This window comes from Vigna unguiculata, chromosome 10 (genome assembly GCF_037176805.1).
Source record: "Vigna unguiculata cultivar grain cowpea cultivar isolate G323 ecotype 2 chromosome 10, ASM3717680v1, whole genome shotgun sequence".
In the NCBI taxonomy this organism is placed as follows: Eukaryota; Viridiplantae; Streptophyta; class Magnoliopsida; order Fabales; family Fabaceae; genus Vigna; species Vigna unguiculata.
The window spans coordinates 40,868,672-40,940,760 of record NC_140801.1 but is presented as its reverse complement, the minus strand read 5'-3'; the positions used below and the strand labels follow the sequence as shown (position 1 = coordinate 40,940,760).

Sequence of the window (72,089 nt, the reverse complement as noted above, 5' to 3'; positions counted from 1 at the left end):
GTGAAGCGGATCTTATGATCATCTATGCTATGCTCAACCACATTCCTATCCATTGGCCGAGCATCATTCTTGACACCATGCGCAAAGCCAAGAGATTGCCTCAATATCCACTCCCGTATTCCTTGCTCATCTCTCGTATTTGTGAGTACAAAGGGGTAAATGTCTCTGATGAACAATCTCATAAAACCACTGAGGCAAACAAAATTGCGGAAAACTCCTTGAAGCAAATGAAATTTATTCCTTTTGGGAATACCTACATTCACAAGGATGATATGCCTTCCTCGGACAATGAAGAAGAAGAGAATCCTCCCACTGCCCCCATTCCTCTTGTTGACACAAATATTGGATCATCCAGTGGTGTTGGTGGCTCATCCTCTTCTTTAGAGGATCACATTTTAAACCTAAACCAGAGACTTGAAGAATTCTTTCTTCTCTCTACTCACCGACATGAAGAAGTCACTGACTTAATTAGAGGACTAGATTCTAGGATTTCTAATTTAGAACATAAGTTTGATAAATATGATGAAGGTGATGACATGAGTCAAGACTTTTAAAAGGTCTACATCATAGTTATCTTTTATTTGCTATTGTAATATGTTTTCCAGTTTTATTATTTCTTAATAAAAGTCTATTTTTATTGTTATTCTTAATTGTCTAATTGAAGGGGAGCTTCTCTATTAAAACTTTTTTCATATGATCAAAACAGGGGGAGAAAAAGTTTAAAAGTTTAAACCAAACAGTGCTACTAACAAATCTACTTGTAAGATATTTTGATTGCAGATACTTTAAACATATTGTTTTGATCATCATCAAAAAGGGGGAGATTGTTGGCAAAAGCAATACAAGTCTAAATGCTGAAGCAAGATTTTGATGATGATAAAAGAAGCCTGAAAGCCATCTGGAAGTCAATATGAAGAATATGTATTGTTGTGTTTAAAGATATCTTGTAAAGTTTAATTAGATTAGTTAGAATCAATATTGTACAAGAAAATTCTGGTATTTCTCGAAAAATCAAAGTGATAATCGATTATCACTTAGGATAATCGATTATCCTGAGCTGAACCAATTTTTTCAAGAAAGCACTAGAATAATCGATTATCACCTCTGATAATCGATTATCACTAGTGATAATCGATTATCACTAGTGATAATCGATTATCACTAGTGATAATCGATTATACTGGTCAGTTGGGCGTGATTGTTCAGCTTTTTGACCTAATTTCTGGAACCCCTATTTAAGGAACCTCAGAGTTACTTCTCACTTACCTTTTTGAGAAGCTAGAGTGCTAGTGCTGTGACTGCAAGAGAGTTCTCCGAGTGTTCTCAATAGAAGCTTTGAAAAACCTAGTGTGGGTAGAGCGATAACTTTTCCTGAGAGGTGTTCTAGGAGATTGAGTGTTGTTGTTGTTGCTAGGAAAGCTAAGGTCAAGGTTCTTTGTGTGATTCAGAGAAAGGTGTTCATCTCTTGTGTGTTCAAGAGAGGTGTTTTCTTTCCTTACTATTTTACTATCTGATTATAAATCTGTTATTTGTTAGTGATTTAGTTAATCTCGTTTTTGAGAGATTAACACTAGACGTAGGGTCTTTTGATCCGAACCAGTATAAATACTTGTGTTCAATCTTCTTCTCTATCTCTTTATTTCATCTATTATTGTGTTTAGAGAAATTAATATTTGATTTAATCGATAAATTTTGGAAAAATTTTATAAGTATTAATTTTATTACTTAAAACCAATTCACCCCCTTCTTGGTTTTTGTCCAAACGCTTAAACATTCTGATGCGCGATACCAACAAAATTCTAGGTGAGAAGGAGGGTTTTTGTAGTTGTTTGATTGGGCTTTTGAGAGGAGAACGAATTTTGAGAGTGTGAGAAGAGAGAAGTGAGTGCTATTGGGAGAAGACTTAAGAGAAAGGATTAAGCTGATTGAGAATTTGGAGGAAACCCTCAAAGGCTACCATTTTGAGCAAGGATTCCAGGTTAGGGGAGTTGTCCTTATGTGCATACGAATTTTGCTTATGATTCTGTGTTTTTTTTTTCTATTCTCAATTGGATTCTGTATGATATGAATTTCGTATTATATGCACTGTGATTGAGAATTGGTTAGTTTGATGTTGTGCACAAAGCCTTTTTGTGATTTATATGAATTGGATGAGGGTTTTGGTACTGTATTGGTTGTTTATAGCCAAACCTTTAGTTTTGGTGATTCAAACGTGTTTAAAACAGGTTCTTGTGGTTGCTTAATAAAATGGAGTGATTGGTAGTAAGTGACTTGGATTTTGGTATGGTTTTGGTTGATTTTTACGCACGAACAGGGGAGAAATACTGCAATTCTCGCCCAAGCAAATCATTCTAGCCTAAGCAAGAGTTGTATAGATTCGTTACTGGTTTAGGAGTCGAGTGTCTCACCCAGGCGACCTGCTTGGTGTTGAGCAACAGATTCTCTCGCTCAGGCGAGAATGGCTCACCCAAGCGAGACCTGTGCATGTTAAGCGTGAATCCTCGTCCAGACGAGGAGTTGGGTGTGTTTGAGCGAACGATGGTCTCGCTCAGGGGAGAAGAACTCGCCTCAGCGAGATGATCTGGTGAAGCCATTGTTTCACACTCGCTCAAGCGAGGTGATTTAGCTTAAGCGAGGTAGAGGGGCTAGCTTTGGCGAAGACCCTTGGCTTAGGCGAGAATGGGGGAGAATTTTATGATTGTGTGTGTTGTTTGAGCTGTTTGCTTTACATTTCTTAATTTATAGGAAGTGTATGCTTGTTTTTGTGGTGTTTGGGCTTGAAGGACTAAGTCCATAGGATTTTGGGATGTGCTTGGTTTGAGTTGCAAGCGAGGAGTTCGTGATGGGTGGACCGCATGCGGAACGTGAACGGTTTAGTTCACCAGAGGTACTCTTGTTGGGATGACTGGGCGAAGGAGTTCATAGTAGGAAAGGTGGGTATGTGTGTCCAGGTCTAAGCGAGGAGTTCAGATGAACAAGCGTGAGAGCCCGTGAAGCAGGACTACAAGCGGGATAGGCTTGTAGGTTGGACCATGAGCGAGGAGGGTCGTGGAAGCACAGGAAGTCCCAAGATTTAGAATACATGCAAGAACTCATATTAGTTATGAGTGTAGGAAAGGGGGTGTTTTTGGAAATAATTAAATAATTATTTGTTGCCTGGGTTTTATTTCATATTTAATTATGTTTATGTGCATAGCTCACCCTATCTGTTTATGTGTGGCGATGATCAAGTAACTTGTTATCCGGAAGCAGATGATGTTACAGGTGAGCCAGGAGCTGCATAGTGGCGGAGAGTGGGGACCAGTGACATGGGAATTTTTATAAAGCCTGTTATTTAAATTTTCATGTAATTTGAATTATCGAATTTTACTATTTTCTTAATCTTTAGATTATAAAGGAGAATTTTGGAGTATCACGACTATTAATAATTTGTTGTGGATGTTTTAAGTTGTAAATTTCTCACGTTTTAGGGAAATGGTTTGACATTAAATGAGGTATAATTTATATAAATTGTTATTTTATTAATTATTTTAAGTAATATCCTACTGGGATGTTACACAATATTTTGAACAAGTCAAAACAGTATTCTGATTGGTTTAAAAATGTTCCATGCTTGAGTTGCTTGACTTGCAGCCCTAGAAAGTAGGTAAGCTCACCCATCATGGACATCTCAAATTCTCCCTGCATGGCTGCAACAAACTCTTCACACAATGTGTTGTTATTTGAACCAAAGATCATATCATCAACACACACTTGAACAAGTATAACATCATTTTCATGTTTTCTAATGAAGAGTGTTTTATCTACTGCACCTCTAGCATAACCTTTTCATGTTTTCATGTTTTCTAATGAAGAGAAAATTGTTTAGCCTTTCATACCACTGCACCCGATCGGCAAGCTTCATTACTTTTTAGGTCTTGAAGCTCATTGGCAATCAAGTGGATCACTTCTTCTTACCCAAACAAAATATGCAAATCAACTCCTATCTAAAGCAAGCATGACTTCTGTAAAACCTCAGCCAACACCAATGATAACCTCTCTCAATTAACCATGGATGGATCTGAAGTGTTTTCGGATCCCACTGTATATTGGTAGATTGTTGGAGCTCTACAGTACCTTATATTCACTCTGATCTCACATATGCAGTTAACAAGGACTCATAGTTTATGCACCAACCACACTTATAGCATTGACAAACAGTTAAAAGCATTTTAAGATATGTTGTTCGAACCACTCATTTTGGTATTCGTTTCACACCAAAAACTAATCTTACCCTTCATTGCTTTGTAGATGCTGACTGGGGTTCAGATCCCATTGATAGAAAATCGACCTCCGGTTTTTCCATATATCTAGGATCAAATATCATCACGTGGTTCTCCAAAAAGCAAGTTGTTGTATCTCGCAGCACCACTGAAGCAGAGTTTCGCAGCATTGCCTCCGCCACATCTGAACTTTCTTGGACCGTTTCACTTCTCAAAGAGCACTGAAAAAGAGGAATCTATGACGACTTATTATGACAAGTATAAGCCACCTATCATAATAAGTTGACCGGTGGCATTTTTGTAATAAAAGTAACAATTATTATGATTGGTAAAAAGGAATCTATCATAATTAGGGATGTCAACGGGGCGGGTAGGGTACAGGTAGTAGCTCCCCTGTAGTAGCTCCCCCGTACCCTACCCGCTTGATAAATATTCGCCCCGTACCCGTACCCATATCCGCAGGTATCCACGGGTACCCGCAGGTATTTACAAAAATATTTAAAAAAATAAATATTTAACCATAATTAGTGTATGGATCAACAAGTCTCCTTTCTCCGATTGATTATTGAAAAACAAACAAATAAAAAATCACTGACAATTTATATTGTAATTTATTTTTGAATAAAATATTAAATAAATTACTAACTTCATCAATGTCCATCTCTTGTAACATTGTCTAAAGTTTCATGTTGTCCAATTTTAATCTAGATGAGCCTGAAAACATAAGAAGTTCATTAAAAATTTCTAACAATCACTTAATTAAAATATCTAAGTACAAGTATTAATTTCATTTCCTTCCATGTTGGTCCATAACCAGTATTGGAGACACATCAATGCCTCCACAGTATCTAGAAGTAATCTACTGCGTTGTGGGATAAGAATCTGATCACCATTATTGAATGAAGACTCATAATGTTTTTTACTAATATATATATATATATATATATATATATATATATATATATATATATATATATATATGTATGTATATGGGTATTTTTCTGAATTAAAGTTTAACGGGTACGGATATCCACGGGTACGGATACTATGATACCCGTACCCGCCCCGTTAACATGCGGGTATCAAAAATACCCGTACCCGCGGGTACCGGATATCCATTTTTAATATCCATTTCCTACTCGTTGCGGGTTTAATCCACGGATACTCGCGGGTACGGATTATTTTGACATCCCTAATCATAATAAGTGACAAGGGAAAATTTATTATGACAGGTGCAGAGGACCAATCATAGTAGATGCGCACAATGGCAAAATTGAAATTATGTTAAAAATATATTATGACAGATTTACGGAAACCTGTCATAATATCTTCAAATCCCTAATTTTTTTTCTTCCCTCTTTTCTTTTTCTCTTTCTCGTCTCCATTTTCTCCAACATTCAGAAGCATAGTTTCTTTCTTGAAACAGTCATTCGCGCACCGTTCTCACGCCATTCGCTCACCTTCCGCTCGTCGTCCGCTCACCCTCCGCTCGTCGTTCGCGCGCGTCATTCGTACTATTCGCATGTCGTTTGCGTGTCGTCTGCGAGCTGTCCGCTCGTCCTCCGCGCACCATTTGTGCGTCCTCCGCACTGTTCGCATGTCATCTTAGCGTCGTTTGTGCGTCGATCCGTGAGCAGTCCGCCCGTCCTCCGTGCACCATTCACGAGTTGTCCGCGTGTCATCCGCGCACCGTCCGCGAGCTGTCCGCGCATCCTCCACGCACCGTCCGCGAGCTGTCCGCGCGTCCTCCGTGCACCGCGCGGCGTTCGCCCTCCTTATGTTGCTCTTTTTCACAAAACCAAATTAAAAAAGGTTCCAAGTAACTGATATAATTTGTCTTTATCTCAGGAATTGTTCCTTCTATTATGCACCTTCTAACTCTTCCCTTCATCCTTGATTCTCCCAGGTGGCTGGTGAGTTGTTTTTAGCTTCTGGAATTTTTCTCTTTCATCAATGCATGTTGGACACATATCACACAAGCAACCAAGTTTTTTCTTATGTTTGTTAAATGATTAGATTCAACACATGTCATCTTCTGCAGGCTAAGGTTGGTCGGTGGAAAGAGTGTGAGTCTGCTTTACAACGCCTAAGGGGAAAGCATGCTGATGTTTATCAAGAGGCCGTTGAAATCAGAGTATACAACAAGTTCTTGGTTTGATTCGGAATTGTTTGGTCTGGTGATATGAAAGTTATTTGTAGGTAAATTGAATGGAAAGGAAAATGGTAAAATAGAAAAATCATTAAAAAAAAATCTGACTTACTATGACGTAGTTTGCACTGCCTATCATAGTAAGTCCGACTTACTATGACAGGTTTCTGCAGTGTCATAAAAAGCGCGCATTTTCTATGACTCCTGAAACTATGACACCAGAATACTTGTCATAGTAAGCTTGTTTTACTTTTCATTATAGGCCCATTTTCCAGTAGTGGAGCTCTCTCTTTCTCCTCCCTCGCCTACTATATATTCAGATAACCTTGGTGCAGTGTTACTTACTGTCAATCCCATATTTCATTCAAAAACAAAGCATTTTGCTCTTTATGTCCACCATGTACGTGACCACATTCGCAAGAAACATCTTCATGTTCAACATATCCCAGCCCAACTTCAGCTTGCAGATGCTCTCACAAAACCTGTCTCAAGAGATAATTTTCAAAAATTTTGTGATAAACTTAGGGTCTCTAGATTGCAGCATCCACCCTAAGTTTATGGGGGCGTGTTAAGGGTATATGCAGTATACCTCTATTGTAACCGTAATATAGTTATTTTCTGTTAGTTAGTTATCCTCTAGGCTCTCTTTCTGTTAATTAGTTTTTCTCTCTAGGCTTGCCTATATCAAAAGCTTCTTCTCCTTGTATCAAACACACCTTTCAATAATACTCAGGCAATATTCCTGCAACATCATTTTCTCTCTCTGGTTCAATATCACCACAATAATGAATGAAAGGCGATGAATAGAACGGAAGTAGAAAAAAAAACTAGAAAAAAAAAGTTAAACATAACATATTTTGTACTAGTGTTACTTGCTTCTTTCATTACAATAATTAATGGAAGCAAATTAATGAAAATTTGAATCTATTGATCATCATCCTTAGTATGATTTGATTTAATTCAATGTAAAATTTATTAAAAATAAACCATTGAATGAAGCTAATAGTATGTATTTTTGCCTTACTATTTTTTTTTTCACGTTGAAACTCTCTTGTAAAATTATTTCCAAACATGCCATTGGTAAAGAGAAAAGTATGTCATGTGTAAAGGAATAACATATTCTCCTGCTAATATTCTTTCTTAATACTCAACATTTACTTCCTTCCTTGTTGTCCATATAAATCCAAGTTAGAATTAGTGTTTCCTTCTTTTTTACAAGTTTAAATTCATAATATTCCTTGCACTAATTATTTTTAAATTATAACACTCTTAATCAATACGAGTGAAGAAATGTATTGGCAAAATTTAAGAAATAACAGTATGGCAAAGACAACGTTATAAAATAGTATTAACAATTAAATGAAAAATCTGGTAATTAAAACATATGAAGAGTGTTACTGTAAGAGGGGTTCATTAATTAGAATCCAGACAACTTCGATTCTCAAAATCTCACAGTGGACTCACAAGCATTTTTTATTTTTTTTCTAAGAACAAACTACAAAAAAACTTTGTGTAAATTAGTTTTCTCCAAAGCACGCGTCTTTCACTGTCTCCGTGCCTACATAAATACAGCAATTTGTAGCAGAAACAGCAACCAAATGAACTCCAATACATCATATAGGTTTTAACCATTGCGCATATGTTCAATAGCCTAATACACATACTCTCCTGATATCAGTCGTTGCATGGTAAAAAAGATGGCACTGTGACAGTCATTACTTTTTTTCTTTTATTTACCAATATTAGTTAATATTTTTATAAATAGCCAGAGTTAAATTCAAAATTTCTCTCACTTTTTATAAACACACTAAATTAATTTTATAATTCTTAAATATTAGTAGAAAAAGCTGAAAGTCTTTCTCTAATTTTACCTCTAAACCATCTTATATAATTACCTTGATAGAAAGTCCATGAATACGATTACTGTGCGCTGACGTAGCACTGTGCAGTCTTTTGGATCATGCATGCGAAGAGCAAGAAAAATCCAATGAAGACAGAGAAAAGACAAAACAAAGAAACAAAACGCATGCACACTACCCCACTCAACTTATTCACATCCCGTTCGCCACGTCCATGAACGTCTAAATGCCATGCACTGCAACACGTGCTCAACATGCACTTCAAATCGCTCACCATCTCAACTCATACACCAACACATTGCCTAGTTCTTCGTCCACACCCAATGAACGCAATCCACCTTCACCATCATCACAAACCACTCTATCTCTTCATCTTATCTTCAATTCAACACACGTCAATCTGCATGCAATCCATGTCCATACGTGTTATCAAGAGCCCTCGCACAACTAACTATAAATACCCATCTTCGCTCCATGTTTTCATCATCCATCAAGTGTTGTATTACAACTCAGCATATATTCACTAATACTATACTATGATGAGAGCAAGGGTTCCACTTCTACTGTTGCTGGGAATTCTTTTCCTGGCATCAGTTTCTGTTTCCTTCGGCATTGTACACCACGAGCACCAAGAAAGCCAACAAGAGTCACGAGAACAAAATAACCCCTTCTACTTCAGCTCCGATAGGTGGTTCCACACTCTATTCAAAAACCAATATGGTCATCTCCGGGTCCTCCAGAGGTTCGACCAACGTACGAAACAAATTCAGAATCTTGAAAACTATCGTGTTGTAGAGTTCAAGTCCAAACCCAACACCCTCCTCCTTCCTCACCATGCTGATGCCGATTTCCTCCTAGTTGTCCTTAATGGTAAGTAATCAACTAATCAATAATCACTACTCACCCAACATCATCACACTTGCTTAATCAATTTCTTAATTACAGGAAGAGCCATACTCACCTTGGTGAACCCTGACGGCAGAGACTCATTCATTCTTGAGCAAGGCCATGTTCAAAGGATCCCTGCAGGAACCACTTTCTTTTTGGTTAACCCTAACGACAACGACAATCTCAGAATAATCAAACTCGCCATACCCGTTAACAACCCTCACAAATTTCAAGTACTGCCTTCTGTGATTCCATACTATAACTGTTTTTATTCTAACTTGCAATTTCTCTCTAAATAAATGTTTCTCCTGTAGGACTTTTTCCTATCTAGCACAGAAGCTCAGCAATCCTACTTGCAAGGGTTCAGCAAGAATGTTCTAGAGGCCTCCTTCGATGTAAGCAAAAACACAACATCTAACTATATATTTGTTTAATGTCAGACTTGTTGAATGATAGCATTATATATATTTGCACGTTTTTTGTAGAGTGAGTTCAAGGAGATAAACAGGGTTCTGTTTGGAGAGGGACAGCAACAACAAGGCGAGGAGAGTCAGGAAGAGGGAGTGATTGTGGAACTCAAAAGGGAACAAATTCGCGAACTGCTCAAACATGCCAAATCTGGTTCAAGGAAAGCCCTTTCCTCCTCCCAAAATGAACCACTCAACCTGAGAAACCGCAAACCCATCTACTCCAACAAATTTGGAAGGTGGTATGAGATCACCCCGGAGAAAAACCCCCAACTCCAGGACTTGGACGTGTTCATCAGTTCTGTGGATATGAAAGAGGTAACTGAGTTCTATTATTCACTGTCGTCTTAGTTATAAAATCTTAGTACTGAGACACTAATTGAATAATGGTTTCTTTTTTAAAAACTTTAGGGAGGTCTTCTTGTCCCACACTACAATTCTAAGGCCATGGTGATGCTGGTGATGAACAGAGGAGAAGCAAACATTGAACTTGTTGGGCAAAACCAAAACCAACAACAACAGAAGCAGCATCAGCAAGAAGATGAAGAAGAGGAAAGTTGGGAAGTGCAGAGGTACAGTGCTGAGTTGTCTGAAGACGATCTATTTATAATCCCAGCAACTTATCCTGTTGCCATCAACGCTACCTCCAATCTGAATTTCTTTGCTTTCGGTATCAATGCTGAGAACAACCAGAGATACTTCCTTGCAGGTATATATTTATACTCTTGTTTTGTGTTTATGGGTGATGGGGTTGTTTATTTACAATTGGTAATGTGTGATTGAAAACTTGAAGGTGAGGAAGACAATGTGATAAGCGAGATACCTACAGAGGTGTTGGATTTAACGTTCCCTGCGTCTGGTGAGAAGGTTGAGAAGCTGATAAAGAAGCAGAGCGAATCTTACTTTGTGGATGCACGGCCTGATGAAGAACAGAAGGATAGGAGCAAGGGAAGAAATGGTCCATTTGTGTATTGAATAAACATGAAGTAAAATGTGTGTATGGTGTAAGAGCTCATGTAGAGAGAACATGGAAATATGTTTCGGATCATGTACCAATAAATGAGCTCCACCTCTCACTCCTTGTATGAATAAACAAATGGAGCATATATAAATGATGCTTGTGTTTTATCTTAACTCTCTGTTTTTCTGCTAAGCTAATTTCATGGTTGGCTGGTCGGTAACAAAATACTAAAATATATGTTTTTTTGCTAAGCTAATTTGATGGTTGGCCGGTACCAAAATACTAAATTATATGAATAGCCAATGAAATGATACAAATTTTATAAACCACGCACTTAAGATAATAAATAGAAACCTCCGATATCTTTTGGAGCAGTGATATTTTGATATTTACCATCGATAAAAGAACATTCTATATATATCGACTGCGAAATTAAGAATATTTAAATGCGAAATTAAGAATATTTAAACTGTGGTCAATTGCTATCGAAATTAAGAATATTTAAACTATGGTCAATTGCTATCGGAATATTTAAGAATATTTAACCTGTGGTCAATTGCTATCGAAATTAAGAATATTTAAACTATGGTCAATTGCTATCGTACAACGGAATATTTAAGAATATTTAAATTATGGTCAAAAATCAAGAGGGGTGAATTGGATTTTTATACGGATGAATTGGATTTTTATAAGTCTTAACAGGTTTTAAAAAATTTTCTTAAAATTTAAATGATTAACTTAAAATAACAGTTACTTTAAATGCAAGTGCAAATAAATAAAGAGTTTAAAGAGTTTAAAGGAGAAAGATACACACTGATATTTATACTGGTTCAAATCAAAATACCCTACGTCCAGTTGTTAATCTCTTAAACAAAGAGATTAACTCAATCACTATAATAAACAGATTACAACAGATTATATAAGAGTAAGAATTAGAAAACACCTTTCTTGAACAACCACAAGAGATGAACAAAACTCCCTCTGAATCACCTTTGTTGCTTTGTTATTTGGTTGGGTGTTGGCACTAATTTGTACTATTGATTGAGACTCTTTTGTACTCTTGTTGATCATAGTGGAGTTATTTCTTTGGTTTGGACGACTCGTGGTTTTTATCCTTGATTTGAGGGGTTTTCCACGTTAAAAATCTTGGGACCTTTATTTGTGCCTTTGGTGATTTATTATTGCTACTCTTTGATTATTGCTCCTCATAGATTCTTGCAAGTTAGGGGAAATTATATCCGCTGCATTCTCTGGTATATTGTTTGTGTTGTTGTTTCCCCATCAGAGTGGCATCAGAGCTCTTGGTTGGGCTATATTTACTTGCTTGAATGATGGAGGCAAATGCAAAGATGGTTGCTTTGAATGGTACAAATGCAAAGATTCTTAAAATTTAAATGATTAACTTAAAATCACAGTTACTTTAAATGCAAGTGCAAATAAATAAAGAGTTTAAAGGAAAAAGATACACACTGATGCAAGTGCAAATAAATAAAGAGTTTAAAGGAAAAAGATACACACTGATATTTATACTTAATCTCTTAAATAAAGAGATTAACTCAATCACTATAATAAACAGATTACAACAGATTATATAAGAGTAAGGATTAGAAAACACATTTCTTGAACAACCACAAAAGATGAACAAAACTCCCCCTGAATCACATAGAGAATGACCAGCTTTCCTAGCAACAGTACAACACTCGATCTTCTAAGAACTCACTTAGAAAACGTTATCACTCACTCACACTAGGTTTTTCAAAGCTTTCTTTAAGAATCTCACAGAGCAACACTTTGCAATCACAGCACAAAAACTCAGAATCTTAAAAAGGTGGTTTGAAGTTTGGAAACTGAGTTCTATTTAAAGAGATTTTCGCAGGCTGAGTTAGAAATGAAGAGTTTAGCTGAAACTGCCAAAGATAATCGATTACCATTTAAGATATTCAATTATTCCAGTGATTTTCGAAAACAAAGTTTTGCAGTGTTAAACCCAAAATGGTAATCGATTATCTCATGTACAAATTTGAACAAATATTTTTATAACTGCCAGTGGTAATCGATTATCATAAATGGTAATCGATTATTTCAAGTCATTTTTCAAGAGCCAAGTTATAACTGCCAATAATAATCGATTTTTCAAGTCATTCGTAATAATTGATTATCTTAAGTAGGTTTTGAAAAATAGAATTTTTTAAGTTGGTGATCGTTTATTATAAAATGGTAATCGATTATCATACTGATTTTTGCGGAAAATGAATTTCTCTCAGAAGAGTTACGAGCTAGCTGTTGTTCTAACAATTTTGCACCTAACTAGAAAAAGTTTAAGTCTATTACAATAAGAATCTTTAAACATAAACTATATTGTCTTCAATATCTTCAAATGTTTTTTTCAGCATGTTTATCATCATCAAAATCTTTTAATCATTCTTTGTCAACACATTTTATAGGAATTCGAAAAATTTATATCAAATTTTTATGAAATTAAATTTTACAAATTTTTATAGAAACTTTCTAGGAATTATTCTACCAGATAATGAAAATTTCCGATAATGTAATTTTTAACTAAAAATATATTTTTAATCACTAGTTTGCAAATTAAATTAGAATTTGTATATAGATTAGTATAAATTACAGAAATTGTAAATTGTTTTAGTTGAAAATTAACAGAAAATAAAAAAAATTATATGTTTAAAGTCTCATCCTAAATAAAGTAATAAACACGACCGAAAATATATAAGACCGAAAATATATAAGATAATTAGCTAACACGTATTCAACAACAAACTTGGAGATGACAAATAAACTTGTGGGTATGACTCGATCCATTTTGACAGTGAATTCTCGTATTGAATGGGGATGGGGATGTACATATCCTTGTCATAATACCCGTCCCCACCGTATTTCCGTTTTTGTTTAAATTATTAAAATATTCACAATTAATTAAGTAAATATATATATATATATATATATATATATATATACTTTTTGTTTATTTTAATTATTTAGTTTGTCATGCACTACAAAAATATACAATTTTAAAGAAGGTTTATTACCTGAGGGTGTAATAACCTCTGATAAAAAAGAGAATATCAGAGGTTTTAGAAACTTCAAAAGTGTTAGGAGTTTTTCAAATGAACTCCAGTAACATATTTAGGTTTCACCTTACTTTTTTTTTTCATTTCCCTATTTCTTGTAACTTTTACAATTTTCAGTTTGACTATTCAGCTCTTCTCTCTTTACTGTGTACCTACGAGGAAGACAAGACGAAGAAGCTTTCGTTCTTCTCTGCGTGCCTTTCACCGTTATTCTTCACCCTCCGTGTTTGAGTATATTTCTCTCTCAATTTCATCTTTCTAATATCGTCTTAGTTCTCTCTCAATTTCATCTTTCTAATTTCGTCGTCCCATTTTGAAGATCTCATTCCGATTATGTGTCGCTGCTCTCAATTTTTGAATTGATTTCGATTTCTCTCTTTCTCATGCCCTAACTTAGTTCTTTCCCTAACTCTTTCAATTTCCATAATTTATTTTGGGTTTCCATCTTGATTTGTGTTTCCATGATTAGTCAACACACCTTTTCTGGCATTTGGTACCTTTCCACTTATCTTAATTCTTTTCATATACCTCACGTATTTAGTTTGTTGTTTTTGTAAATGAAAGACTTTGATTGGTTGTTCATACATTGTTTAATGAACCAATAGGCAATGCTTCTCATCGTTGGGGACTGATTATAAGATATGCTAAAAAAGTTTCATTTTCTACATATAGACTCATTACGAGACAACAGGCCTTGAGATCTGTAGAGACTCAGGGAAAACATTGATGCTTTGGTTGCAGGGATAGGAACTAAAGGATTAATAACATGTGCTGGAAATTTTCTCAAGCAGAAAAACCCAAACATCAAGGTATATTTTTTTTTTCTTAGTCAGGTTTATAAAAATGTCATAGTAGGCATTCCATAGAGTGGGAAATAGCGTGCTTGATAAAATAAAGGTAGGTGACGAAGTCAAAGGTGTGATTTTCCTGAGAAAAAAACCGATCAAAATCAATCATGATGTTTATACAAAATATGCGTTAGAAATGTTGTGAGATAACCATACAAATTATTTTTGATTTTGTAAGTGGTGTACTATTTATTTTGTTGGTGCTTTGGATCAAGTGAATCATGCATAAACCCAAAAGGGATAAATTTTTGTCAAAGCCAAAGAAGAAAAAGGAAAAGAAACATGTTAAAAAGAAATATTAACTCCTAATGAACAATTTCAAACATATTGACACCCTAACAAAGTAAATGCAGTTGTTGCTAATCACTTGGAAAATGTTTTGGAACTTAGAGAGAATCTTAGAACTTGAGTACTTGAGCTTCCATGCATCTTCATTACCTCACATGCTTTCAACTCTATAAGGTTCTACATAAGGTTGGAGCTGAAAGAGCAAGTGTCACTACAATAATTGTAGATTCACTTGGAGCCAATTATAGAACAGTTTGGGCTTTGAGCAAATACTTCCCAAATGTCAAAACTTTTGGAAAACGCTGGAGCTACCGCTGTAATATTTTTCTATTAACACTTGTACTATTAATCTTATGATAGCCTTTCTTGTGTATTTATGTCTGTTCCACTTATTTTTCAGGTTGTCCAAGAGACCTTGGAACCAAGTCTTCAACTAGTTGTTATGGTTCTCGCTCAAGTAACTATCATATTGTTTACCCAATGAGTGAACTTTTTATGTCCTAATACCTATCTGAGAGGAATAATTGTTCTACTTTAAACTTTATCAAGAATAATGTACAGAGAAATCCCTAGACCAAGGAGGATAGTTTTGTTATAGATAATTTTTCTGTTCTTTTCTTTATAAATTCTTCAATATATGAGTCTTTGCCTTACCAGAGACATACCCGAGCCATCCTAGTGCTTGATTCTAATGAAAATGAATGAAAAACCTAATAAAGAAAAAAACAGTAAAGGTTTAATAAACGAAATAAACCCACTAGATTATTAATGCGAGGAAAAGTGGTTCTCTCAAGAGATAGAAAATAGGAGTTTTATTTTGTCATGTTAGTTAAATATTTAAAGTTTTAGTTCTTCCCAGCAGGTAGCTAGCTCTTGGAGTTGTCCATAATAAATTGAATACATCTTTCTTTGGCTGACAATTAGGCCTTGTTTGTTTATTGTTTCCAAAAGCTCTTTCTGTTCTCTAAAATTTGTCTCTAAGTACATTTGACAATGATCAATTCAAGCACATTCTAGTTTTGTTGGAAGTGATCTTTAACCCAACCTAATTGTGGCTTCTTTAGGCGGCCTTCATTATAGCCTCTGGTACCATTTTACTTGGTGTGCAGTTTATCCCAGAGATAACTTCTATAAATGTTTGTTAATTTACAAGTTAATTTTTTGAACCTAAATTAGTCTCTAAACACAAATTCTAATATGTTTTAGGACCTCTCTATATGAACTTCTTTTATAAGAACTACAAGAAATATGAATATTATCTACGCCCAAAATTCGTAGGTAACAGACAATTTTCGTAGGTAATCTGATGTTATCTACGAACTACCTACGAAACGAATTTCGTAGGTATTAGGTAACTTTATCTACGAAAATGTCATTCGTAGGTAACATCATCTACGAACATTACCTACGAAAGTATTCGTAGATAAGAGACACTTCCCAGTACTAAGGATATCTACGAAATATTTTATAAATAACTTATCTACGATAATTTTCGTAGATAACTTACCTACGAAATATTTCGTAAATAAGTTACCTACGAAAATCTTCGTAGATAATTTACCTATGAACTTTTTCGTAGATAAATAAAAAAAAATGAAACGGGTTCTAAATGATCAAAAAGACACTTTCAAAAGCTCAATTTCTTATACAATCTCCATGAATAATATATCCATCAACTGAATAGCCAAAAGAGAAAGCTTTTGGAGTCGGTTGGCCAAAGCAAAAGCTAATCCATATCTTCTTGAATAATACATATCAATGGTATAAACAAAAAGACTCCTGCATCTGCACAAATATAAAACTCTCTAATCACAACATTTAAAACTCCAAATAAGATACATCTCCTATATATGAAAAGAGACAACATTTAAAACTCCAAATAAGATACATCTCCTATATATGAAAAGAGAAAGGATGGAAAGATGTCAAAAGAATGCTCACTATTTCAAATGACAAACATTCCAAGAAAATAAACTATTATATTCATCATGGGAATAAGCAATAAGCAGTGGTTAATCTTCTCTAAGATTAAGCAAGGTCTTTTCGAATTGGTGCTTAATCTTCTCCAAGAAAATAGCAATAAGGAGCATAGAAATAAATTGAACCTATTATATTTATCATGGGAGAAAAAAAAGGCAATCAATCCGGCATGATAATACATGTCGATTGGAGGAAAATAAGAGATGATAATAATTATTAATTACAACCTTCAAATCTTTACTATCAGATTTTTTTTCGATTGCAAGCATTTTAACAAATAAATAGGACCATACATGCTGTAAAGTGAGAAAAAGTGGCAATATGCATTATGAATTGATCACTATTTGCATGTCTATGAACAATAACAACCTTACGAGAAATAGGACAGAGAGGAAGAAGACACTAACTTTGGTTCAATCAATAAACCTGATTTAATTGCACTTAGATAAAAGAAACCATCAAATGGGGCCCGTGACTTGAATCCTTTAAGATCAACATTAAATAAGTGGTCATACAAGCAATATAAAATGAAATAGTTTCGGTGTAGGACAAGAAAATCCTTTATTTTAGTGCAGGAACTAAAGTTACGAGAAAACATCACCTAACTTTCTCAACTTTATTAGTGCTATTTTATTCACGTTTGCTCCTATCAATGGACTTAAAAAATTACAAGGTATCTTATAAAAGCATATAATAATCAATCTTAACATACTACAAGTATCCCAACCCCGAATATGTCCTAAGCTTCCATTAGGATCAATACCCATCTTAACATACTACATGTTTTCGTTGCTAAGCTTCAAATGGGAACCTTATTTTCGAAAAAGAATAAAACGGGCAACTAAAAAAAAACTATTAACTAATTAAATCTAAACTTCCTTAATATCTTTTTTTAAAAAAAATAAGCATATTTAAACACATTTGCTATCTTGAGTAGCAGTCTTGTAATAATACTATTTAACAGTATCTAATTCTGCATTATTACAAATTCCCATTTCTAAACTCTCTCTTTATATCGTACTCCTTAAACCTCTTCATTCTCCTCACACCAACAACATTCATTATAACACAAACACACACAAAATCATATTTCCCTTTCGGAGATTCTAAGGGTTCTAGAGTAGCAAGACCACGACTCTGGAAATTGTGCAGTATGGAATGAAAACATCATATTATTATGAAAGTAAAGAATAACTCAATCGCATACATTCATTCACCTATGTATATAATCTAAAAGACTGTAATGTTCCAATTCTGGTAGAACAATATAATCACTAGTTTTTAAAAGAGTAGTATAAAGGAACAGTCTAACAATACCTTGATTTGGTAATCATGGTTTTTACCAAGTTCATTAAGAAGTATAGCAGTGTAGTGCTTTTTGATCCAGCGAGCTATAGTAGAAAGATGAAACCATGATGTTTTAGTGGCTGTGTAGTGAACCTGATGTGAGATGGAAACTGAATTGTGTAGCAACCATGAAACTATTTCATAAAGTGCAAAATTAGGAAGCTGCAATAGAAAAGAATTAATCAGTAACTATATGATCTAAAAACTTGAAATCAAAAAGTAAAACTAATTGGAAAAGTTAGCATAAAAATCTGTTTATGAGAAAATTAGTTAAAATCAAATTAGTAAAGTAAACAGAATTAGAATCAAGATTAGATAAGATTTAAGAAAATCTGGAAGAGCAACAACCTAAACTAAATCAGTAAAGTAAACAACCCATCTAAACATATTCAAGACAACAATTAAAATTGGAAAAATGCACTTTAAGTCTAATTATCTAGCACTCAAGGGCTTTATAGTGTTCCAATATTTATGGTTTACACAATTATGGCTACTCCTTATCCTTTCTCTGGTACAACATGAGTGTGTGCGGGTTGAGTTACAACAAAAATTACTATTTCTATTAACACAAACTCAAACTCAAAAATTAGGTAATCCTATCCAATGACTATCACCATTTCAGAAAAAACAATTCAATACAAATCCAAATCATACTTTGAGTTCAAATGATGGGCTACGAAAAATCCAATCGAATTCATGTGATGATTTGGCTTCAAAGTCAAAAGTTGTTGTCTTTACTGTGAGTTCCTCTATAGGGGAATTGAACTTTCAATAAAGAAAATTGTTTTTCCATCTTCCTAAATGAATATACCATTTACATTGTATGATTGAATGTGCGAATGCAAAAGAGAAGTTTAGTTTGCACTTTTTCACTTTAAATTTTCGGTTGTCATGGTCTAGGAATATTAGAATAATCTAAATCTGCAATGCCATTTGTTACATGCTGTTAGCCTTCACTTTTCTTCCCCCACACTCACCAATAAAACAGATCAACTCTGCATATTCTATCCTTCTCACAATTTATATTTAAGAGTTTCTCTTGTCATTTTCTCCTAGTTGGATCTCCCAAATTCATATGGATCTCCCAAATTTAGTTCATAGTGCTACAATCACTTGCTATAGATGCCTAAAAGCTTAAGCGTTGCAGAAAATTGCATCAGTAGACGCATTCTCATAAAATTGTCTGGACCATAGTATCGGAAACTCCCAAGAGCATATAGGCCTTATGCCCTCACTTGGTTGGTTAGGTTCCTATTCAACCAGACTTCAACTAAAACTGATAAGCTTTTATATGTGCCTAGTAAGAACAAAGGACCATGAACAGATGGCCATATAGCTACGGAAAATCTCAAATACATAAGACTATAGCTACTTTTGATGGCCATCACCAAAAGAGACCATGTGTCGACTGGTAGAGACTAAGGCAAACACCATCAACTCTACTTTTCCTAAACTGAAGATGGAGGAACACTCTCATCTTTAGGAGCTCCCTCTTCTTCACACAACTTTTTCCTTCCAATACATATTATGTCTATATTAAATCTCTTATACCATTAAACAACAACAAGAATAATAACATGGTGTATGCATCATTAGATTATGCAGAATTCTATACATGTAGATTATATAACATTAATGCATTGATTTTGCAAGATTAGTTACTATGAATACAGGAGTAATATTGACAAAAATTTGATAGAACACAGCAACAGTTCAAACTTAATCATAAGGGCAAGTAATATCACCTTAAATTCAGAAGTGGCAAGTAGGTCCAACAATGATTCTGAGTCGACAGGATGTAAGTAGTTTGACACATGCTTCAGGACCTCTGCCTCATTTCCACCAAAATCTACCTTAAACCAGAGTGTCAGAATGAGGAAATATTATAATCCTCGGCAGATTAATTGCACTTCTGCTTACTAATTATCAACCATTCATGTCATAATCACAATAGGGCCTTGAAAAAGGGTACACATACAATTTTCTAACCAACAAAAATCAGGTGAGTAGAACCTTATAGAACCCTAAATTAAGATGCTAAGATTAAGATTAAGATTGGAAAAGTGGAGTATTGAATAAAACTGTCCAAAAAATGCAAAATATAAAACCCTAAACCAATCACTTACCTGGAAAAAACCCTAATTTCTTCTTTATGGAAAAAACCCAATTCGTAAACTTTGTTCGCACAGTCGCGAGTTGGGTTCGATCTTTGCTTTCCGTACGACAAATGGCGTTCGAACACTCGCGAGCGGGTCGAGATAAAGAGCATCGAGGATGAACCGCAGTCGACGTTGGGTTAGCGTGAGCGTCAACCTGGGACGAACCTTAGCTGCACAATCGTTCGCACATTCGCACAAAAAAGCCCTAAACTTGTGCTCGCACACTCGTTCCTCAGCCAAACCTCACAATGAACGTCTCGAGTCGTGAGCGTCCATACGTATAGCCTCTAATGAATAGCTTTTGGTGGCTCAGATGAATAGTTGTTGGGTGAGTGTGAGTTGTTAGGATGAACGTGAGTAGTTAGTGGGATTAAAGAGCCTGAATGGGAGAACCTGAATAGATGAATTTGAACAAGAAGAACGTGAGTAGTGAGAGGGATAAGAATGTGAGCAGTGAGAGGGATGAACGAGATGAACCATGAGAGATAAGTGAGTGAACTTGTTTGGAAATGAAAGTCTAACTTAATACTTTAAAAAAATTATACTTTTAATAAAAAAATAAATGTTATAACTTAATAAAATATTTTTATAAGATTACATACGAAACTATTTCATACGTAATATTTTATTAAATCATTTTTATATATTTTTTAATAATATTTATTTTCTACACTAAATTTCATAGGTAATATTTCGTCTGAAAAAACTTTTTATCATAATTACCTACGAAAACATCGTAGATAATGTATTTTATGATTATCTAGAAAACTTTCATAGATAATGTATTTTATTTTCGTAGATAAATGGAATTTATCTACGAATCATATTTTATAGATAAATTTTCTTAAATAATAACTACTTTTCTTGTATTGAGAGAGAAATAGGAAGAAAAAAAATTAAAATTGACTTCGTTGATCATGATTGTGATTGTAATGAATGTTACTAATTATGATTTTTTTATGTCAGGTGTCAAGGGAGTGTTCCTAATGAAGAAACAAATGATTCAAATCAAGATTAAGATTGATAGTAAAGAATGTTATATTAGACTTTTACTATTTTACTTTTACGAAGAAACAAAGATATTGTAATATTCTATTAGTTTGAACATCTAAATTTTATTGTTTATCTTGAACTTATAGACAAAGTTTCTTGTTTTTATAAATGTTATATCTAGTTATAAACATGTATCAAAATTTAGAAGTTTTAATGTTATTTTTTTAATAGAGCAGTTTTAATTTATCGATTTAATGTTGTTTTGAAGTTGTTGTTTTTATTTTATTAATTTTGTGGTGCGTCAATCAGTTGCACTCAGTGGGATTCATATTGTATGAGATTGGTTAGTTATTGGAGGGAAAGTGATGAGTCATTATTTTCTTCCATTCCACTACCCATTTGACAGTTGTCCAGTGCTTAATTGTTCATCTTTATAGTGTTTTTCATCGATTGGGCTTTATTGGGCCACTATTCCGAATTTGGACTAATTTCACATTATTTGGCCTAATTTTCGTTTTTAATTATTTTTAGGTATTTGGGTGAAGCAATTTTGGAGCTTGGACATCAATATTCAGTTGAAGAGAGTTGCCACATCATTTCCACATCATTTCCACGTCATCTGAGTGAATGGGCCAACATTAGAGGCCCAAGAGTGGCATTTTTGTAATTCTGCAGCTCATAATGGCAATTTTGTAAATAATGCTGGCAGACTTGAGGTGACCACAAGAATAGGGTTTCTTTTCCATGCACCAGCAGCACATTTCATCTTCTACCTTTCTCCAACCTCCATTTTCGCTCTCCAAGCTTCCATGGAAGTGCACCTTGCAGTTTTTCACGTTTTTGTCTCATTTTTACCATTTTTATGCACATTTGACAGCACCCATTGAGGGTTTCGCGTTTTGATTTCGTTTTCTACATTGGGCAGCTCATTTTGTGGATTTTGTTGACTTGGAACAACACCCATTGATGGGGTTTTCGGATTTATATATCAGAGCACCATTTTTGCATTCCATTGAAGCTTTGAAATCTCTCTTTTTGGTCATGTTTTTTTGATTCCAGATTTGAAGTGTTTAATTGCTCATTTCCATGTCTAGCTAAATTTGTGTATGGACTCCTTGATAAAAAATGCAATGAAGCTTTGAGGTTGTGCTTGTTTTGTGAAATCTGCCATGTCTTTGTTCTGAATTCGTGGAATGCATGTGGTGAATCTGTTAATGCTTAATTTACAGAGTAATTGCATACGTTTGGGTTAAGATACGTTCATGCTTAATGTATGTAGCTTGGCTATCACGAATTTAAGGATGTGTGCATTGCTTAATTGCATAATGAAGCCGGATTATAATTTTCACTTAGTGAATTATTATCTAGTGGATTGAGATGAGGCAGAGTTGGTATTAATTTGGTGGCCTATGATAAGTGAAATTGTGTTTAAATCAAGGATGTTAATACGGTTTTAATCACTATCGCATTCAATTTAATCCGTTGATTAGCATTCTGAATCTGTCTGCCAAACCCCCCTGTGTTATTGTTGTGTTCATTTGGAAATTGAAGCTTTGAATGAAAATATTGGTCGTTGGGAGACGACTTGGTTCACTTTCATATATTGCATTTTAAGTGTTTTAATTTGGTGGGGTACGACCACTATCAAGTCGTGAAACACCTTATCCTGCTATTATTCTTACTCAGGAAAAGATAAAGGCTGCATCAGGTTTTATTATAGTGATAAAACTTTTTTATATTCTTTATTCGTTTTGAAGGTAATGTGCCTAATTTGTAAATTAATTTAAATTATTTTGTATAGGTCCATGGTCAATGTCATTGTCTAATTGTTGAAATGGATCGAAGTTCATATTTGGAGATGATATACCTGAATTGATTGAATTTAGGAAGGAATTTGCAAAGTAATATTTTTATATTACCACTATATTATTCAATAAATCTTTATATTTGATAAACACTAACTCATGTTTTTTATGTGCTCATGAAATTTTTGAAGACGGAAGCCAATACAGTGGGTCTCCCCAGATTCGTCATGTTGATAGGTTTATGTATAAAATTATTGTTAAAAGTGTTTCAGAGATTTTGACTGTGATAGAGGTAGTTGTTGTTTTGCAAACTTTTATAAACACTTGTCATTATTATTAACCCTTCTTTTATTGGTTTAGGAGATTTCATGTGTAACTGTTGCACATACACTTAAATTTAACTTAGGAAATGATGGTTGGAGTTATTTAATTTGTAAATTATGCACAAAAAGAACACATGAAGTTGGTTCTTTTAAGTGTTTGAATTATGATGGTTATAGTGAGTATCCAAGAATGAGGTTAGTAATACTTGCAGAATATAATGATTTTAGTAATTCGTAACAGATGTGTAATAGTTTGCCTATGTTACAATCTTATTTATGATTGAATATATGTTTATAGATACAAGCTTGGAATTCAAGTGACTGATCGAAAAAAGGTTGCTAACTTCATGCTTTAGGACCAAGATTACATCAATCTAATTGGTGTATCTGCTGGTAATTTGCGAAAAAAAATGATCAAGGTAGTACACCTTTATTTTTCCTATAGTAAGATAATAGTGTGAAAATCATACTAATATTTCATTTCATGTTTCTTTTTGTATGTATTAGGATGGTGAGGAGGATTTTAAGTGTTTTCTAGAGGATCTAGACGTTATTTTGGGGTGTACTTTGGCTTTCAAGGTTAAGCTCTAACAAATAACCGACCTGCTTCAATAATGAGAGTTTCAAGTGATCGTGAAATTATAGCTCACATTAGTAGTCTTCTTGGACAAACTGAGGTTGTAATTTTAATTATTTTGTATTGAAAAGAACAAATTTTGCAGGTAATGAAAGTTGTTGAAGCTAAGGAAAATTGTGCCTATGAAATACAACCTGATATTGAGAAGTCGTTAATGAGTAGATTTTAAGTTTACTGTGTTTACTAATACCAATGTTAGTGGTTTCTATGTTTTAATTGTTTGTGAGATAATGCAGACAATGGTTACTGGAAAACGTATCAGTGGCAGTGACTCTGATATACATACTCATACTGGAGTTCTTTAGTAAGTATAAGACCTGTGAAAATTAATTAATTAATTAATGCGGGTAGTGGGAGCCTTTATGACATTAAATATTGATTGAGGTGACGTGGAAAAGTACTAGCTCAAGTGGTTGAGAGTACTTAATTGTGTAAGAGGACTTGGGTTCAAGTCCTATGTATGATTTATTATTATTTTAATAATATGTTTGATCTTGTGGAGTGATAATGTAACCCTATATTTATAGAAATTATCATGAAACATCAATTAGTTGAATAGTTGTGCATTGATTTGACAAAGGCAAGGTTGTGGGTTCAAACGTTGGTGAACCAAAGTTTGACTCTCTTTTTGCTAGAGTATTGGTACTCTAGGGAAGACGCATAATTCAAATTATAAGCGAAGGAAATTTCAGGTTAGGCGAGTTGAACTGAATTTTAGTATTGCTGTTTCATGTGCATGATTTTGATGATTGTATGCCATGAAAATTCGTGCTAATATATGATCTGAATTAGGGGTTTGGGTGCTTTGATATTGATGATCGAAATTCTTTCCAAATTGCATAAATATGAGGGGTTTCTGCACTGTACATGTTATTTTTGGTTCAACTTGTATTTGGGGACCATATTGGGTCTAAATTATGTCCATAAGCTTTGTGCACTACTTCCAATTGCGTGGTTTGGTTTTGGGATGTGATTTGTTCATATGTTGCTGGTGTCTGTTGCCGTCACAGTGCAGAAGTCTGCAATTCTCGCTCAAGCGAGCTAGGCCCGCCTAGGCGAGGTTAGTAGAGAGTTGCGTTTGTGTCTATTCGAGCGTCTCGCTCGAGTGGGGAGTTTTGGCCTTGGGCGACAGGCCATCTCGCTTAGGCGAGTGTGCCTCGCCTAAGCAAGAACTCGAGAGTGTTAGAAGCCCTTGCTTGAGCATCTCGCTCATGCGTGAAGCTTCGTCTTGGGCGAAAGCTCGTCTCGCTTAGGCGAACGACCCTTGCCTAAGCGAGAATTTCGATGGTTGATGGTTCTATTTAAACTCGCCGCCTAGGCGAGACACATCAATTCTAGACGAAGGATGGTCTCGCCCAAGTGAGAAGGAGCTCGCTCAAGCGAGACTTTGTGGGCTGCTATTGTACTATGGGCTCGCTCAGGCTAGTGAGCCTAGCTTAAGCGAGATGGGCTTGGATGTTTGGACGAAGGCTTTTAGCCTAAGCAAAGAAAAGTACAATGGTATTTTTCAAGGCAATTGATAATGTGGTATCAGATTAGTTTTGTTGAATTCATGATGCGTTGTCTACAAGGCTTCTAAGATACCTCAAAGGTCGGTTTGTTGGTGTTCCTTGAGTTATGGCTCAGAATGTATCCCTTGAGTTGTGGCTCGGGATAGGGGTTAAGCACGTGGCACTCTCTGAGTTGTGGCTCGGAATAACGTCCCTTGAGTTGTGGCTCGAGATAGCAAAAGAACACGAGGAACTCTTGAGTTGTGGCTCGGGTTTGTGAGTGTTGTCGGTGTGAGTGTGCTGGTTGTGGCCAGTACGGATGGGTCCAGATAGATTGCCCTCCTCAGCAATTAGCTGACGAGTTTGGTAGTCTTGGGACGTATGAACTATGTTCGTATTGGGAACTCCACATGGCGTTACGGTGTGTGATCTGAAGTGTGGTTTCCCGCACGTGCTCTATCGGTTGTGGTCGATAGGTTGGGCAGCAAGACACCTTGAGGTATTCACTAGAAGACATAGAACACGAATAACATGGTTGTGGCCATGTGGGACGAATGAGGGAATTTCTTGAGTGATTTCAACATCATAACATGGTTGTGGCCATGTGGGTTGAAAATATGGAATTCCTTAATGTTAGTTGACATCACAACATGGTTGTGGCCATATGGGTCGAAAGGATGTATTATTTTGATGTGTTTTATATATGCATTTGAATTGTATATACATATATGTTTACTATGTTAACTCACCCTATTTGCTTGTGTTTGGCGATGATCGTGTACGCGGTATACGTGAGCAGATGATGTTGTAGATGGATCGAGTGAGGCTTAGCGACTGAGCGGGGATAGCTTGGGAGCTTTTTATTGTTTTATAATTTTGAAATAAATTGTAAACACTTATAGGATGTTTTTATATTATTTTGAGTTTTATAATTTATGGATTTTGGATTATTCATTAATCCAATAAAGTTTTAAATTTCCCGCATTTATGAGAAATGATGTTATAATAAATCACGCGTATTTATTGTTTTCTTATTTTATTATTTAAATTCGCAATATCGAGTCAGGATGTTACAGTAAGTATTTAAATGAGTCGTACTGGTGGTTCGATAGAAATTTATAAATTTTGATGTAAACTTTTGTAGGCAATGGAACTTGCTGAATGTAGTGACAATGTTGTATGTGACTTATCTATTGATACTGATAGTTCATTAGTAAGTATAATTTCACTATAATTACCATACTACTATTACTCGACACTTGGAAGCTCTAATATAGATTGATGGTGGTAATTGCATATGTCCTTTTCTAGGACGACTGATCTTGACCCAAATATTGTTTTACGTGTGACGTCCAGAAAAGATCTATGTACTACCAGTTACCATGAAGATGTAGAAGACATTCCATCAAATATCATGGACTTTGATCTTTTGGAAGACATTCCATTAGCCAAACTATCAGCTACAAAGACAATGAAGACTATCAAGAAGGAGAAATGATGTTTATATTATGAAAGCCCAGGAAAATATTGTAGTAATTTTCTTTAGAAGTTTATGTATGTTTTGTCACAAATATTTTGACTCCTAAAAATGCTACATTCCTTGGTTCTGTTTTGTTTAATTAGAATGGTGAACGTTTTTTAACATTATAAATAGTTTTGACTATGAAAAATGTACAAGAAAGTTGGAACAATATTTTAACATTATAAATAGTTTTAAAGTCATGTTTAAACCTAATAATTGCCTTATATATGATGCATGTGGGGGTATTGTTTTGATAGGAAAAAGAGTCAACAATATATACTTACTTGATCTGCATCATGCATAATTTAGCATCCATTGTTTGCTTACAAAAGAGGATGATATTTGGTTATGGCATAGGAGGCTTTGTCACATACACATGCAACATTTTAATCGGCTAAATAGAAAACAGTTGGTTGAAGGCTTACCAAAACTCAAATTTGAGAAGGATACAATATGTGAAGATTGTCAAAAGGGAAAATAGACCAAGGCTCTTTTAAATCCAAAAATTGTGTTTCAACTGAAAGACCTTTGGAGTTGATTCATACGGATCTATTTGGTCCATCCCAAACTATGAGTCTTGGTAGAAACCTTTATGCATTAGTCATAGTAGATGATTTCTCTAGGTTTACATGAACTTTGTTTTTAGCAGCCAAAAATGACACATTCCATGCTTTCAAAAGACTTTCCAAGGTTTTAGAAAATGAAAAAAGTTCTAAGATAGTGTCTATTCGAAGTGATCATGGTAGAGAGTTTCAAAATGAAAGATTTGAACACTTTTGTGAAAAACATGGGATTAAACATAACTTTTCTACTCCAAGAACTCCACAATAAAAAGGAGTAGTTGAAAGAAAGAATAGGTCACTTGAAGAACTAGCTAGAACCATGTTAAATGAAAACTCACTACCTAAGTAGTTTTGGGTGTTAAATCGATTTTTAATTAGGCCTATTTTTAAGAAAATCCCCCATGAGTTTTTCAAAGGGAGGAGGCTTGTTTTAAGTCACTTAAAAGTATTTGAATCTAAGTGTTTCATCTTAAATAATGGCAAAGAGCAACTTGGCAAGTTTGATGTCAAAGGGGATGAAGGTGTTTTTCTATGTTATGCTATACAAAGCCATGCATATAGGGTTTATAACAAGAGACTAATGACTGTTGAAGAATCCATGCATGTATTTGATGAAACTAACCCTAAGATGCGAGATAAAGTGTCAAAGAATGTAGATGAAGATGATTTACTGTAGAAAAAGAATTTTGTTGCAGACAAACAATCTGTTGTAGAAAATCAATCGACTGAAATGATGCCTTAAATCAATCTGTTGTGAACATGTTGCTTTTGTATCTCAAATTGAACCTAAAAATTTGAATGATGCCTTAAATGATGGTAATTGGATTGTTGCTATGCAAGATGAACTTAATCAATTTATAAGAAATGATGTATTGTTTCTAGTTCCTAGAAGTGATGACATAAATATAACTGGAACTAAATGGGTTTTTAGAAACAAAATGGATGAAGATGGTAATATAGTAAGAAACAAAGATAAACTAGTTGCTAAAGGGTATAATCAAGAAGAAGGCATTGATTTTGATGAAACATATGTACTTGTAGCTAGGCTAGAAGCTGAGATTACTATTAGTATATGCGTGCATGTGTAACTTTAAATTGCATCAAATGGATGTGAAATGTACATTCTTGAATGGTTTCTTAAATGATGAAGTATATGTTTCACATCCTCCTATTTTTTAGGATCATCTCTATCTTAACCATGTTTTCAAATTGAAAAAGGCCTTATATGGTTTGAAACAAGCACCACGACAGTGGTATGAAGGGCTAAGCAACTTTCTCTTGTCAAAAGGTTATGCTAGATGTGCAGTTGATAAAATACTCTTCATTAGAAAACATGAAAGTGATGTTATACTTGTTCAAGTGTATGTAGATGATATCATCTTTGGCTCAAATAATAACATCTTGTGTGAAGAGTTTGTTGCAACTATGTAGGGAGAATTTAATATGTCCATGATGGATGAACTTACCTACTTTCTAGGGTCGCAAGTGAAGCATGGAACATTTTTAAGCCAATCAAAATATTATTTTGACTTGTTGAAAAAGTTCAAAATGGAGGATTGCAAGGAAGCTGCCACTCCAATTGCTACAAATTGTCTTATGGATGCAGATGAGGTTAGCCAACCAGTGGATTTAACTAAATATAAAGGGTTGATTGGGTCTTTGCTCTATCTTATAGCAAATAGGCATTTATCACGTTTGTTGTGTGCTTGTGTACAAGGATCCAAGAAAATCCAAAGGAGTCGCACTTAAAAGTTGCAAAAAAGAATTTTAAAGTATCTGAAAGGAAAAACTAATGTTGGTTTATGGTATCCATGTGATTCTAACGTTACTCTTAGTGGTTTCTCGGATTTTGACTATGCAGGGTGCAAATTGGATAGGAAAAGCACAAGTGGCACTTGCCACCTACTTGGCTCAAGTCTAATCTCATGGAATAACAAAAAGCAAGCATGTGTGGCACTCTTCACTGTTGAAGCTGAATATATAGTAGCTGGACATGGATGTGCACAAGTCATATGGTTGAAGCATCAACTCTTGGACTATGGTGTAAAGCTAAATAACGTACCCTTGTATTGTAATAATACTAGTGCCATCAACTTAACCAAGAATCCAATACAACATTCTAAAACACACCTATAGAGATTATACATCATTTCATTTGAGATCATGTTCAAAAGGAAGATTGTGAATTTCAATTTGTTAAAACGAAAAATTAATTGGCTGATTTGTTCACAAAACTATTAGCTAGAGATAGGTTTAACAAGCTAAGAACTGAATTATGCATATTAGACATGAAGAATATGGTCTGATGTGTTTTTAGCATGTTAATCTTATGAATTCATGCATTGATTTCATTAAAATAAGCTAATGTGTGCATAAACTGAAAACTATCATATTTAGCCTATTGATTTTTCATTTTAGTGTGTTTATTTCACTTAAATCTGCCTCTGTTTGCAAAAATTTTGATCTGCTAAATTTTTCAGTTTGTTGATTCTATAAATCAATGTGTTGATTTCAATTAAGTTGCCACTGTATGCAAAAAATCTAATCTATCATGAATTTTAATTTGTTGTTTTCACAATTCTATGTGTTGATTTCATTAAAACTATATCTGGGAATATAAAGCTCAATTTCACGATTTTTAATGGATTGATTTCCGAAATCAATATGTTGATTTCACTTAACCAGATTATGTGTGCAGAGTTTTATGAACTGTTGAATTTTAGTCGACTGAATTATAATATCAATGTGTTGATTTTACTAAAACTACAAATTTTTGAATGAATTAAATTCTAAAGCTGACTAAGTCAAAGAGAGCATCTTGTGTCAAGTACTATTTGCCCCCAACAACTATTGCATGAGCCATGAATTGCTTTTTCTGATTTGTTTGACCAAAAAGCATGTGTGGTATGTAATTCCAATGTGCATGTATCTTACATAATCTGAACTGATTTATTCATTCATAAAATCTCATTAGAAACATCATGAATTCTTGAGATACTGCAATCAACTGCATTAACCTGGCTTTAGACCTAAAATGAATTAATAAAAATATATCTGCACCATTTAATCGACTATTTTTGAAATTCAACCTGTTCAATTATAAATACTGCACTTGAAAACTTGCATTTGCATCATACATCTCTTAGAAATAGCACACCCACAATCATCATGCCTCATTGTCAATAACGTATTGTTCAATCTGATGAAGAACACTCCACTCCTCCTATTCCAAGGTCTCCAAATCAAAAACACCATGAGAGAATTGAGGCTTGGTTCGAAGGATATGAGGACAAAATCCAAGTGTTCCTCATTGAGATGACTAGGAAGCAAATCAGCATTCCTAAGGTGCTGAGATATTCATGGATGAGAGCAGAAGGATTTGAGAGTCTACTCCAACAACTCAAACATCAAATGTTGAAAACCTTCCTTGAACTTTTAAGGAAAATCTATCCTGACTTAGTGAAGGTGTTTTTCACCAACTTGCAATTCAATAATGATGTGCTACTATTTAGTGTCAAAGGATTCCACATGGAGATATCCAAGAAGGCTTGGAAGGATGTAGCTGGACTTAAGGCAAAAAGTGTTTAAGTGAGGAAAAATGAAACTGGTGTTGTGCAAGAGTTCAAGAAAGTCTAATATTTTGGCCGATGCTTAAGGAACCCTACTATTGAGATCAAACATTTCCGTGTTGGTGGTCTCAAGGTGGATCAAAGGCTTCTTGTTATGATTATCACAAAAATCATAGTTCCACGTGGGAGCAACCATTCTACATTGAATGAGAGAGATTTGATACTCATGAATTGCATCAAACACAATGTGAAAGTAGATTGGATCTTTGTGCTTCTTTATCACACGTTCAAGGCCAAGAGGCTCATAGATTTCAGGTTGTCCTATGTGGATTTGGTGTCCAAATTCATAGAATACTTTGGTATTGATGTAGAAGATGAGCTGGATGAGTGAACTGGACTTTTGAACCAAACCTCTAATAAAAATTTGCACAAGATGGACTTTACCAAGATGGGAAATGTGTGGACAACTAGTGGTATTGTAGTTGGTGGTGCACATGATTATGAAGCTGACCCAAGTAGAGCAAATCAAGAGGAAAAGCCCACTGTTGGACCAATGGAAATTATCCCCTATAATCCTCCAAAGGACAGAGGTCGTGTGTACTCACAGTATGCGAGGATGGTGCTGCATCAACTGCATGAACTCAATGTGTCTCAAAATGCACATTACACCTTTTGCAATGAGAGGTTCAAGGATTCAGATGGCCAAATCCATGACATCCATCTTGTGCGAATCAAAGACAAAAACGAAGTTCTGCAACTCTCGCTTAAGCGAGATGGACTCGCTTGGACGAAACTAGCAGAATTGGTCTCTTTCCACGCACCCAAAACACCAAAACCAATACCAAAATACCAATCAATCATTATCAGCACAATGTAATGGCAATAAAATCTCGAAATCACGCTCTCTATCCAAATTAGACTACTAAGACACAAGATTTAAACGTTCACAACCATTCCATACCAAAACCCTCCTTCCCAAAAACATATAATGCATAAATGGGTTTTGCAAACAACCACAACCAAACCAGTTCTTAAACGCAGTGCACATAATCCAGAATTCATCCAATACAGATTCTGTTCCTGCAGAGAACAAATAAGAAGTCAGGCACTAGAGTCACCTTACCATGTAGTCCGCTATCTCCTCAGTTGGCCTCTTCCCATTCGATACATGTCGGCTTGAACCCAGGAGGGGTTACCTGCAGAAGAATCTCCGAAGCTCAAGTAAGTCAAAGCTCTCAGGGAGTCAAATCAGCAATTAATGAATGCGTACCTTAAATGATGGGGTCCACGTGTATTTATAGAACATTAATGACGTTTGATTATTGCATGGGCTGGGTTTTGACTTGGGCCCTGGCTTGGGCCATGAGTGGGCCTGGGCCCCAAAACAGGCCCTGAGGGCCTATTGAAGGTGGGGCATCGATTGTTAGTTAACTATCTAGGCAGGTAGTCGGTCTTGACCGGCTACTTGCCTAGATGCCTTGTGCTGGTGGTGGCTGGGTACTAGATGCTAAGCGGTTTTGATGTGTATATTGTTTACTTGGTTAAGTTTGGCTAGGTACGGTACACCAGTCCCCCAGCCTTGTCCGATATGGGTTGTCGGTCAAGGATTACATGTGTTGGCGAATTAGCAAGTCCGGCTAGGTGTGATACACCCAGGCCCACTCATGGCCCAAGCCAGGGCCCAAGTCAAAACCCAGCCCATGCAATAATCAAATGTCATTAATGTTCTATAAATACACGTGGACCCCATCATTTAAGGTACGCATTCATTAATTGCTGATTTGACTCCCTGAGAGCTTTGACTTACTTGAGCTTCGGAGATTCTTCTGCAGGTAACCCCTCCTGGGTTCAAGCCGACATGTATCGAATGGGAAGAGGCCAACTGAGGAGATAGCGGACTACATGGTAAGGTGACTCTTGTGCCTGACTTCTTATTTGTTCTCTGCAGGAACAATTGGCGCCCACCGTGGGGCACGAGACGAACACCCTTAGTACCCGCTTTTCTCTGAAGATGGTTTCTACCCGCAGCAAAGCTGGAGCTAGCAAGCAAGTGGACGCTGGTCCCTCTGGACCTCCCGGCATCACCCCTGACTTGGCCGCCATCTTAGACGGCCAGGTGAAGATGCAACAGGAACTCGCAGACCTGAAGAAGCGCAACGCTGAAGAGATGGAAGCGCTCAAGCAAGAGAATTCCCGCCTCAGGAGGAGGATCGAGGCAGATGCCAACCTGAAGGGAAAAGCCAAAGAGACCTCTGAAGCTGTGAAGTCTCCGGCTTTCCAACCTACAGAGGAAGAAAGTGAATACAACCCCATCCCCCACACCTTCACCTCCACCCAACAAACCCCCCTCACCACCACACACCCCCAACACTTCCCACCCGGTCACCCAGGACTTACAGCACCCTCAACAACCCACGTTCCCCACAACATACCCAATACTCTCCACACCGCATACATCCCACCCTACAACCCCCCGTATCTTGCCACAACCCACATCCCTCCTCATAACATCACCTCCACCTTCCCTACCATGATCAACCACCCACCCCCACCCCACATTCTCCCCCCTCACCAGCCCAGACGCCGCCACCCGTTCACAGATTTTATCGCTAACACCCCTCTCCCAGCCCAATGGGAACCATTCAACCTCGATCGCTACACTGGCGAAACCGACCCCGATGAACACCTGAAAGTTTACATCACACACGTTGCTTTGTATACATCCCAAGACGCAGTCTTCTGCAAAGCTTTCCCCACAACACTAAAAGGCCCCGCCCTAGAATGGTTCACCACCCTCCCACCCTACTCCATTGATAACTTTGACACCCTTTCCCACATGTTCTCTACCCATTTCGCCGGCAGCCGCCCACACCAAACCACCACCATGTCCTTACTGGGCATCAGACAGGAGCCCAATGAACCACTCAGAACATTCATCGATCGCTTCAGTAAAGCAGCCCTTCGAACACCACACCTTAACCAGGAAATGATACTTCAATGTATGACCCTCACCCTACAACCCGGACCCTTCGCTAACAATGTCTACCTCCACCCACCCCCGGCTGACGCGGACAAAACTTGGTTGGCCAAGGCCGCCAGGTACACTATGGTAGGCGACGACCTCTACAAACGCGGATACGGCCAGCCCCTACTTAAATGTGTCACACCAGAACAAGCCCAATACGTCATTAAGGAACTACACGAAGGAATCTGCGGTTATCATTCAGGCGCGCGCACCATGGCTACAAGAATTCTCAAAGCCGGGTATTTCTGGCCTACAATAGAGGCGGACTGCCAAGACTACGTCAAAAAGTGCAAACCGTGTCAGAAGCACGGCAACCTTATACATCAAAAACAAGAACAGCTACACCACATATTGTCCCCCTGGCCATTCGCTAAATGGGGAATGGACATCCTAGGCCCCTTCACACCCGGCAAGGGACAAGTTAAGTTCCTAATCGTAGCCGTCGACTACTTCACCAAGTGGATTGAAGCCAAGCCATTGACCACTATCACGGCCCAACAAGTCCAGCAGTTTGTGTGGAAGGACATCATATGCAGATATGGTATACCGCATACCATCATAACAGATAACGGCCGACAATTCATTGACAAGGAGTTAGCAAAATTCTACACCGGCTTGGGCATCAAACATATCACAAGTTCTGTAGAACACCCACAGACCAATGGGCAGGCGGAAGCGGCAAACAAAGTTATCCTCGTGGAACTGCGTAAAAGATTGGATACCGCTAAAGGCCGATGGCCAGAAGAGTTAATCGAAGTACTATGGGCCTACAGATGCACCCCGCAGTCGTCAACAAATGAATCCCCCTTCAGCCTGGTCTACGGCGCAGACGCCATGATACCAGTAGAAATTGGCGAACCATCCCTGCGCCGAGAACTGTACGACCCAGCTCACAACCACCAAAACATGGCCTTACATCTCAACCTCCTTCCCGAACTCAGAGAAAAAGCCCAAATACGCAATCTCGCCGCCAAACAACGAGCTGCCAGGAAATATAACGCAAACCTACACCCGCGATCGTTTGTCATAGGAGACCTAGTATGGAGAATGGCCAGCAGTGCTAGAAAGAAGGATGGCAAGTTCTCCGCCAATTGGGACGGCCCATACCGCATACGAGAAGACACAGGAGGTGGGGCTTATCGCCTAGAACAACTATCTGGGGAAGAAATCCCCAACACATGGAATGTATCCCATCTCAAGTTCTATTTCAGTTGAACATACACCACAAGCGGATCCATACTTAACCACGGGTGTACTCTTTTTCCTCACTTGGTCTTTTTTCCCTAAGGAGGGTTTTGGCCAAGGAGGTTTTAACGAGGCACCCCCATTTGAATAAATAAAATGAGTGGTTCCCTACTTTATGACTCTATATTACTTTACTCGTGTTTACTTCGTTTAAGTTCCCCACCCTTACCACAAGTAAGCGGCCTGGGTCGAACACCCTTTACTCGTGTTTACTTCGTTTAAGTTCCCCACCCTTACCACAAGTAAGCGGCCTGGGTCGAACACCCTTTACTCGTGTTTACTTCGTTTAAGTTCCCCACCCTTACCACAAGTAAGCGGCCTGGGTCGAACACCCTTTACTCGTGTTTACTTCGTTTAAGTTCCCCACCCTTACCACAAGTAAGCGGCCTGGGTCGAACACCCTTTACTCGTGTTTACTTCGTTTAAGTTCCCCACCCTTACCACAAGTAAGCGGCCTGGGTCGAACACCCTTTACTCGTGTTTACTTCGTTTAAGTTCCCCACCCTTACCACAAGTAAGCGGCCTGGGTCGAACACCCTTTACTCGTGGTTAACATACAAACGCCAACGATGCTCCCCTAGGCAAATACGCATATAACATAACATATCACATACATAACATCATTAACCAACAAACACGTTCCTATCACATAGGCTATCCTCAACAACCACAAAACATATATATCCACAAGATGCATCACATTAAAAACAAGTTAAAATATTGTACGAGTTATTACAGACTTAGGATTCATTGCGAAATAGAGCATCATAAAAACTACATCCTACGCTGTTTTGTTGTCATCACCCTCCACGGTTGCATCCACATCCTTCTCTGCCTCGGCCGCCTCATTCCCAACCTCTTCCCCACCCTCTTCATCATCTCCTACCAACTTTCCGCCAACCACATCTTTATCCACATCGAACCTTGAATCCAGGGCATCCACATCCTTATAGAAGAAGGCCGCCTGCCGCAACCCCTTCTCAAAACCATTTATATGCTCCTGGATAACGCTGTTCTTCAAGTCATCCAACTCACCGACAGCCCCGTCATACTTGTCCTTCAGGTCCTCATAGTCTTCTTCCAGCTCCCCTATACGCTTATTCAACTTCTCCTCGGAATCCAAACAACGAACTTTCCACGACACCAACCTCTTCCTCTCAGCTTCCCACCCTTCCTTCTCCTTCTCCAACGCCGCCTTCTCCTCTGCAAGCTTGTCCACCTTACCCTGCAACTCCCCCACCTCCTTCACTTCCCTTCTGTAAAGGGACCCCACACGTCGACCCAAGACTAATGCCTTGCTCCCAAACTCAACCATAGTTCTCACGATATGATCAACCTCCATGTTATCGATAGAGTTCACAACAGTATCTGGCAGGTTGATTGAGATGTCCTTCCTCACGGATATCTCCGGCAACTCAATCAGCCCGGCCTCCGGCAACTTCTCCCTGCTGGCCGATCTCGCCCCATCACCTGACCCGAGGATAGCTGCCCTTATTTTCTTTACATCCTTACCCTTCCCAGGTCGAGGCGGAAGCTCAGCCTTCCTCTTCGTGCCGCCATGTACATGTACTTCAACCACGGATTCCTGCAGATTGGGAACACCAGCTTTCCCAGCCTCTTTGGCCTTGGCGGCCATCTCCTTCCTCAGTGCTTGAAAGAGCGCCAAGTTCTTCTTACCAGATTGAGCCATATGCCCTGCAATAACATATCACAACTCGGATCAAAACAACTTAGCATCATTAACACAGCTTAAGTAATAAACAGATACCTTCAATATCTATTATCGGATGCACCGAATTATAAACCCTAACTAAGCCCTTAGTGGGCAACTTATCCACAAATCTTAACAACATCCCCACCACCTCCTTGTCTCCAGACGACAACTCCTCCACTCCCATGTCCTTGTAACGCGAAGGATTATTGGTCCAACTAAAAGGGAACTTTGTACTCCCATCCGCATTCAGAAAATACGGCTCGCCTCCCTCCTTCACTACAACCTTGAAGTACCCGTCTTTGAAGTGCTTGAAAGATTGGGAGAATGCATCCAACCTGCTAATGCTAGGGCGACTGATCAATGACAGCCAAGTAGCCGGCCTCCGGGGTCTAGTATCATAAAAATACAAGAACGCATAAGGTGAAGGCTCCAAGTACAACGACTCGCACAGAATGCGGAAGGCCTGTAAGTAAGCCCAACTATTGGGGTGTAGCTGAGTAGGCGCCACATTCAAAGCCCGCAGCACGCCCATAGTGAAGTCGTCAAAAGGTAGTCGTATATGAAGCTGAGAAAAATGGCACATGTACATATAAAAGAACTTCTCGGTAGCCCCTTCTTACCCGTGGCATACCCGGTCTATGGCGCTCACCCTTTCCAACGAAACAATATCTCCACTGACCCCTCTAGACATGACGGGTGTACAATTTAGCCAAGAGTTCAGCAGGCGAGACCACCTAAACAGTGATGACTGGTCACGAACATCAGATGCGACCCACGCATAACCGCCCTTGGCCGGCCAGTTACTCTCCTCCAGCTCTTTAGGAGGATCTTCTCGGACTTCCCTCACTACCTCCATTGGCATCCCGCTAGTGCCAACTCCAGCACTCATACCCTCTCCGCGAAGCCGTTCATCCCTACTCCTATCCGACTCAGTACTTTGACTACTACTAGACGCAGATAACGATGTGCTATCGCTACTAGACATACCTGTTTTCGTTTTTTCGGAAAGATGTCGGTTGAATTTGGAAACTAGTCGGACAATATGATGCGCACAAGATCTCTGAACTCGAAACTCTCGCAAATGAACCAAGTAAACTCTCCGCTGTTTTCAAACCCATATTTATAGCCCACGATCCCAAACGTCTAAAACTTTTCCCGCCAAAATAAAACCCCATACCAATCGACACCATCATGAAGGATATGACACATAAAACGGCGGCGCCAAAAGTTAACGATGTGACCACCTGACGCCATTGCACCTACCTTCTGACACCTGCAAATCCCAAGCCTTAACACTGTTCACCACACTTAAAGGCTGGGGGACTGGTGTATCACACCTAGCCGGACTTGCTAATTCGCCAACACATGTAATCCTTGACCGACAACCCATATCGGACAAGGCTGGGGGACTGGTGTACCATACCTAGCCAAACTTAACCAAGTAAACAATATACACATCAAAACCGCTTAGCATCTAGTACCCAGCCACCACCAGCACAAGGCATCTAGGCAAGTAGCCGGTCAAGACCGACTACCTGCCTAGATAGTTAACTAACAATCGATGCCCCACCTTCAATAGGCCCTCAGGGCCTGTTTTGGGGCCCAGGCCCACTCATGGCCCAAGCCAGGGCCCAAGTCAAAACCCAGCCCATGCAATAATCAAACGTCATTAATGTTCTATAAATACACGTGGACCCCATCATTTAAGGTACGCATTCATTAATTGCTGATTTGACTCCCTGAGAGCTTTGACTTACTTGAGCTTCGGAGATTCTTCTGCAGGTAACCCCTCCTGGGTTCAAGCCGACATGTATCGAATGGGAAGAGGCCAACTGAGGAGATAGCGGACTACATGGTAAGGTGACTCTTGTGCCTGACTTCTTATTTGTTCTCTGCAGGAACAGATTCCAATTTAGATAATACTGACACAAAACCATACACCATCATAAAATTCACAAAATCGAAGGACAACTCCCCTAACCTGTAATTCTGCAATGAAATTGGGAAGAAGAAGGTTCCTTATTCCCCACCCTTTTGCTTCAGCCCTTTGCACACCCAAACTCTCCTCTCCCACTCTCAATTCGTGCTCCTCTCCAAAAGCAAAACCAAAAACTCCCGAAAATGGGCTTAATTATGATTTTAAATTCCTATTCAATGTTAGTATGGTTTTTCAGCCCCCCCCCCCTTTTAGGGCCCCTTCTGCTGGAGTTCCCGCTGCACTTTCACATTCAAGTCAACCTTAGTTTAAACAAAAGTAAAGTCAACTTTATGTCCCTCAAGGTTTGAACCCAGGACCATTCACCCATAAGGCCAAATCACAACCACTATGCCAAATTCACATTTTGGAATAACCATTATAATTCTATAATTATATATCACTCGCGGTTCGCAATTATGCCAACACAAACAAACAAAAACAATTAAATAACACCAAATGTCATACATAGGACTTGACAAAATTAAGTACTCTCAACCACTTGAGCTAATACTTTTCCACATCACACCTATTAACATTTAATGACTTCAAAGCTTCCCACCACCCACATTTATTACTTAATTAATTATTTAATTAATTAATTTCTACGGGTCTTACAGGAACCCTCGTCCCTCTCTTTTGGCCACCGTTCTACAGCTCCACTTGGACGATTCTTCCTTAATTCTTCACCAAATTCTCGTTCGTTCCAAACTTCATAATTTTCCATTCTCTACATATCACATCGATTAAATCTTTGAAAAAAATAGCTGAATCATCAAGAAGATGCAAGACTTCTACTAGTGCTCTTCGTCGCGATGCCACCGCCAACCACAACGGTGAAACCATTCCCCCTCCTCATCCAAAATTCTATTTTCATCAAATGCACACTACGAAAGGTATTCCTCCAAATTTTGCAACCGAGATATCATTTAACCAAGATACCTTGATGTTGGGTTTTTTGATGTTGAGAACTTTAAGTTTTGTGATCTGTTGAACAATTTGAGTTTCCAGCCATTACTTACTACTGGTGATGTTTATTATCCGAAATTAGTCTATGTCTTTTATTCTAATTTGCGCATCACTGATAATGGAATTATACATAGTGCAGTGAAAAAAGTACCAATTCAAATCGATTCAAACTTTTTTTTATTATGACTAATTTGGAGAGTCAGGGTGTATGCTTTGAGGTGAGTATGGTCGATGAATGGAAACTTGATTATTCAAGTCATGATGCTAAAAGAATGATATATTGTGACAATGTAGATATATGCGGTAGAATACTTGCAGGGCAAATGAAAGTAGAATCATGTATATGGCATAATCTTATTTGTCATTGTGTATTGTCCCATTGTAGTAATCTAGCACAGACCACTAAGGAAGACATCATATTGATGTGGGCTCTCTTGATCGGAAGGAAGATCAATTGGGCTCATCTTATTAGGAACCACATGAAACGGGCCTTAAGGGACAATGCCCCTTTGCCATATCCACACTTGATTACTAACATATTTGATCAATTTGAAATTCATGTTGAAGATGAACCTTATGAGAAGCACAATATAAGAAATTTCCAAATTGGTACTGAAGTCATTCATTCATTTGGTTTTGTCAAAAACCAAAATGATGAATGGATGCATTAGCATGACATTGCTCATCAGCCTATTCATTATGAGGGGAGACCGTCCCCATAACCTTAGCCTATTCAGGATCTTCCTCTGTAATGCTCAATGATATTATGCATGAGATACGCGCCCTCTACGCTTTTGTGGGTACTCGTTTCTGCGATATAGATGCATAGGTTGGTCGACTTGAGGAAGATATGACTCACGTGCACCACCACTTCCCACCATTTTAGATGTAGATTATGTTCATGTTTATTTCCAGCTTTTAATTTCTTGTTTTCATCGTAGACCCTATAATTTGTTACGTTGCACTTTATTTACAACTTCATCCTTAATTTATATTCTCTTTATTTAATTCAATTTCATTGTTTTGATGTTAAATAATTGTATGACTTAGTCACCAATTCTAATTTTTGCTTTTACTTTCACTTACTCAACATTTGTATTTTACAATATATTATGGAAATTAACTATTACTAATTTCATCTAAATCAATTTTACAAATTTTGTAATTATAGCTTAAATTATCTAAATACATTTTTTTAGAAAAACAAAATTACCAGTTCGATTATAGAGAAAGGTATAATCGATTACATAAGAAATCGTTATTGTAACATCCCATTTAACAGTCTAAACCATCAAATAAAACATTGCATATCTGATAGTTCAAAGCATAGAACCCAAAATATAAACAGTATGTTACAATCATCCCACAAAAACTAGATAAACTGCTATACAATTTATATACACAACTTGCACTAAAGTTTTCAAAAGAGAAAACACAAGTCTAAACTAAAAACACTAGAATTTCCATAGAACTCTACTGTGCAGCATTTCTTCCTCTTCCCTGCACGGGGCTAGCTGCAAGCTCTTCAACTGCTCACACCAATCAAGTGACCATGGCAAGAAATAACAAACACCAAAAAGAAAAGAGACAAAAGAAGGGTAAGCTAATGATTTAAAAAGAGAACTTAAATCAATTTTATAGTTAATAACATACAAAAGCACAAATAATCAATTAGTTTCACACAAATTAATAATCTAAGACCCACTTAATCTGGATTCATGCATTGAAGTTGGATCCAGGCAGTTGTGCACTTGTAGTGGCATCTCATGCTCTGCAGAGCGACAGATACAGAGTAAAACTCTACCACATACAAGGTTAGTCCGTTAACACCTATGGTCAAGGAAAAACCCCTAGGCTAGGACCTCCTGCTCCTCTCACCACATACCTCATTCCTCTCTACTTGAGAATTTGAATGGTTATTAGAGCGTCAGGATAACTGCCAAGACAATCCCTACCTCAATGCATACACTACCACAATCATTGCTAATCCTCCTTAGGTTAGCATCAACCAATCTCAACTCAGTATCATATAGACAATCTCATATCATATACTCATCATTCATAATAATTAAAAAGCTTCCATAACTACAAAAATATCATTCAAATCACTCAAGAATGCAAGTTTCAATTTCGTACTTACTCGCCCAACTAGTATCACTCGCCCAGCCACTGGCTGATGCTCGCCCAGCTAGTAGGACTAGCCCAGCCACTGGTACAGGTATGGAATTTCCCCCTGGAAATTCGCCGAGCTAGTACCACTCGCCCAGCCACTGGCCTATGCTCGCCCAGCTAGTACCACTCGCCCAGCCACTGGTCCAGGACTGGAATTTCCTAACTTGAAAATTCGCCCAGCGAGTATTACTCGCCCAACGAGTCTGCGAATCTGCATAATTCTGCAGATCAATGTTCTGCATAATTATGCAGATCAACTTATTGGCCCAGCGAGGATGCTTGCCCAGCGAGTAAGCAAATCTACACAATTCTACAGAAGTTGATTTAAGCAAAATTATACCTATTCAACCAATCCATACAACCCCAAAACCTCTACAGAGACCATTTGAGTATCACACATTAATTCTATCAACATAATCACACAAATTGCATCCAATTGCACCTATAGCATACAGTTATTCTCAAACATCAGATAAAACCTAAGTATTTATCATTTTCAAACATCACAACCCAGTCCACATATCAAACACATCAGTCAATTATAGAATAATCATGTAATAACATTTCTAATAGATTTGTGAGACATGATAAATATTAGCTTCCCTTACCTGAGATACTATACAGATAGTTCACAGAGAGTCCAAATACACCTCACAACCCGACAGAGTCCCCAATTCTCCCTAAGAACAACAAGAACATGATCAGAGTGCATCAATAGAACCACTAATCAGTGGAAAAACATAAGGAGAACACAGAAGGTACATGCGGTCTAGAATGATCCGCATGCAATGAGATTTAGACAAAAACAGAGAAAAGAGCAGAAAATCAACTTACTCTGTTTGAGAAATTGATCGGACAGAAACGTAGGGCGTGTCGCAGGGATCCCCCTAGCGGTCTCTGATCGTTGAACAGATGATTACAGGAGTCAGAAACTTAGAGAGAAGGCAGAGAGGATTTTAGAAACCGTTCTTAGAGAGATAAAGTGTTTATAACTAATGAAACTCGTTTATTAGATTTCTATTTATATTTAAGATTTTTAATAATAAAATAATCGAGTTCCATTATTTTAAACACTTACTCATTCTAAACTACTATTTTCTAGGTCCTCATAGTTATGCCCCCCACACGATTTTAGCCTTGAATACGTTTTGCCTTGTTTGACTCCTTGACTGAAAAAAACGCCTGGTGGGTGCATGCTTTCTTAAATGACAACCATTTCTGTAATTTTTTTTAAAACTTGCCCACAATCGTAATTTAGCTGAAACATTTGCGTAGTACGGACAAAAAAAAAACAAAACTTTCAGATTAGTTCTCCATCTAAAATTGCAAATTTATTTTGATAATAACTGTAAACACATAAAAAACGAGTTTGCTCCACTTCTACTTAAATTGTTTTGAATGAAATTGGATTATTTTTATTCATGGATCGAACTGTCTGATGTTATTCTATCTCCGCAGTTATACAATGTAATCATTCGCATATATTTGGTAAGAGGTGCATAACTTTTTCTCTTTATTTATGAAGAATCTCGAAAAGAACTGGTGTCCAAAGAAGTTGTACCTCTTCAGAATCCATTTGAAAACAAACAATTTATCGTAAATGAGACATACACTCATATATAAGTAATAAATCACACTCGTGCAACACTGTCACACTCATTGGTTTACTTTCCTGCAGTTAACACGAATTTCACCTTGATTCCCTGTGAGGGGCTGAATATTTCCCATCTTAATCATCGACTTTGCGAAATCTTCGTAGAAATCTTCAGAATCGTAGCTATACTCTCTGACAAGCTCATCAGTAGAGCCACCATTGAAGAGTTCTTGATCAGAGTGAAGAAGCCCTTTCTTTTGGACCAAATTAGAGTAATAGTTTTTGTCAAATTGAGCAGCAGTTGAGTCCAGAGGAGAAAGGTTGGAATCAGCACCAGCTGTAGGGCAAATGTATTTGAGATCTTTGGCAAAGTCGGGATCGATGTTGGAGTCGTTGTAGATATGAGCCCTAAAGGTAGCACACTGTGCATATCCGATGGAGTGGCCTCCAGCAAGAACAACAAGGTCCTTCTCATCAAGGCCATGGTTCCTGAAGTTGGTGATGAGTTGAGAGAGGCTGAAAAATGGTGCTGGAATGTTTGCATCTGCTGCTGCACGACTTGCTGTGGTGGAGTCTCTTCTCCCCAGTTCCACCTCCCATGATGGACCACCTAACTGCATCATGCATGCACATAATTCGCATAATCAACTTTCAGAACAGACCAATTCAAGTCAAAACGATGGTAAACATTACGCGAAGAAAGTTGTTGTTATGAGTTTATAATGAACTATTGTTACTCACCGCAACGACAGAGTCACGAGCTGCAACAGCCAATATGTCTGCGCAAGAAACAACAGGTTTCCCACATGCTTCGTCCACAGCCTGCTTGATCTCATCCACCACTTCAAACCCTCTAGCTGATTGGAAATTAGCATTTGAATTCTTCTCGCTGTCAATGGAGGATGTTGAATCTAGAAGAATCGAACCATCGCAGCCCTGAAATCACCCTCAGAAACCAAGTAAAATTTATCAGACTCATTCGAAACATGCACTATGTGGAGGATGCACATGCTGGACACAAGCATAGATTGTCTTACGTTAACAAAGCAATCATGGAAGTGCAGGCGAGTCAAAGATGCTCCCATACGACGTTCTTTCTGCACCGCCGCCTCCACTGCAGTTTTGATGGAGCTCAAAGCTTTTGGGCAAGAGTAGTCATAGTAATGAGATGACAATTCTGAGAAAGCTGAGCTTGCAAGAGCAGCAAAGACAAGTACGAAGAAATATCCACGCAATGCCATTCTATGTTAATACGCAATGAATGATTGATCAAGTTCTAGTGTTCCTATAGGCTCTTGGATCAGTGATAAATGGTGAAACCTATATTGTGTATTTGAATTTGTTTGGATTAATAGCTATTGCCCCATTGCTGTATTTATAGAGGCACTGGAGCAGGTGGTGTGAATACCATTTTTTTATTGATCTCTAAAGAAAGACCAATATATCAAACTGCACCATATCATACCATGTAATTTGTGGACTGAGCCATGACAAAGACCGTTTCACCTTGAAGAAATGTTCATGGTAGGTTTTAAGCAGAAATAAAAAAATCGTAAAAAACGAATACTTCAATGATTGATTTAGTCCGCAGAGGGTGGTTTATTGATATATGTAGGCCAACTAAAGCGACTAATGACAAAGTGATATACAATGATTTCACGGTTTTCCTCTAAATTAGTAACTACTATGATACGCCATTAACATGGAAAGTTCAAGGAAAGAAAATTCGAATCATAGTTAATGAAGTTAATTGGTCGCTCTTATTTTATTATAAGAACGTAGAAGTTTCAAAATCATAGACGTGAACCTAATATAGAAAAAAGATATTTAATTAATGTAGATCCTCATTTTTTTAACAATCCCACCACATTTCCTTCAAAACCAGTTCTCAAGTCCGTTTTTTGATACAATTAATTCAAATTTACAGATTTAGTCAAATGATTTGAATGAATTTTAATTTTGAATATAAAATTTTCTTCTAATTCTAAAAAGTCGTTACTTTACAAAGTAAACGAATAACAAAATATATATATATATATATATATATATATATATATATATATATATATATTGTTGAATTATAATTTTGACAATTAGTTTAAAGCGAAAAAACCTTAAATAAAAAACTTAAACAAGTTTTATGTTTTATTATTAGCAGATAAATTTATGAATCACATAATATTGTAAATGTTGAAAATGCGTAGCATTTGGACAAAAACCAAGATGAGCGTGAATTGGGTTCTTAATAAAAATTGTGTTTTTAAAATTTTTCTTTTTTAATATCAAAGTTCAATTAAAATTCTATCATTTATTTTAATAAACTCAATAAAATAAAGAGAGTGGTGAAGAGAAAATTACACAAAGTATTTATACGGGTTCAAATCAAAAGACCATACGTCTAGTTGTTAATCTCTCAAAAATGAAATTAACTAAATCACTAAAATAAACCAAACTTACAATCAATGATAAGAAAGATTAGGATTTAAAAAACAACATTTTTGAATCACACAAGAGATGAAGACACCTCCCTTGAAATCCACAAGGGATGAAAACACCTTCCTTGAATCACACAAGGAATGAACACCTCCTTTGAATCACACAAAGGATGATTGGCTTTTCCTACCAACAGCAGCAACACTCAATCACTCAAGATCCCACTTGATGAAAGTTATCGCTCTACCCGCACTAGGTTTTTCAAAGCCTTCCCACAGAGAGTTCTTAAGTACTCTAACTTCTCTAACTTTGTATGTTTGAAATGAAAGCCTACCACTTTCTTGGTAGAAGCCTATATATTTAGAAATTAGGTTAAGAATATGAGAAGTTAAGTCACAACTGCCATATATAATCGATTATCATAAGTGATAATCGATTATTCCATAGCGGTTTCTGAAAAACATTGTTTTGCGCTGATAATCGATTATCCTTTGAAATAATTGATTATTCCAGAACAATTTATGAAAAAGAATACTTATGATATTATCATAAGTAATAATCGATTATCACAATACATTTTGTAAAACTAAGACTTTCGTTCAGTGTTCTGTTGTTTGGGTTCTTTTGACTCGTGACCTACTAATTTAACTATCTTAAATAACATACACATATTACAAGACTTTAATCAACTAAACTCTTAATTCTTCAGTTAATCTCTTGATTCAAAGCATTCTTTTAAGTCTTCAACATTTTTCCATGCATCATCATTAAATTTGTCATACTTCTTCATAAGTCGTCATACTTCTTCATAAGTTATCATTATCATCAAAACTTCTTATTGAAGGAAGTTATCCATCTTCTTCTTTTTGTTACCAGTAAAGGTTATTTAAATTAAGTGGGATCAATATTATTTTTACCTGGGTTATCAAGTCCTAACCTAATTTATTTTTTGCTTTAGGATTTTGTATCACTAATCACATCTATAATTACAAAGTTTTTTTTTTTATTGGAAAGCAAATTCGATATACAAGGTTGGTGATTTTAATGTCGTACGTAAGGTAGAGAAAAGAAAGGGACAAACAGTTCAAGGTAATAGGAAGTTAGAAATTCAGGGTTTAAATAAATCGATTCATATACAAGGTTGACATGGTAAAACTACCTCCGAAATAAAACATATACTTGGTATAATGGTATATCAAACTGTAAAATTGATAGGTTTTTTGTTACTTCAATAGATGAACGTGTGGCCTAATAGTAAGAATTATGCTTATGATAGACCCGTTTCTAATCTTTGTTCGCTCTTATTAAGAAATCATTTTTTTAAAGCCGTTTGGATAGAGTATTTTAATGAAGCAATTCATTTTTTTGAAGAATTTAGATTTCTTTGTAATGAAATGCTTTGTTTGGATAGAGAAATTAGAAAGCATTTCAAATGCAAGCATTTTTTTGAAGGATTTCAATTAGCTAAATTAGTAGAAATTCAAATACTCTCAAAATAGGTGGAATTTGAAATTCTTCTCACTCAACCTCAGATTCTAGACGATCCGGACGGGCACGACGACCCAGACATACCCGACGACCCGAACGTGCCTAACGACCCCGACGACCTAGACAGACCCGACGACCCGAACGTGCCTAACGACCCCGACGGGCCCGACGACCCGACTGTGCCCGACGACTCGGATGGACCCGACGACCCGGACGGGCCCGACGACTCGAACGTGCCCGACGACCCGAACGTGCCCGATGACCCGGACGGGCGCAACGACCTGAACGGGCGTGACGACCCATATGGGTTGTCGAGCATGTTTCCAAATTTATCATGAACTCAAACATAATTAAGCATAAAATAAATATTGTTAAAATTAAATTTTATCTCACAATAAATTCAATTTTTTTTTCAAACAAGAAATTGAAATGTCAGATATTTTAATTTCCTTATCCAAACAATTTATTTAGAAAATGAATGGAATTTAATTACAAAAAATTCAAATACAAAGCATTTCAATTTCTAAACATTGTTGAAATGCTCCATCCAAATACAAGGTTAGGATTGTGGATTGTTGGCAAATAATAAAAGATTTTCGATGAAGATGTAAAAAGAAGATGGTATAGATACGGAGATATGCATGGGAAGAGGAGTACAAAATATGAAAGAGAAGTTTAAGCTATTTTTAAAAAAAATATATGTTTGGATATTTAAAGGTTAACAACAAATATTTATAGATAGCATAAGAAAATAGGATAAAATTGACGAGGGTGATAAGTTAAATCAATAAGAAAAGAAGAATTGATGCACTTTTATTTGTTGAATTAAAAAAGGTTTAGTTATAGGTAAGGATATTTTCTCAAACACAAAGATCAAAGTGGATATCAAAAGGTGACTCAAATTTAGTGGGTTTAGGACAAAAAAGAAAAATTCACATAAAAGAAATAATTCACAAGGTCAAAATAGCAACAAAAGTTTTATGGGTCAGGGTTAACATGAGTCGGTTTGTGTGTGTCGATATCAAGTCGTGACAGATAGAGTTGGGTTGGACAAGTTAGGTTGTTTGGATTTGGTTTTTTATACTACATTCAGGTCTATCTAGCTAGGTTGATAAAGTCCACGTCCATGGATGTGATCATTGGTCATTTTTAAACATCAACATATAAGACATTAATGCAAACTTAATAGTAAAAATTGTTTGACATAAAATTTTTATTTTTCAAGTCTAGCCTTGTCTGAAAAAAAAAAATCGTGGTGAGTTACAAAATAGAAATATATTGTTTGTTATTTTTACTTTGAATGGAATGATGAAATTCAATCTCGATGAAGTTTTTATCTTATACTTTTTGAAATCAAGTTCATTGTTTCCATTGTAAGAATTTATGATTAAGTCTTCATTTTTATTTCTGAATTTACTTTCTTATATCCACCATGATTTGTTTTTGGTACCCGTGACTAGTAAACAATCCATTATATTAAATCATGTTAGTCTCCGTAGGAACGATATATGAAATTATTGAATGTACTCGATCCTTTTTGTTCCTTCAAGTCAAAAATCCATTTTTTTCCTTCAAGTCAAAAATCCATTTTTTTTCATAAACAATGAATACATTATAAGAAAATGGGGATTTAGCTTCCTCCAAAAATGGATGCAAAGTTCAAAAGCTGACGCTATAGCATCCATTCTGTGTGGGTTAAAAGGGAACCTTTCAAATATGACGCTATAACATTTAGTTATTTGATTCTTGAATATGGAGAGTGAGAAAGTTGATGTTGCGCTTCAGTTATATGATAAAATGCCTCAAACAGATGATGGCCTTTCAATCTCTCTCCAACACCGACTTGATCTCCTCTATGAGCATTTCACCCTTCTAGCTCCACCATCGTCGCCACGATAAGGTACAACTCGAACAAAGGAAGCCACAATAGCACCACGACAACACAACAGAGGAGTCCTCAATGAATACAACATGATGGAGGGAGGAATGAGAGGTATTTCAGGGATTTGTATTTCTGAAGATTGAAGAGAAAAGGGGAAGTAAGGAAATTTGGAAAATAGGTCATGCTTTTTCTATTAGAGCTTTTCTACAAAGAAGAAATAGGAAAAATAAATATCACATGGGTGGGAAATGAAAAGTCATGATAACTAATAGAGCTTTTCTGAAATGTAAAAAAATGGGAGAAGTGAAATATCATATGGGATATGAAAAGTCATGGCAACATAAACATAAACTTTTAATGTTTTTTATTTTAATCTCACTATGTGTCCCTTAAACCCACGCTCAATATTATGATTTAATTTAAATGAAATTTCATTTTCGATTTTGACACTCTATTGCAACACGTGTTAGGTTATAATAATTTTTAATTTTGAAAACTATTATAGTCAGACTAGAAAAGCCCACTTTAATTTTTGTAGTTATATTTGTGTCGCATTAAAATCAGTTTCTCTAACTAATAACATCCATTTTTTGACCGACTCAAATTTTAGGTAGCTAATTCAGGGCATTCTTATAGTGATGTCTTTTTCCAATAATTATTTCATATTGAGAATATTACTTTTCATATTCAGTACATAATATTTTTTTCACCCTTTTTGTGAAAATCTTAATTTTCCTCAACCTCTAACTACAACATTTGTTGAATCTCCGAAAGACACATGTTCATCTTCTATCTCTTGTATATTAGGAAAGCGATGTTTGTACCCACACATGTGATTGCTAACACTGGTGTCTAGATACCACACCATGTCACTATACGAAGTGTTGCCTTCATAGGCCATCATCTCCCTTGACTAAATTTTCTTTTTCTTCCACGACCTTGTCCTCGACAGTTTTGCTGATGTATTTGTCCTATCTCTTCATTGCTAATTCCATGAACACGACCGCTATTCCTACCAAAACTACAACCTCTACGCCTACATCCTCTTTTTAAGTTGTGTTGTGCATACATCACCTTGTCTTCCTTGATGGTCATTTATGTTAATAAGGCTTCCTCCAAGACTTCTTGTTTCTATTTCTTCTTTCATTGTTTATGTATGGCTTAAGAGATAACATTTTCAAAGTCATTAGTGAATAATCGAAGAATTTTCTCCATAACCCATGCGTCCGTGAGGGTTTCTCCATTGTCTTTGATTTGATTGGCTAACGTTTGCACATGAGTAATGTAGCTAGATAATCCTCTGACTCCTTCATCTTCATGGCATCGAACTCACCTTGTTGTGTTTGAAGATGCGCTTGTTTGACTTGGTCGAAACCCTTGTACATGTTTTGCGAAGTACCCCACGCTTCCTCTGAAGTTGATGCACCAACAATCTTCCTAAAGCCTGACTCATCAACAACTCGATACAACATTTATAAAGTTTTTTTTATGACCTTTCTCTCAAAGCTTTGTTTTCAATTGTCTTATATCTTGTGGTGGATTTTGGTTGTTCAAAACTTTGTTGGACCAATTACCAAACATCTTGAGACACTACAAAAAAACATGTAAATACCGACAATTATTTTTGTAATTTGTGTCGTTTTTAACCGCCATTATTCACTCTAGTGATGGTTTCCAAAAATGTTGTAATTCTTTTCATCACAAAGTATAATATGGCAGTTAAAGGTGAACCGTTGCAACAATCGTCATTTTATACTACATATAGTGTCAATTTAAATAGGTAAAAAAATGTTAGTTAAAACTGACATAATATTTTAATTGGCTAAGAAATATACAGGAAAAAAATGGCGCTTTAAACTAACACTATTATCATTATATTATGATATTTCTAATTGTCACCATTATGATTAATTCTCAGATTAATTATGTGATTATCAAGTGTCATAATTTTAGTATTCAATTATTTATTATTTTTAATATTTATTATACTTTCATAGTTCAATAAAATTAATTTTTGATGATAATTTAAAATATATAAAAAATTATAATACCATAAAATAGAAATGACAAAACTACACCAAAGTACCAATTCAAGCATACAAAAAAAAAGACAACATTAAGAGTACCAATATATTCAAGCATCTAAAAAAATTACAACATTAAAAGTCCTAAGTCTATGGTGTTTTGCTTCCACCACATGATCCTAGTATATCATGTGGAGATGGCACACCACTTCCAACATGTAGTGCCTACAATGAAGAAATAATATAAATATATATGAGTTAGTGAAATTGAAATAAATTAAGAGATCCATACAATGAATAAAGAATATAAGTAATTGAATAGTTTTAAATTGAATAAATTTCACACTTGATCCAAAATAAGCCTCTTCAAATCCTCAAAGCATAGAATAAGCTCCTCAATTGACACGTTTTGAGACAAACCCCATCCCAAACTCAACATCTCGACCATTATAAAACATCAACTTGTGCAAAATCAAATAGGTTCAAAACCAAGAAAGATAAAATTTTACAATGCTACATTCACTAATTTTCCAAATTCCTAATTCAAAACTTCCTCTATGAACCGGTTACATTAACCCTTAGTCGAATTGGACCAAACTCGCCTTTACAACAATAATTAGAATCCACCATGAACCCAATTTGGTAGACAAAGGTGAGCACAAAATTCATTCGAAACAATAATAAAATTTGGACAACTCACAATCACATAAATGGGAGCCAAAACAACACACACCAAACATGGAAACATAAACTAAATCACACAGGCTCAATCACATATAGGACACAAAATTAACAATGCAAAGGATATATAAGAACAAGGCAACCCAAAATAGTATTACATTCATCCAGCCAAAACCACAATCATACCAAACTACGAATGAGATTCTAAATTACCCAAAATAGCACCAACATAGGTTAAGGTTTGGTCAACGAATGGAGGCTCCAAGGAACTTCAATACCCATCATTGTGATAGTGAACCTGAGTAGGGGCAAGATTGACGGTGAAGGGGATGACTGGCAGGTTGAGGTAGAGCGCTTATCAGAGTCTCTCCGGAAGCGGCAACAATTTCACACAACATTAGGTGCTCATCCTTAAAACCACCTGTCCCGTCAGTGCTAGTTTCAATGAGCCCAAACTGATTTTGAAGGTTTAACTGTGAATAGATCTTCTTGATTCCAATTGAGAGTCAAATCATAAAGGAAACATGAGTTTTTGGCCTATGAAGGCAACATCGTGGAAGGTTTGAAATGAGAGTGGGTAAAAGGGTATGGACTAGTGGGTTTCGAACGGGAGTGAACAAGCGGGTTTGGAACGAAAGGGAGTGGGTCTGACATAGTCTTAGTGAGTGTTAAAAAAAGAGAGGGAGAATGAAAATTAGGAGGGAATAACTTTAATTCAAAAACAAAAGAGGGAATTACAAAATAATAATTTATTAAAATATGGTAGTATTTTTAATGTTTTATTATAGAATGACACTTCAAATGTCATATTTTTCATTAATAGTGTGACATTTAAAATAATGACAATTAAAAATGTCATACCATACATGTAAATTATGGTAGTTATCAAATTGCAATATTATATTATAAATTGCGATATTTTTTTAAAATTGGCATATTAAAAACATCACCACATACATTATTTTTTTAGTGAAACCCGAGCGAAACTTTCATTTCAATGCTCTAAATATCGTAGTTTGTTGCTTTTGTAAGTCAATGTAGCATTAGATTATTAGCTACACTCGTCATTTATTTATAAACAAATTTGCGAAAGAAAAGGATGAACATTGTTATCTTTTTGTCAATGTATATCTTTTCTCTGTGTTTCTTTTTTTAATCAACAATGTTAGTTGTTCGTATTTCTTAGTGAGAGGAGTTGAACTCACAACCTCTCTCACCCTACCTTCCAAATTCATCAAATCTACCTTATATATCCCAAGTGTTAATTAAGGGAGTTTACTCTCTATTGTTGAATATGTAAGTTTTGAAATGGTTGAAATGCCAAGAAGGGGGGGGGGTTTGAATTGGCTAGTTAAAAAATAAGGTGATTTTTAAAAGCCTAAAACAATTTTTAATTGAATCAAATTAACCACCAAGTATGGATGTAAACACTTCTGGACTGCACACTTTCAATCAATCAAAAATAGAGCTAGCAGATTGATTTCATTAAACAGATACAGAAAGCAGTATTGATAGAAACAACCGATTAAATCACAAAAATAGTCGACTGAAAAACTGTGAAAAGTGTAGAAATGCGAATTTGAGATTTAAATAAAGATCAAAATGAAAGATCAGTCAAGATATGTTCAAATGAGTTATACAAATATGAACAATGTTGCAGATAACACAAGATCACACAGAATGTCAAAAGATTGTTTAGATCACAATTCTTTAAACTTTAAAGTGTAATGCAACAGAGAAGGGTTAGAGAAAACAACAATGCATAAGATTTTTATACAGGTTCACTCAAACCTGAGCTACATCTGCTTAGTCAAGGCAATCCAAGCCTGACTGTGCACTATTTCAAAATATTTACACCCAGTTAGTCAACAACACCACACAATGACTCTAGAATCACACAAAAATCAAACCAACATTGCAAGACACCTCTTGCAAACCTGGAAAACCACCAAGCACAACCTAAAAGCTTGAGAAAGACCAAACCTCAGTGGTAGCACAACCTTGCCTACCATAACCACGTTCTCCAAGCTTCAAACACCAAGCAAAATGCTCCAAGAATGATCCAACATCAATCTTCACCAGCTACAGTCTGTATGATCACGAAAGAGAGAGAATTCCACAGTTTCTAGAAAGTTTTCACACTCAAAAATGGTCTTCACTACTCTCTTTCAAAAAATAAAACTTTAATAGTCAAACGGTTACGAAATTCAACAGGTTGATTTTCAAATCAATCGGTTGATTTTAGTTAACTTAAGTGAAATCAGTCGATTATAAAATAAATCAACTAATTGAATAAGTCCCAGTTAAGACTACTGCAACAAACCTTTTAATCTGTTAAAATTCCATTCAACAGATTAAAAGACATCATTTAACCTACTGAAAAAACATTTCAACAGATTAAAAGACACAACAAAGACCTTATACATCTAATTAATGCAAAATGGTCTACAAGATGAATTACAATCTTCAAGCTTGTTTTCCCGATGAATAATCCAAATAGAGAGCACTCACATAAGGCTTGCTCAACACGTGAAACACCAAATCTCCACATCTTCATCAATGTAAGCATGGTTCCAACATGTTCCAAGGCAATCGCTTCAAGTACCTTCATCAAAACTTCATCAAATCTTCAAGCACCAAATAATCCAGGGTATTTGTGCCAACAGAATATAGAATACAATGTTCATATGTACAATCTCATAATAAAGTCTTTAAATTCATTTACTACATATTTTGAAAATAGCCAATTGTAAATTAAATTCAAAACCATAATTAAGAGCACAATTAAGAGTAGTGCTTTTGACATTCAAAATCTTGCTGACGAAATTTGAAGGTTACGAGTTTAATGCTTATCATGGTTTCCCGTGGTTTCCATAACAATATAGTCATTAAGTTTCTTCTTTCCATTTTTTTAGGAAACATGTTTTGGAGGGTTGTTGCAGTGTTGAACTAGAATTTTTATGGCAATGCAACTCCACTTCCTACTCTAGGTCATAATAGAAGGAACATCAAACTTCATTCAAAATGAATTGCAATCCTTTTGAGTAATCCCGCTTCGTTAAAGGATTTCCAAATTTGAGAAACAGAGCTACATGTTTAAGGAAAAAACCTCAGTATGGTTTCCTAGATAGGGGAATGACACTTTTTTGTTTCTTGAGGTATTTACTATATGGAAGAATCTTGTTTTGGCTCATGATGTAGTGGTGGTTCATGTTACAGTATTAATAAACAAAGTAGTGGAAGAGAAAAGAGATAAAGAAAGGAAAGAGAGCGCATGTAATTATTGTTGTGTTTTGTTAGAAAGGAAGGTGTTAATAATATAAAGGAAAAAAAAGCTACGGGAATGTAGTGACACAAACCGCTTAACCAAAAGAGGGGCACATGTTCATCACACGTGGTCAAATTAAAATAACAGAATATAATAGAAATATATTTATCAGCCCCCCTCAAGTTGGGAATATATATTTGTCATTCCCAAGGAGTGCAGAGTCTTGAAATTGGAAAGGGCGAGGGGCTTGGTAAGGATGTCAACAGCTTGAAGAGGAGAAGAAATGGGTAAGAGCTTGAGTAGTCCAGTGTTGAGTTTGTAACGTACTATGTGGCAATCAATTTCAATATGCTTTTTCCTTTCGTGGAAAACTTGGTTTGAGGCAATTTGAATGGTTGATTAGTTATCACAATATAAGAGGGCATGTGAAATATAGTTGAAATGAATATCTTGAAGAAGGTATGTAATCCTTTGAATTTCATAAGTGGTGGAGGCTAAAGCACGATATTCAGCTTCTAAAGAACTTTTTGAGATGGTTTGTTGTTTCTTTGACTTCAATGAGATAATAGAGTTGCCAAGATAGATAGAAAAGTCAATAATGCAGTTTTGAGTTATAGGACAAATGGCCCAATCAGAATCTTGTAAGCTTTAAGCTGAAGAGGGTTATTATTGTGGAGGAAAATCCCTTGTCCAAGGGTTCCTTTCTAGTGGCAGAGAATGTGAAAGGTGGCTTATTGATGCACAGTGGAAGGAGATGAGACAAACTGACTAAGGTGATTGATGGTAAAGGCATTGTTTGGAAGGGTGTTAGTGAGATAGATGAGATGTGAAAGGCCATAAACCCCTGTTGTCTTAGGAGCAGCCAAGAGGGCTAGAAAACCCACAAATAATGAATCATGAATAGCAATTAAGCCTTGTTAATAACAATTTTCGTTTTAAGGTCATTGAGCAAAATTAAGGCTTGGTTAAGTGCCCAATTAAGAGAAGGAGAGAGGGTTTAGTGTTTGTCCTTGTTGAGCATTGTGAGGGGGTAAAAACTTCAGAGGTAAACAATGAGTATTAAGTGAGGCAGAGGAGCTGAATTGGGAGAGAACTAAGGCAAGTCAACGGTGATCAAATAGGGGCTCTATATTCAAGTTTTAGCGAGGAATCCAGGTTAGGAGAGTTGGACTCGTTTACATTGTATTTTTACGTGTTCTTATAAATGCATGCATTGTTGATGATGAATTCGAGTAACTGTATTAAAATTCTAGGTTTTTGGAAATTTTCCAAAAACTGCCTAGCGGGTACTCAAAGCCGTCAGGCGACGCATACCCGTGGTTGTGTAATTCTGGGTTCCTTTGAGGAATCGCCTAGCGGCATGACGTGGGCCACCAAGCGACGCTAGCTGTGCCACCCAGTTTCTGGGTTCCATATGAACTTCCTAGCGGTGATGAACACGTGCCAGGCGATTCGTGTCCAATTTGTCATGTTTTTATTGTTTTGGACTTTTGGGATGGTTCTGTTTAGGGAAAAAGGGAGTTGCAACTATGGGTTGAGGGTTGGATGCTAGAAACTTTTGAATTATGTTGTGATTATAAGTTAATTTGAGGAAATTGGATGAATATGGTATATTCTCGTTCTGGGTTTGAAAAGTTGGGATTCTTGGGTTAGGAATCAATTGCATCATGAATTGGACTAAGAGCTAATTGTTATGTGTTATTTAACCACTTGAGTACAGTTAGGTGTGCTCAGATTCGATGAATTGGTCAAATGAGGGTGATGGTGATTTTTAGGTTCATATAGGTGCAATACCAAATCTGGAATTTTTCCAGAAAGTAATGCACTGCCTGGCAGCTCCTAGATTGCCACTAGGCGACACCAGAGCAGTGACAGTAATGGAGTTTTCTATGGGTGAAGGTTCGCGGGGTTGGACTTCCATGAGTGGGTACTGTAGTTTATGAGTAAAGTAAATGAAATGAGAGGACGATAATAGAGGTGTGTTGTGGTGGGAATTATGCATGGAGAGTGAATAGTTGAGTAAAAGGCATGAAGGGGCTGTGGAGTCATATTTGGTTTAAATCTAATGGAATAATGAGTCACTACTGCAGTTAAAAGGTGCACACGAGGTATGTAACTATAGGCATGAAAGAAACTGGGACTACTATTTGCTATAACATAATTTTAAAGGATTCATTGAGGATACCTAACCCTACCATATGTTAAGGGAATTATACATAATTGAGATTTCATACCTATATATATATTACTAGTGAATTCATGTATATAAAATTAAGTATGAAGAATTGGTATGGAGTAAATATAGCTAGTAATCTGGGACATAACTTGGATGGTAATTGGTAAGGGTTTAGTGGTCATAGACAAGATTTAGGATTTGTCAAATCTGGTCAGCTCGAGTACTAGGCTAGCGCCTAGCAATGGTGTGTGAACCGTCAGGCGATAGTTGCAATTTCAGAAAGCAACAAGAACCTGTGGTGCTTGGTAGAGAGGTTTGACCCGCCAGGCGACACCTGCAGACAATGGCTTTAGAGGCGTTTGGCGCCTAGCGGCACGTGTCCCTTGCTAGGTGGTTTAGAAGCGCATTTCGCTTGTCGGCTTAAGAGCAACACCAGGCGATATTGCTAACACAGAAATTGTGCTTGCTTGCTTGGATGTGCGTGGTCTATAAGGATTTGGTGATACCTTAAAGGTCAGCTTGCTGGATGTTTCTTGAGTTGTGGCTCGAAACGTATCCCTTGAGTTATGGCTCGAGATAGGGGTTAAACAGGTGGCATTCCTTAAGTTGTGGCTCGGAATGACATCTCTTGAGTTGTGGCTCGGGATGGTGGATGAACACGAGGAACTCTTGAGTTGTGGCTCGGGTTGACGAGTATTGCCGATGTGAGTGTACGAGTTGTGGCTCATACGTATAGGTCCAGATAGATTGCCCTCCTCAGTATTTGATTGACGAGTTTGGTAGTCTTGGGACGTTATGAACTATGCTCATATTGGAAACTCCACCTGGCATTACAGAGCATGGTTTGTAGCTGGTTCTCGCACGTGTTCTACAATTTGTGGCTTGTAGGTGTGGCGGCAAGACATCTTGAGGTTATCATCTAAAGACGTTATGGTATGAAATCAAAGGATGGAATTCCTTTGGTGTGCTTGTAATGATATATATGTTTGTATATATGTTTATTTTAACTGTTAACTCACCCTATCTACTTGTGTTTAGCGGTGATCGTGTACGCGGTTCACGAATCATATGATGTTGTAGATGGATCTAGTGAGGCATAGAGGCAGAGCGTGGGCTAGCTTGGGGAATTTTCTACAGAGCTTTATTGTTTTTACAAATTTTAAGGAATTGAAGTAACTGATGTTATCATAATTTGAGTTGTAATCAACTTTCAATATTTTGGTGAATTTTGAAGAATTGGTATTGGAACAAATAAAATTTTAATTTTTCCTCATTTTGGGAAATGTTATTTCCATAAGTGACGTTTATTTATTAGCTCTACTTTATTTTATTAAAAACTCGTAATATCCAGTCGGGATATGACATCAGACAACCCTAAAAGGGAGTTGGAGAGCTCGGTAGAGCATCTAGATAGCTTGGATTGCTAAATGTGGAGTATGGATAGCTTAGATCTTGAACAAGAAGTGTTAAGTTTGCAAGGGCAGTTGCCTGCCGAGAACGATCTTAGAGCTGCTCTATAGGTGCAAGATGAGAAGTGGCGACTTAAAACGGATGATAAGTTTGGTGTGAAGAAGGCGTAAGAATTGTTGGATCTCTTAAAGAGAGCTTAGCATATTCAGAGGAACTCGGTTAATGGCAAGTCGGCCACAAAGACAATAAAGAACCAGCAAAGGGTAAGTTAGCCAAGATTAAGATGAAGTTGGTCAAAGAGAAGATCAAGTCGATCAAAGAGAAGATCAAATCGGACAAAGAAAAGATCAAGTCGGTCAAAGAGAAAAGCAAGTCGGCTATGGAGATAGAAGATTGTTCGGGATGAAAGAAGGAAAAATTAAGCTTATGAGGGAGTTTTGTTAGATAATCTTTAATTTTGTTAGATAATCTTTAGATTATATTTTAGATTACAAAGTTGTTTTTATTTAGTAAAGTGATAGTGTATTTTATATTTGATGAATTAGATTTAAGTTAGTTGTTATTTGAGTAAGTTGGAATATCTAAGATTTAGTTTGTTAATATGGTATATTAGATTAGATTAATATTTAGTTTGGTTTGTTAATATTTGGATTGTGAGTGGCTATATAATAATCCATTCTCAATCAATAAAAACGCCACACTAACTTACGTTGCATATTCTTCTTGTGTGAGTTTTTCCAACAACTACGGTCTATGTTTTCATAGATGATGTTTTCTCTTGGAATTCAAAGAAACTAGGTGTTGTGGTCATTCATTAGTTGGAGGTGCATAATATTTTTTTTCATTTATTTACGAAGAATATTGAAAATAACTCGTGATCCAAGGAAGTTGTACCTCTTTAGAATCCGTTTACAAACAAACAAATTATCGTAAAGGAGACATACATTATTATATAAAGAATAATGATAGAATGACACCCCATTTTTACCACTTTCATGACCACCTTACGTGGCAACAGAAATTAGATTTAAATTTTTTTTTTAATTGAAAAATTAAATTGGCAGAAGGGAACGTCATTCTCCGCACACGCGCGTGTGGTCACAGCCCGTTGTCACATTTCCCCAACACCAGACCGTGCATTTCTTTTTTCTTTTTTGAAAACTCTTTCACTGCTCCACCGCACCGCTCCACCGCTTCTCCATTTCTCCAAAGCGCCCTCAAACCCCTCTGCGCTCCTTCTTCCCGCACACACACAGACCCGCACCACACACACCTCTTCTCCACGTTTTCCCACCTACCGATCCAGAAACCCCAAAACCCCTCCCAGCGAGAAACCCTAACCCGAATCCCTCTCCCTCTCCCGCTCCGTCTCACACCAGCGGAACCATTTTTCTTTTTTGAAAACGACTCTCCTGCACCGTTACACCGCTCGATTTCCCTTCCCCACACAACACAGACACGAAACCGGCACCCCACAACCATCGTCCCGCACAGCCACACACCTCTGGTGGACGTGATCCCGCAACCGCTTCCGTCCATAACCTTTGTCGCAGCACACACAGTTCTGCTCCACCACTTGAAATCCCTTACCGCTCCACAAATACCCTCCCGCACCTGAACCCCGTTCCGACGTCATTGTCCAAACCCCAAAACCCCTTTGTTGGAGACACCTTAACCCTAGAAACCGCAGCTTTCTTCTTCCTTGGTCAATCCCGGAACCCCTAGAACAGTCCGAATTTCCCAATTTGATAACCTAACCTATATTTTCACCCAATTTCAACGTTCTGCATTGGTGAGGCTCACTTGCACACTCCATTGACATTAACTATTGACCACCGCTGCTCCCAGCGGTTATCCTCACCTGCCATTTTCTTATTCAGTCACTGACGCACTCATGATCATGAAGACATCAACCTGCACTCTATCTTTCCCTCACTTTCAATGAGTAGAAGAAGTCCAACCTAATGGCAACGACTGAAGCCGCAGTCCAGTAGTGAACGTCATCATTCCATCGTACTCTCTAACCACCATAGTGAAGCACGCATTTTCGAGGGATTCTGCTGTCTCTCTGGCGGGTTGAGCACGTTGGAGGAGCAAGCTCCATTTTGTTTCAACTTGACGAGCGTTTTGCATTACCCTCTCTTCCAGTAATCCAAGTAATTGTTCATGGGTTTTTAAATTGTGTATTTTTGTTTAATGGCGAAATATTGTTTGGTTGTGGTGTTTGTTGTTTATTAATTGCAATTCGTTATATAAACTTTTTACCCCAGTAGGAGATTTTGGCTACCTATGGCAGAAGAAGAAGAGGGTGTATCAAGGAAGGTAAATGTTTGCGATTATTGGATTTATGTTGTGCATTTACATTTATATTTTTCATATTCTTTTAAGCTTTATAAGTGTGAGATGAAAAAAAAGATGTCCACTCTGCAAGTGGGTGATCTTTTGGAGAGAAAATCCCAATTCAATTTGGCTTTGTAGAAAATCCCAAATCTTTATGGTATTGGTGTGCATTGTTGGGGTCGAACCTTTTAGTTAGAGGTACAATTTTGTGTTGTTACGTAATTCCAAAGCCTGCCAATTATCATTTGTGTATAATGTGTTTGGTGGGTTACAACATAATTGGTCTTCGGTTCGTGGATAAATAGAAAATTGTTGCAGGCTAGTTTTTCACTAAATGAACTTAGAACTTGTTTACAAGAAGTAGGGTGGGTGTGGTTTTGGTGTGCCCAGTTGGGGTCCCACCTTTTTGTAAGTGGGACAAGTGTGTTTTTTTATATAGTTCCAAAATTTGCGAATTGTAATTTGTGCAGAAGTTGTTTGGTGGGTTACATATTGATTGCTCTTTCGTTGCAATTTAATTTTAAAATTGTTGCAGCCTACTATTGTAGTTCCAAAATTTGCGAAATATAGTTGGTGCAAAACCTCTTTGGTGGGTAACATCTTGATTGGTCCTTGGTTGCAAGGTAAGTTTTAAATTGTTGTATGGTAGTCTTTCCCCAAATGAAGTTACACCTGGTTTAGAAGAAGTGAGATGGGGTCTGGTCTTGGTGTGCATTGTTGCGGTCCAACCATTTTGCAACTGGTAGAATTTTTTGTTGTTTTGCAAATCCAATATGTGTGAACGTTAATTTGTGCATAATATGTGTCGTGGGTTACACCTTAATTGGTGTTAGGTTGGAAGATAAACTTTAAAATGTCGGATAGTTTGTTTTCCCCAAATGAAGTAACACCCTCTTTTAAAGAAATGGGATTGGGTCTGCTATTTTAGCAAGGGATAAAATTGTGTGTTCAGTTGCACTTCCATAATCCGTCAAGTTTAGATTGTGCAAAAACTCTTGTTTGGGTTATACCTTAATTGTTCTTTGGTTGCAAGGTAAGTTCGAACATCTGTGAGCTTCATTTATCCAAAAGCTATTTGGTGGGTTACATCATGATTGCGCTTGGGTTGCAAGATAAGTTTAAAAAAGTTGCAGGTCACTACTTTTCTTGAGTGGGAAGAGAAGTCGTAAGGAGAAGTTGTGAACTATTCATTTACCATTTTTGCTATTGTAGTTCATTAAGTTCATTTATTGATGTTTTCTGACATGTTTTTTTAACAATTTCATTTCTTTTTTAGGTTGTGGTTCGCAACCGTTGTAAAACAGACTACATTGTTAAGGTTAATGGATTATTGAGATCAAGCCATCGCTCTCGAATTGGACGCACTCCATTTAGGTGGTGTGTTGACATGGTGAAACCGTTGGATATCAATGGAGTTTTGCTGAAACACACACTTAGTCGGTGGGTCCCTGAACATGAAAGCATATGTATCAGGCAACATTTGGTACGATTGTCTGTTTTAGATGTTTGTGTTTGTTTGGATCTGAATGCTGTTGGGGTTGATGTTGAATTCAATAGTGTTGTGTGCGGGGTGATAAAGTCATTATTTGAACATGAACCAATAACAATAGATGACATTGTTAATAGGATATACTTTTATTTACAAAGTGGCGATGACAATGACATTGACAATGTAGACAATGTTTGTCGTTTGTACTTGTTGTTGTGTTTTGCTCTTTTGTATTTCCCTAGGACTTCTAGAACTGTCACAAACATGCCATTTAGATTGTTGGATAACCTTGACAACTTGAATCAATACAACTGGTCAAGGTCTGTCCATAGTTTTTTAGTTGAAGGTTTCAATCGTGCTTACCACACTTTAAGGGAAGATCAAAACACGTCAGCCATAACTGTAGCTGGGTCGGTGGCTATTTTTCAGGTATCTATTATTTAAGCCAATTCTAATTTTGTTTGCCTAATGTTAGTTAAGTAAACGATTAATTAGTTCCTGCATATATTTTTTTCAGCTTTTGGTTTGTTGACTACTTAATGTGGGGTCTTACGAAGGTGACGTTAGTTTCCCCAGAATTTTGAGTTGGCCGTCGTTGGTGATTAGGACTCACGGAATAAAATCCGCATTTGAATCTAACAAGGTATTGTATTGCATTCGTTTTATTTTAGTTGATTAAGTTGTATTGTGTGTAGCAATAAAGTTTAAAGGTTGGACATCATTATGCAGGTTGTTCTTGAATGGGAATTAAGTGAAGACGAAAAAAACATTGATGTTGTTCGTGAAGCCTTAAATGTAGGTGCACATGGCATCCCAAAAAAAGGAGTAGATGACATGTCCTTTACTAAATTTAAGCAATGGTGCAAAAGGAAGCTGAAAAGAAATTATAGGGTTGTTCAACAACTAAAAGATCAGCTTAGCAATATGGAAGAAGAGTACGCTTGTGGAGGTCAAGAAGCCGACCCTTCTTCCTTTGAGGAACCCGAACCCTCTCCCTTTCATAAAGGTGATCGCTTTGATGTTGAGGAGCCCCAATCTCGTCCTTTTGACCACCCATCTTCCTCCCATCAACCTCAACCATCTTCATTTGATCAAGGTCATGCGTTTGATGTTGAGGAGCCACAATCACGTGATTTTGAGGACCCATCTTCCTTTCATCAAGCTGAACCTTCTTGCCATGATATAGGTGATGACTGTGATGTTGAGGAGGCACATGCACGTCATTGTAATAAGCACGACCAAGGTACTCCCGAATACAATCCTCATGGTATGGAAATTATTCCCTATATGGAACCAGGAAAATGTTCTTTGGATGTTGACTTAAGTGAACTGTATCGCATTCTTGTGTCACAAGATGGGAGGTTCGTTACTATTGCATATATAAATTTCATTATTTCATTTCAAGTGTTATATAGTTAATTGTAAATTTGTCCCTTTTTAGGCAAACGGTGGTTGACATAAATCAGCAGATATTAACCACAGTTGAGTGCTGTGGATTTCGTCCTCGAGGAAAACTTTCGAACATGGTAAAGCCTTTTATTGTTGTAATATTATAAAATTCTTATTTTGATTAATGAAATGACATTGTTGGTTAAAAATGTTGTCAGGCCATTTTGTTTGCTTGCAACAACTTCATGTATAGACAAAGAAAATTGAATGGGGTGATCAAGAGAGTTGTGTTTGGTACTTTGTATACGGTATTATAATGTTAATTGTTTTTAAAGTTTTTATATTTCATGTATGTTGTTCATGATGGTTTATGCAAATGTTATTCTAATATTTTTAATAAAGACTGTAGTTGTTGAAGACAGTAGAAAGGTCAAGGCAAAGAGACGTGAATGGGTTTTAGGGGACTACAACAATTTCCTTAGACGTGGACTAGTTTCAGTACACGATATACTGTCAGCAGATTTTGTAAGTACGAATATTTGTAAATTTATTTATTAAGAACCAAATATGGATGTTGTATGACTTTTCTGTTTTGTTCTTGGAAGGTCTTTGCTCCTATAATCCATGAGCAACATTGGTGGTGTTATGCAATCAACTGTCGCACACGCCAATTTTTTGTGCTTGACTCTCTTGGGAGTAAACGACAAGGACGTAAAAGGATAGACAATGCGATCGTAAGTCACTTCTTAAAATAGAGGGTTCTGTTACAAAATTTATGTATTCGTTTGTAAAATGTGTGTTCATATTTTGTGTTTGCATTTTTGAAGGCGCGTAACATGGAGATTTTATTTGATTTACTTGAAAATCGTTCTGATGCTGATAAACTAAAATTTGAGGTCCTTACCCAAGATCTTCCACTACAACCAAATTTGTAAGTGCCTAATTTTCCTTACATTTGTGTGAATATTAGTTTATTTACCTGATAATTTGACTTAACAAATTTTTACATTTTTCGAGATATGATTGTGGCATGTTGGTGTTGAGATATATTGAGTTGTGGGATGGTGAAACCAAATTTGGTGACAAATACTTCCCCGCCTACACTTCTGTAAGTGACATTTTTTGGATTTCGTTATGCTGTAATGGTTTTTAGTGGTCATATTTTATAATAACTTAGTTCCATGTTGTAGGATGAACTTCAAGAACTCAGACAACAATACATATGTGATTGGTTTATGGACGACGACAATATCCACCGCAATTACTGGCTTGAAGTCTTTGATGTATATAAAAGTAAATAGCTTTTGTTGACATGATTTGTAAAATCTGATACGAAGATGGCAGTGGTGATTGCAAAATTTGGCTTTAGATTACATATGTATGATGGAGGGAAATACTTATCCTCTGTTACTTTTGATACTTTTGGACAAAATTGTGTTGCAAAATTTTAGATGTGGGATACAAGTTAAACTTTGTTAACTTTGAGCTTACATTTCAGTTTCCATGTCAGACTCAATTATGAGTACTGTTTACACCTTTTTATGGTGATTTGAATATATGTTCGTTTCATACTCACTGTTTTGTAAATGAAAGTGCAATTATAAAATTTAGTAGGTCTGTTTTCCCAGGAATGTACATGTCCCTCTTCTGCACATGTACCGTTACCCCTTTTATGGAAGGGTGGTTAATTGGTCCATTAACTTGTACGTGGGTTAGTACTTAATTGTCTTCCAATTACAAAGTATTTTTAACATTGTTGCAGGTGTGACGCCTTTCCAATGACATCCATGATGACAAATTTATAATCAAATGCATTTACGTTAACAAAACATCCTCCAGTGGATGATGCAAATGATGCATTGAGTACATAATGACATTGTCGATTTACAAAACAGAAATGTTAGCTACTCTTAATTAAATGATCAAGTTGTTGAATCAACCATTCCTTAATTACATGATGAACTTGTCCAAACCATCATTCCCCTGATACTACCAATATGACATTGTCGATTTACAAAATAGAAATGTTAGCTACTCTTAATTAAATGATCAAGTTGTCGAATCAACCATTCCTTAATTACATGATGAACTTGTCCAAACCACCATTCCCCTGATACCACCAAAATTACAATCAGGTTACATCCAAAACAAATAACAAGCCATGGTCACATGTGAATGTTTCTTGAAGCCATTTAATTTGCAAGGGCTCATGTGCTACAAAAAAAAAAAAAACACCAAACGACCTTCATTTCTGGAAAAAAATATTTGATAACTGTTGAATGAATGTGGATACATAATTATCCATTCAAACCTAAAAGAAGAACAATAAGCACGTGCAAAATATATTTCTATATACCTAATAATAGGATCCCTGTGACACAATTTGTGTTTCATGTGTGCTATTTTCAATTGAAGTCAGCAGGGAAACAAATCCACTGCATTGGACTTCTTCAACCTGGCAAAAATAAATTATACTTCAATTCAAACACCCCACATGATGTCAATATCGCAAAAGTTTAAGGGTTAGTATGACATGACGTTGTTGACTTTGAATTACCTGCGTTGGATTACTTTGCATAATGACTTCTGATTGGTTACTACATGGCATTAAATCTGTATCCAAAGTCCATCCCTGTAAAGGATAATCAAACAATAAAATAAATTGTCATTATATTATAAAAAAATTAGTTCAACCCAGATTCATTAATTGGATTTCATTAATTGCACATACCATTTGAGGCTGTTGTCCTTTAATTTTTGCACCCGTACCCTTTCTTCTTTTACCAAGTTTCTCCACAATGGATTTCAATCTCGTCGAACGGGGTCTTCCTTTTCTTTTAACAGAAATAGGATTGTGGACACATTCGTTGGATGACACAGTTTGTATAGGACAATCATTTGCAGTGTCCAATTGAACCCCCTTATTCGGATTATCAGAAGATGACAATCCATCATCATTTGCAATGGAGTCCAATTTCATAAACAGACAATGTGTTCCGTTGTCTGACTCGCATGCAACCTCCGCAATCTCATAGAAACGCTTACAAAGTGCATCATACCTTTTGACATTAGCTTCTTCCTTATCAGAATTGCTTCCAACCCTTATGTATGTGTGCCTTCTACGTTGTAGCTTGCTCCATCTCTTTAAAACATATTTATCGGGCACACTTTTAACGCCCTCTTGCGCATACACGACTAAGCAGTGCCTACAAAGTATTCCTCTAAACTCAAACAAAAGGCAAGTGCACTGTATGTCAAGTGTGTGATGATGAAACAAAACATCATGGTACTTGTCTGCGCATTGACCTTTCCACATAAATTCTTCCACAACACGGTAATTTGAGGTTCCCGCTTCGACATAAACATTTTTAATCATGCAATTCATTTTACACCTAAATTCGTGTTGAACCTCTGCAAACTTAGCATAAGTGTATTCAGCCTGGAATTGTCTCTCAATAGTGGAATGTGAGCCACAAGGAATTGTCGTATTCAAGGATGCAAAGTCTGCCTCACACTCCTTTTCGGCCTTTTGCCTAATGGCATTGTCATATTGAACCACGAATTGTTGCAATGTTGTTGTGGAATTGATGAAACCATCGAAGAATGCGTTCATGCCCTCACTCCGTTGCGTGGTTGACATACCTGCCCAAAAGTTATTCTTCAAATAACATGGCACCCAACGATGTCTATATTCATAAAGTGTTAAAAGCCATGCATTTTCTTGTAATCCATTATCGGTTAGGAACTTATCCCAACCACTCTCAAAAGCATCAACATTGAGTGACTCATACACCAACTGTTTCATGTCGTGCTTAATTTGCTTGTACCTTGAGTACCCTTGCAACTTCTCAGGAACTTTTTTCATGATGTGCCAAAGACACCACCTATGTCTTGCATTGGGAAACACAATTTCAATAGCATTTTTCATGGCCTTGCATTGGTCGGTGACGATTCCAAGTGGTTCCTTATTTGACATGCAACGCAACCAGCATGTAAATAACCACACAAATGTTCTAGTGTCCTCTGATGATAACAGCCCACAACCTAATAAAATGGATTGACCGTGATGATTAACACCTACAAATGGGGCAAAAGGCATGTCATACTTATTAGTCAAGTATGTGGTGTCGAATGACACAATATCCCCAAAATCCACACATGCTGCTCGACTCCTCCCGTCCGCCCAAAACACATTAGTAATTCTGTTGTCGTGATCGACGTCGATTTCAAAGAAGAAATCCCTATTTAATTCCCTCATTCTCGAAAAATGATTAAACAATGCTTACCCATCACCATCCTTAACAAGCGCTCGTCTCTGTTGACCAATATAGTTCCTGACATCCCTTTCCACAAAATCCAAGTTCTCATAACCTCCTGCCTCAAAGACCAAGGACCGAAAACTTTTGTTCAAACGTACTCCCGCTTGATCATTGATATCAATAACTCTTTTTGCCTGCATATTTATCCTCCTATTACCTCGCACAAGCCTTGATATCTGTGGACTTAAATGGTGATTATGTTCCTCCACCACACTTATAATCCCCCATTGACCATCTTTTTTAACAGCAGTAACACGTGTAGGGCATGCCTTTCTTTGTGTTGGAATGGTTTTTTTTTCCGGGGGAATGTTGGACACATGGGTTCCTTCTCGAGAACAAACTAGTTTGACGTAGTAGAGCTGATTATCATCATCTTTCTTTGAAGTTCTTATTCGGACACCGAAACCACTTCTGATTGCATGTTGTTTATAAACTTTCTTCAGCTCATCCACAGTTTCGAAAGTCATCCCCACTTTAGGAACCAAACCCAAGCTACTTTCACCACAGTTGTTGTTGGTTGAAACAGATCCAATGCTGTTATAATTGTTTTCAGGGATAACATCGTCCAGGAGATCAATGCTGTCCAGACCCAGTGTTTGTGTTTGTTCCATGATATTTCCTAAATAAACAACCAATCAAATTCTTTAATGTTACTATGAAAACACTGTGATACGAAACTATAAAATTCGTATTAAGGAATTGGGAAATGATACATTCTAAAATAACGTCAACCTTTCGAATTACGTTAACTATTATAGCAAAGTAAAATATGCCAACGAACGTAAACTTTTGAAAATAAGGCAAGGTCAATAGGACCAAACAAATGCGAGAGTAAATTGCCTTTTAAAAAAACATAAAGTAAACATCGTGCGACCAATAAAATGCGTGAGTAAATGAACTTTAAAAAAACACAAATTAAAGATTGTGCGACCAAACAAATGCGGGAGTAAATGAGCTTTAAAAAGAAACCAAGTAAAGATTGTGCAATTAATAGTTCTCTGTGAATGACGACAAGAAGGCAACACAATGCACTTTGGAAAATTTATGGCAAATTAAATGAACCCTAAAACTTTACCTACGACCAAGCATATGCGGGAGGATACCATTAATGAGGTATTTAAGTAGATTGGAGATAGAAAGAAAGCATTTAAGATCCAACTTACGTGATCAATGCCCCACCAACCACACATGCCGATTCTTAAAATGTAGCCATGAGTGCTTTGTGAGCGGAGAAAATAGGAAAAATGGCCATGGACGATGGGTTTGGGGAGCTTACGAAATGCATTAAATGAATGAAAGTTGGTTGGTGAAGAAAAGATTTGACGTTGAAAAGGTAAGCGGGGCCAATGGAACAGGGCATTAATGACTTGGTTAATAGAAACGTATTCAGTAAGCTAACGAAGGGCATTGTGGTACATTTATAAATTACTTTTGATTTATAAAACAAAGACCAAGCTTTAAGCAATGCAAATTTCCTCCCTGTTTCGCTACCAAAGTTGTGCACTATCGTCGTCCCAGCACTGTTTTTTGGTGACTTGGATGCTAATGAATTTTTTTTTTTCATCACTTTCTTCACTTTCTGGATGACACAGTATTCTGAATGTAATTAAATTTTTTCCTGGTGCAACAAATATGTAGGTTGAATATATGGATTCGTGGGAGGGCCTTGACATTGATGAGTCGGACGTGATGTCCTTCATCCGGAGATGCAACTCCAACACAGAATTCATTCCCGGCCCTGCAGGCAATGCACAAGCACTTATGCTAAACAGAGAATTGGAGGAACCTGAAAATACCCAACAATTGATGAGGGAAATCGCTGCTGCAGGTGATGCACGAGACTTCAACTCAAATGCTTGGAAATGGGCTCGCAAATTTGTTGAATACCATGGTAAGCAACCGCCCCATTACAAAGAGAGTTACGTTAAATACATCATTATGTTTAAACATAACATAACAATCATACATGCTTTCAGGTTTAGTTGCTGAAGGGGACATCAAAAATTTGATTCTACTGTCTTCTAGGAAATCAATGGAAAAGATCCCTTTAGTTGTCTGTGTGGTCAAAGAATGTCACCCCAACGGGTTGGGTGACATGTCCATAGTTATTAAGGTAAAATGCCAATAATGGTTGTGTGAATTAAATCCAAATCCATCTAAATTTTGTTCTCTAATTTGTTCAAGACCCTTCAACTACGGCAAAGGCAAGCGTCCACAGAAAAGCTGTCATGGATCCTGAGTTTGGTTCCCATATTGCTGTTGGAGCATCGTTGATTTTGAAAAATGTATTATCACCGCCTTTTGCATTTGTACTGAATTTGGGTTTGCATAATTTTTATGAAGTACAGATATAAAATCTTAAATATGATGCATCAGGTATCGTGTTTCGGTCACAACCCATGGGTGCCCCCTTAACTGAACATCACCGTTTGCAACATTGTGAAGGTTAATATTTTATATAACATTTACATTATTACTTTTTAATGATTTTTAAATTTAAATTACAAGGTCATATTTAATTCATAATTGATAGGTTTTTAAGAATGACATTAGTCCACCAACTGACCATGAAGTTGAAGCTTCTATGCCCGTTGTGCGAAACTACCCAGGAGAATATCTTGATGTTGACGACATTTTGAAGAAGCTGGTCCCTCCACCTAAAGTTGTTATAACTGGTTACCATGAAGACACTTCTGTTGCTGGATCATCACGTCTCCCATGTTCTAATGCTGCTATTTCTCTTGGTGCGGACTCACCACATGGAAATTATGATGCACATCCCGATGGGTCTACAACATTTGATGTTGAATGCCCTTATGCTTAAGCTACGTATTTCAGTAACCATTTTGTGATCCCTCCATAAGTAGGTAGTATTCGTGTAGTGCTTCCATGTCTCTACTGAACACCTACTCGACGTTTTGAAAAGACTTTTTCTTAATTGTTTGTAGTATTGCTGATCAATCCATGAGTGATTGTGTTTTGTTAATGGAGAAGGATATTGTTTTAGTAATCATTTATTGACCCCATGATGTGCACACCATTAAAACACACCACATTATTTTCTATTGCACCCAAGTAATGAATTTAATTGTCGGAATTGCTGGTTGACCCTCACGTTTAAACTTTAATCACGGAAATATTTTTTGGACAAATATGTTCTCACATTAGCTAATAAAATAATAATCCCAGGACATTGGTGGACCCCATTTTGTTTCCCCCTTTGATGGCAGACAATATTTAATTTCTTTTACGCAGTGCAAATGTTATAAGTGAACCCCAAACATTGCTGGACCT

At 36.8% G+C, this 72,089-nt stretch overlaps 3 protein-coding genes, 4 long non-coding RNA genes and 1 pseudogene across 8 annotated transcripts; 4 read left to right on the top strand and 4 right to left on the bottom strand.

Annotated features, from left to right (window-relative positions):
• Positions 1-8,746: 8,746 nt before the first annotated feature.
• LOC114167554 (beta-conglycinin beta subunit 1-like) lies at positions 8,747-10,759 on the top strand. The gene is made up of 6 exons (XM_028052654.2): positions 8,747-9,140; positions 9,216-9,391; positions 9,473-9,553; positions 9,644-9,943; positions 10,037-10,334; positions 10,419-10,759. The coding sequence occupies exons 1-6, from the start codon at positions 8,807-8,809 to the stop codon at positions 10,598-10,600; spliced, it is 1,371 nt and encodes a 456-aa protein (XP_027908455.1). The 5' UTR covers positions 8,747-8,806; the 3' UTR covers positions 10,601-10,759.
• A 2,990-nt stretch (positions 10,760-13,749) lies between these two features.
• LOC114166474 (uncharacterized) lies at positions 13,750-15,409 on the top strand. Its single transcript, XR_014985058.1, has 4 exons — positions 13,750-13,909; positions 14,351-14,487; positions 14,989-15,130; positions 15,215-15,409. It is a non-coding gene; the product is annotated as an uncharacterized LOC114166474 (long non-coding RNA).
• Positions 15,410-16,424: 1,015 nt separating this feature from the next.
• LOC146883213 (uncharacterized) lies at positions 16,425-20,796 on the bottom strand. Of its 2 annotated transcripts, none has more exons than XR_014985060.1 (4): positions 20,268-20,796; positions 19,887-19,994; positions 18,112-18,303; positions 16,425-16,599 (listed from the first exon to the last, which is right to left on the bottom strand). It is a non-coding gene; the product is annotated as an uncharacterized LOC146883213 (long non-coding RNA). The 2 variants fall into 2 exon arrangements; XR_014985059.1 differs by having other exon boundaries at positions 19,887-19,990.
• Positions 20,797-41,502: 20,706 nt separating this feature from the next.
• Positions 41,503-43,395, bottom strand: LOC146883212 (uncharacterized). The gene is made up of 3 exons (XR_014985107.1): positions 43,137-43,395; positions 42,911-42,982; positions 41,503-41,659 (listed from the first exon to the last, which is right to left on the bottom strand). It is a non-coding gene; the product is annotated as an uncharacterized LOC146883212 (long non-coding RNA).
• Positions 43,396-43,772: 377 nt separating this feature from the next.
• On the bottom strand, positions 43,773-45,254 carry LOC114167320 (cationic peroxidase 1-like). Its single transcript, XM_028052379.2, has 3 exons — positions 44,934-45,254; positions 44,638-44,832; positions 43,773-44,510 (listed from the first exon to the last, which is right to left on the bottom strand). Exons 1-3 carry the CDS (start codon positions 45,135-45,137, stop codon positions 43,959-43,961), a joined length of 951 nt encoding a protein of 316 aa, XP_027908180.2. The 5' UTR covers positions 45,138-45,254; the 3' UTR covers positions 43,773-43,958.
• Positions 45,255-61,530: 16,276 nt separating this feature from the next.
• LOC146883211 (uncharacterized) lies at positions 61,531-65,246 on the top strand. Its single transcript, XM_085668016.1, has 8 exons — positions 61,531-61,580; positions 62,875-63,516; positions 63,605-63,730; positions 63,817-64,448; positions 64,529-64,613; positions 64,695-64,784; positions 64,879-65,001; positions 65,082-65,246. Exons 4-8 carry the CDS (start codon positions 63,922-63,924, stop codon positions 65,229-65,231), a joined length of 975 nt encoding a protein of 324 aa, XP_085524142.1. The 5' UTR covers positions 61,531-61,580; positions 62,875-63,516; positions 63,605-63,730; positions 63,817-63,921; the 3' UTR covers positions 65,232-65,246.
• Positions 65,247-65,303: 57 nt separating this feature from the next.
• Positions 65,304-65,891, top strand: LOC146883210 (uncharacterized). The gene is made up of 3 exons (XR_014985332.1): positions 65,304-65,407; positions 65,494-65,584; positions 65,667-65,891. It is a non-coding gene; the product is annotated as an uncharacterized LOC146883210 (long non-coding RNA).
• A 662-nt stretch (positions 65,892-66,553) lies between these two features.
• On the bottom strand, positions 66,554-69,406 carry LOC114184550 (protein FAR-RED IMPAIRED RESPONSE 1-like; annotated as a pseudogene).
• Positions 69,407-72,089: the final 2,683 nt, after the last annotated feature.

Coding starts and splice junctions, on each gene's coding strand:
- LOC114167554 (XM_028052654.2), top strand. CDS start 8,807: ATGATGAGAGCAAGGGTTCCACTTCTACTGTTGCTGGGAATTCTTTTC. Junction 9,141..9,215: donor CCTCCTAGTTGTCCTTAATG/GTAAGTAATCAA, acceptor TCTTAATTACAG/GAAGAGCCATACTCACCTTG. Junction 10,335..10,418: donor CCAGAGATACTTCCTTGCAG/GTATATATTTAT, acceptor GAAAACTTGAAG/GTGAGGAAGACAATGTGATA.
- LOC114167320 (XM_028052379.2), bottom strand. CDS start 45,137: ATGGCATTGCGTGGATATTTCTTCGTACTTGTCTTTGCTGCTCTTGCA. Junction 44,833..44,933: donor TCCATGATTGCTTTGTTAAC/GTAAGACAATCT, acceptor GGGTGATTTCAG/GGCTGCGATGGTTCGATTCT. Junction 44,511..44,637: donor CTCGTGACTCTGTCGTTGCG/GTGAGTAACAAT, acceptor TGCATGATGCAG/TTAGGTGGTCCATCATGGGA.
- LOC146883211 (XM_085668016.1), top strand. CDS start 63,922: ATGTCCTTTACTAAATTTAAGCAATGGTGCAAAAGGAAGCTGAAAAGA. Junction 64,449..64,528: donor CTTGTGTCACAAGATGGGAG/GTTCGTTACTAT, acceptor GTCCCTTTTTAG/GCAAACGGTGGTTGACATAA. Junction 65,002..65,081: donor ATATACTGTCAGCAGATTTT/GTAAGTACGAAT, acceptor TGTTCTTGGAAG/GTCTTTGCTCCTATAATCCA.